Source organism: Liolophura sinensis, chromosome 4 (genome assembly GCF_032854445.1).
Source record: "Liolophura sinensis isolate JHLJ2023 chromosome 4, CUHK_Ljap_v2, whole genome shotgun sequence".
NCBI classification, from domain to species: domain Eukaryota; kingdom Metazoa; phylum Mollusca; class Polyplacophora; order Chitonida; family Chitonidae; genus Liolophura; species Liolophura sinensis.
The window spans coordinates 5,674,488-5,746,576 of record NC_088298.1 but is presented as its reverse complement, the minus strand read 5'-3'; the positions used below and the strand labels follow the sequence as shown (position 1 = coordinate 5,746,576).

Here is a 72,089-nt window from a genome sequence, read left to right as displayed (position 1 = left end):
GTGAGACTCAGTGAACTACTGGAGGACAGATGAAAGTGTTGTTCATACTTAATACTGTATCACGTCATTGATCCTACAGTTCCCTCTGACAGGATGTCAAGGACTTTGTGAGACTCGGTGAACTACTGGAGGACAGATTAAAGTGTTGTTCATACTTAATACTGTATCACGTCATTGATCCTACAGTTCCCTCTGACAGGATGTCAAGGACTTTGTGAGACTCAGTGAACTACTGGAGGACAGATGAAAGTGTTGTTCATACTTAATACTGTATCGCGTCATTGATCCTACAGTTCCCTCTGCCAGGACATGTCAAGGACTTTGTGAGACTCAGTGAACTACTGTAGGACAGATGAAAGTGTTGTTCATACTTAATACTGTATCATGTCATTGATCCTACAGTTCCCTCTGCCAGGACATGTCAAGGATTTTGTGAGGCTCAGTGAGCTACTGGAGGACAGATGAAAGTGTTGTTCATACTTAATACTGTATCATGTCATTGATCCTACCGTTCCCTCTGCCAGGACATGTCAAGGACTTTGTGAGACTCAGTGAACTACTGGAGGACAGATGAAAGTGTTGTTCATACTTAATACTGTATCGCGTCATTGATCCTACAGTTCCCTCAGACAGGATGTCAAGGACTTTGTGAGACTCAGTGAGCTACTGGAGGACAGATGAAAGTGTTGTTCATACTTAATACTCTATCATGTCATTGATGCTACAGTTCCCCCTGCCAGGATGTCAAGGACTTTGTGAGACTCGGTGAGCTACTAGAGGACAGATGAAAGTGTTGTTCATACTTAATACTGTATTACGTCATTGATCCTACAGTTCCTTCTACCAGGACATGTCAAGGACTTTGTGAGACTCAGTGAACTACTGGAGGACAGATGAAAGTGTTGTTCATACTTAATACTGTATTACGTCATTGATCCTACGGTTCCCTCTGCCAGGACATGTCAAGGACTTTGTGAGACTCAGTGAGCTACTGGAGGACAGATGAAAGTGTTGTTCATACTTAAAACTGTATCATGTCATTGATCCTACAGTTCCATCTACCAAGACATGTCAAGGACTTTGTGAGACTCAGTGAGCTACTGGAGGACAGATGAAAGTGTTGTTCATACTTAATACTGTATTACGTCATTGATCCTACGTTTCCCTCTGCCAGGACATGTCAAGGACTTTGTGAGACTCAGTGAACTACTGGAGGACAGATGAAAGTGTTGTTCATACTTAATACTGTATTACGTCATTGATCCTATGGTTCCCTCTGACAGGATGTCAAGGACTTTGTGAGACTCGGTGAACTACTGGAGGACAGATGAAAGTGTTGTTCATACTTAATACTGTATCACGTCATTGATCCTACAGTTCCCTCTGCCAGGACATCAAGGACTTTGTGAGACTCAGTGAACTACTGGAGGACAGATGAAAGTGTTGTTCATACTTAATACTGTATCATGTCATTGATCCTACAGTTCCTTCTACCAGGACATGTCAAGGACTTTGCGAGACTCAGTGAGCTACTGGAGGACAGATGAAAGTGTTGTTCATACTTAATACTGTATCATGTCATTGATCCTACAGTTCCCTCTGACAGGATGTCAAGGACTTTGTGAGACTCAGTGAACTACTGGAGGACAGATGAAAGTGTTGTTCATACTTAATACTGTATCATGTCATTGATCCTACAGTTCCCTCTGACAGGATGTCAAGGACTTTGTGAGACTCAGTGAGCTACTAGAGGACAGATGAAAGTGTTGTTCATACTTAATACTGTATGGTATCAGGAGATCTAGAGTTCTCTCTTACAGGACACATCAAGGATTTTGTGAGACTAAGTGAACTACCGGAGAACAGGTGAAAGTGTTGTTCATACTTAATATGCGTCTCGTGATTTCGAGGTGGACGCTCTAACCACCAGGCCCCTGAAGTGGTCAAAATTTGAAATAAATGTTTTGTATTGAACACGTTTACCAATTCATTTCATTGGTGTTGTATGCAGTAGTCTGGAGTATTTCACTGGTATGACAGCAGTTGGGTTTAGGGTGAAGAAATACCTCTCACTGTCTGGTACATGTACCTTGGTGTCAGACTATAGCCTAGTCTAGGGACACACAACTGAGTTTGGGCATGCCATATTGTTTGGTGCCGCTCTCAACAACTTGTCATTTATAGTTGGAAACTGGAGTAAACCACTGGGAATGAAGCTACATTCTAATGTGGCAATTTTTAAAGGGTTAAAGTGTTTATTTTATGGGAGACATGGAAACAAACTGCAAGCCGAACAAGTAATTTAGAATTATTTGATTTATTGTTAAAAACATGACATAAAGTTAGCCCAGAAGTTTTGCACATGGTACAAAGAAAATACAGATCATGCAAACAAATTCTAGTAGAAAGAAACTTCTATCAAACTTAACTCTACAAAAAGGAGAAAAAAAACGGTTTTACGATATTCACACAAAACAAATCAAATCAAATCGAAAATGGCACACACAGGTGAACTGGTCCTATACATGTACATTTTGTTGACAAACTGAAAAAGTGTCAAACATCAGGGGTATCTAAATATGTGCACAAAAAAAAAAAAAAAGAAATGCTATCCTCTTGAAGATCCCGCATTGCACTGTCCATAGAAAATCTACACAGGTGAATTCACAAATTGAATGATACAGTATAAAAAAAAAAATTATTTCAATGATTTCACACTCTTCTTGATAAGACCAGTTCATTTTTTACACACACATTTGTGATAAAATCGTCACTGTCTCACTATAAAAACACTGATGTGAATTGTAAAGCCTGGTACAAATATTATTCCACTGTGTTACTGGATCTTTTATATCTTCGGTATTTACAGAAGTATCATTGGTCAGCATAGGTGCTGTATTGAACCCACATATAAGCCAGCTTTCCATTGGATAATACAAAGACATGAAAGACGCCCACTATACAAAATTTAACTGGCCAAGAGTACTGTTTTACAAAAACAGCAATAAGCTAGATGTCAAGTAAACTGGCTTCTGATTGGCCAATATCAAACTAGATATCAAGTAAACTGGCTTCTAATTGGCCAATACCAAACACATGATGATTACAAAATGAACCATATGTGTTATAGGATCAATACATTCAAATCATAAAGATGATGAAAATTTCCTTGGTACATGCATGTGATTGCGATGTCTAAACGTTCATTCGCCAGACAATCTCTGCTCGTCTTGTCCAGTTGTTTTGACAATATATATAATATCTGCATTTACAAATCTCTACAGGGACGCACAATACAAAGATTAAGCCATAAAATATTCTCTTCTTGGTAAGTGCAGCACATATGCACAATGGAAGACCAAATTAATCAAATAACAGTGTCGAATCTCCAGTCCAGTCTTGCTGTCCGATCAAACTCTGCCACAGTAGATCCACTTTAAATGCACGCCACAAAGATTAAACGACCAAAGAATGTGTGTGACATTACGTGTTATACTGTTCATAAGATCTCTGACAAGAGACCTGTTGGGCAAAATGTTTTACGATTTTTAAATTCTTTGGAGCAAATTTGATGCTCAAAATACAATGTCGAGGGAAAAAGAGGGAACACTGCCTTGAATAGCCAGCCCTGCAGAAAATATCATTCGCATTTTACACGGGCACAGTCGTATTGCACACCTGCATGTAAAAGGACATGAAAATTACCTGTACACAAATTCATTATCAAAAAGCATGAGTCATGCTTTTCTTAAATAAGGCAGATTTCATAACTTCTATTTCATCATTTAATGACACAAAAATAAGTTTTAATATGACAGAGCAAAACTTTTGTACTTTCAAACAAATTATAGTGCAAGCTACAGTTTACGCTTTAACAGAAATTCCATTCAAAAGCATTTTACCTGATGTCTTTTTACATTTCTACAAGACATAACAGTACAAAAAAGGAAGAGAGACACTTTGACAAAGGTTCTCCTTGTGTTATTTTTCTTCACTTTAAAGGGTACAACTTAAAGCTGTAAATTGGTAGGCGTATAGAGAGAAATTACTTTTACGTGTAACCTATCGTGATATCTTTAACGGAATTATTATTATTGCACAGTTTTTGCAAATGTTCTTAAAGAAAAGTAGAAAGCTGGAAGCACTGTTTTAGGTAAACGTTGAAGCTTGCCAGTGCAATGTATCGCTTGGACAGAACATAACTTTGCACATTCTCGTACATGTTTCATAAATTCATTGGGCTTAAGGTAAAATTTTCAGGTGTTACAAAGCTGTGTTTAGTCTCGCAAAACTCCATACCATTTTAAATTAGTTGTGGTCCTGCAGGCTAGTCTGGTGCGAAGGAAAAAAAGATTAAAAAAACACAACATCCAAGAGTAAAGGCCTCAGTCATGATCAAACAAATATACTGACTGATTTGTGCCATACTCAGAAATTCTCAGACATAATTATTGTTAAATATGTTTATACATGTCGATACAGGATAACAAGTCGGACGAAAGAAAACCGTACCCTGAAAAAAACAAATACTGCTGGATCTTGTAAAGAGTTATGTGTCCTTGACTGTAATTTTCATGGGCGTACCAGAGATGTAGACTGAAGTGATTTTAGTTTTGAAATTGAGCAAAGTAAATTCAAAATTTTAACAATCAAATTTCGAATTGGAAGAATGAAAATTCCATTCTCCATAGTTTGCTAACATGAAAAACTAATAGAAAAAACAAATGTCGCTTACAGAGCTAACCTAGTAAATCTTTTGTCAATACGACAGCTAACATAATATCTTGTAATGTGGTTCAAAATTCAAGTCTTGAGTACAAAAAAAAAAAAAAAACCCAAAACCCATACCTGGATTCTGAATCTGTTGTTATACATCAAATTTATCGCTGTTTATCGGTTGAAGCCATGCGTGTGAAGCCACGTGTATGAAGCTACGCGTGTGAAGCCACATGTGTGAAGCCCCGCATGTGAAGCCACATGTGTGAAGCCCCACGTGTGAAGCCACATGTGTGAAGCCCCGCGTGTGAAGCCAACATGACAGGGACTTCCTATTTACATGTACATATGCATGATTAATAATAGACGCTTCTGAAAACTTCTGAAACACAATTTCCCTTTTAATTCATTAAAACAGGGCAAGCAAAAAATTTGCGCACATTTTGTATGAAAGGCTATGAAAAGTTGTTTGTTAATATGGTCTAAAACGATTCTTTTAATGTTTTCTTTTAGGAGAAAAGGACATTTAAAAAAAAAACATTTTTTGTCTGGTGGGTATCTAGCATGACAGGCATAGGATATACTTATGCGCAAATACACTTTAAATGTCAAATTGTCCAAAAAAATGTCAAAAAATCTACGCTCAAGTTCGGTCTCATTTTCCTGTTCTGTGATACCAGAATTGTAATCATATTAATATTTTTCATATATTCATTAAATATTGTCTTAATTCAATTTGAACTCCGTATGTGTGGATATCTAACAGCCAGTTTTCATTCAACTAAATCATTACCCAGGTATCAGACTCATTTAAGGGGAACGTAATGCACACTTCCATTGTCTAAAGAGGTCTGAAATCAAAACCGTACGGAAATTACTTCCAAATGTCCTTTATTCCTAAAAGTAAAATCTAAAAAAAAAAAAAAAAATTCTTGATGAATATATTTATCAGTAACATTTTACAGCTTTTGATATAAAGTTTGCATCGTTTTTCATGTTTTCTCCTCCTTCAAGAGACCTTCAGGTACATACATGTATAGTATTTTTAAAGTCTTTTTAGTCTATATTTTAACGTAACCTATGAGTATGTGTACAAATAAAGTATGAAATATAATCTATATGTATGTCAAAGGTATGGAAACCTTTCCCTTCCCACCAAGCCTACCCTGACAAAGGAATCAACTGGTCCTGCTTGTAAAATGCCGTAATAAGAAAGTCCACGTGTGAAGGTACTGCCTACATTGATTGAGGGGAGTGGGGACCTAGGCCAGCTGTGGTGTAACCATGCTTTACAGGGAGGGGGGACCTAGGTCAGCTGTGGTGTAGCCATACCTTACAGGGAGGAGGGGGGGGGGGGCTAGGTCAGCTGTGGTGTAGTCATGCCTTACAGGGAGGGGGGACCTAGGTCAGCTGAGGTGTAGCACCGTGCCTTACGCATGGGAAACAATCCACAATGTCGTCAGAGCATAGTATCTCTGTTTTCAAGCTGGGTGTGCCAGTCAATAGGTCACGACACCCATTATGGAGTGGTAACCATGGCAACATGTACAGTCTTCCACTGAAGTACTTCATGACATATCAAGATCTGACTGGTCGTTGCTTGAAAACAGATCTAGAGAAAGCACATAACTCAAACATACTCCTGTAGATATAAATCCAGGAAAAATTTCACTTTCTTTTCCAGATGTAATCCCCCAAAAAAGCAACTTTTGAAAAACTCTGGCACAAACATCTGTCTGTGAAACTCAGAGCATTATGGGAAGATTATAGGTATGTTGTCATGGCAACAACTGGCCAACCAAAAGTTGACTTAATCCCCTCAAAAATCATACACATACTTTCTCTCAAAGAAACTGTCCAAGATTTAGATGGCTGGCTGGATGTGCATATGTTAGAAATGAACTTGGCAGCATTTTCTGCGACTTCTGAGAACTTTTTGACCATTTCTGTAGGATATACACATCCAAGTTTCAGGAACAGACTCTAATTACATGTAATACTCATTAACCTCACCCTGTATCATTTCTGTGAATACATCATCCAAATCTATCATAGAAAATCATTCATGCTCTCCACACTGTTCGTTCTGCTTCTAAGAAAACACGGTTAACACTCCAAATATTGTTTCAATGATAACTTCAACAAGTATCATTTGGGACAAGCACAACTTTTCAGTATCATGTTTCTGTTTTTCTTTGTTGTTCTGCTTGTGTTTCACTGAGTACTACACCATGCATCTGTTAGGACAAGTGTCATACTTTAACATTCCCTGTTTCTGTTTTCTTCTCTGCTTGTGTTTCACTGAGTACTACACCATGCATCTGTTGGGACAAGTGTCATACTTTAACATTCCCTGTTTCTGTTTTCTTCTCTGCTTGTGTTTCACTGAGTACTACACCATGCATCTGTTGGGACAAGTGTCATACTTTAACATTCCCTGTTTCTGTTTTCTTCTCTGCTTGTGTTTCACTGAGTACTACAGCATGCATCTGTTGGGACAAGTGTCATACTTTAACATTCCCTGTTTCTGTTTTCTTCTCTGCTTTTGTTTAACTGAATACTACACCATGCATCAGTTTAGGGCAAGTGCCATACTTTAACATTCCCTGTTTCTGTTTTCTGCTCTGCTTGTATTTCACTGAGTACTACACCATGCATCTGTTTAGGACAAGTGCCATACTTTAACATTCCCTGTTTCTGTTTTCTTCTCTGCTTGTGTTTCACTGACAACTACACCATGCATCTGTTTAGGACAAGTGCCATACTTTAACATTCCCTGTTTCTGTTTTCTTCTCTGCTTGTGTTTCACTGAGTACTACACCATGCATCAGTTTAGGACAAGTGTCATACTTTAACATTCCCTGTTTCTGTTTTCTGCTCTGCTTGTGTTTCACTGACAACTACACCATGTATCAGTTTAGGACAAGTGCCATACTTTAACATTCCCTGTATCTGTTTTCTTCTCTGCTTGTGTTTCACTGAGTACTACACCATGCATCTGTTAGGACAAGTGTCATACTTTAACATTCCCTGTTTCTGTTTTCTTCTCTGCTTGTGTTTCACTGAGTACTACACCATGCATCAGTTCAGGACAAGTGCCATACTTTAACATTCCCTGTTTCTGTTTTCTGCTCTGCTTGTGTTTCACTGACAACTACACCATGTATCAGTTTAGGACAAGTGCCATACTTTAACATTCCCTGTATCTGTTTTCTTCTCTGCTTGTGTTTCACTGAGTACTACACCATGCATCTGTTAGGACAAGTGTCATACTTTAACATTCCCTGTTTCTGTTTTCTTCTCTGCTTGTGTATCACTGAGTACTACACCATGCATTTGTTAGGACAAGTGTCATACTTTAACATTCCCTGTTTCTGTTTTCTTCCCTGCTTGTGTTTCACTGAGTACTACACCATGTATCATTTGTAGACACTTCAGCCTCTAGTTCCATGAATACGTGAATCAGAGACTATCCACCATTCAGTGAATACCTCATCACTCCTGTATTCTGGTCCCAGTGAATGTTCCAACAGTTTCTCTCCTCGATTCAATGAACACACCTGCTTACTTTCACAGAAAAATAAGCTGAATTCAAGTTCGGTCTGAATCTGTAGTGTGTAAACTGCTATGGCCTCTGTAAGAAAAAAAAAGTGTGTAACGGTTCACTCAAGTTCACACAAGATGGGCCAATACGCAATTTGGTGTGAATATACAACATAAAAATTGACATATTCTCTGTCTTTTCATATTGGCCCATTTAATGCATTTTTCCCTCAGCTTTTCATCGAAGCAAATATTGGAAAAGAAACTTTGGCCTTTCGAGTCTCTGTCAGAGATATTTGCTGAATTGGGTGTTTTTACCAACACGCATTGACTACTGAATACAGCCTATAAATGTCACCAGGCTTTGGGTTTTTTTTCGCCCCAGCACATATTCCCATCGTGCAATATACAGAGTTTCTACACCTGCATGTATCCGATATGAAAAGGCTACATCCTATCTGGTCTGTCGCATCATCAAATGTCAGTCTGAAAAAAAAGACGGTCAGCCTTTTTTTTTTTTTTTTTTTTTTGCACATTTGATCACTCTGAAGAAAACAACTGTCAGGATATATTTGGTATTTCTTCACACATTGGTTGCGACACAGGGACATTCAGAGATGGCAGAGCGGGATTCAACTTCTGGCCTGGCTTGCGAATGCCATCAAACAGGTGGCTCTTGTTATGTTTTTTCATGTGGTCTATTCTGGCAAACTTTTTGCCGCACGTCACGCACTCGTAGGGCTTTTCGCCAGTGTGCGTGCGCTCATGGCGCTGGACATGATGTTCACGGCGAAACCCTTTTCCGCAAAGGACGCAGTTGTAAGGCTTTTCCTCAGAGTGAATTGTCATATGGCGCTTCAAATGGTCCTGGCGTTTAAAGCGTTTCTCACATGTGATGCATACATGGCGTTTCTCCAGCTTCTCGGATTCTGTGTAGACAGGCACAACGGGGGGAGGTCTTGGCTTGGCGGGTTTGGGTGGAGGACCTGCGTCGCCGTACATAGCACGAATATCAAACCTCATGAGCAGTGAGCGACTGGACTCCGTCGGTAACAGGTCAGCGTGACTCTTTGCCATGTGGCGTTTCAGATGATCTGTGCGTTTGAAACGCTTTCCACAAATGAAACACTGGTGTTGACCCTCATTTTTCTTGGCAAGTATTTGTGTGGGGTCGTTTCGTATAAGACCAAGATGCTGAGGCGTGCAAGTTGCCATGCCCGAGGATCCAGCCGCTATGACCTCTGGGTGACTCTTCATCACGTGTCGCTTCAAATGATCAGTCCTCGTGAAGCGCTTATTGCACGTGGCACACTCATGCTTTTTCTCGGCTTTTGGTTTTTGCGGTTTCTGGGTTGTGTTTACATTCTGCTCACTGGTTGTGGGTAGCTGGCCATCAGTTTCCATGGAAACAGGCTGTCCAAGATGGCCCCCTCCACTTTTGGTGGCAGCAGCGGGATTAGTGTTCATATCTTTCCAGCCCATGTCTTTTCTGTTCATGAACTGATCAGGATGTCCATTGGCGTCCTTTTCAGTTTTTATGACAGTGGGCATGTCCCCACCCCTCCCATCTCCGGAGAAAGCACTAGCAGGGAGCGACCTTAGCGCCATTTCATAATGCCCAATCATATGACTTTGTAACTGCACAGGGGTGGCAAACATCTCTGTACAGTGGGTACACTTGAGAAGCGGAGTGTCTGTTGGTTTGAACCCTCCTGGAGGCAGATAGGGCAAAAGACCTTGGGTGGGCTTGGGGAACTGTGGCAGCCCCTGGCCAAGAGAACACAAGGGCAGGGGCAAGGGAAAGTACTCATTCTGTCCGCTTGTCACAGCAACACCGTGCTGCTTAGTCATCTGGCGGATTGTCTGCAAACAGGATAGGAGAATTCTTCAGTACATCATACATCATGTGTACATGTAGTTACCAGGACAATTTACCTGAAAGGGATGCAGGGATGCAATTCTGATTGGCTGCTGTGAAAGATAAACAAGTCTAGGCTATGCCTTGTCGATTCTGATTGGATGCTGTGAGAGATAGACAAGCCCAGGCTATGCCTGGCCTAAGCTGAATTTCAGGTATGGTACATTTATTCAAATGTGACCAAGCCTGCAAGGCTTAACCCAGGTAACCTATCCCCACTGTCAGCCAATAAGTGTTGATTCTGTATTCCTTTAAACACTGTAAATGACCAAAAATTTTGCCCCAAAAATAAATGATAGAAAATATTACTTCAGGTACTGGGCGCAGTTTCATTTGTTTATTCATTTTTTCGATTGGTGTTTTACGCCCATACTCCAGAATATTTCACTTATTTGATGGTGGTCAGCATTATGCTGGGAGGAAACCATTCAGAGCCCAGGGGGAAAACCCACAACCATCCACAGCTTTGGCACAGTTTCTTGAAAATTCCTAAGTTCTCTTTCTTTAATACTATTCTGCTGAAATGTTTCACTCAAAGTCATAGTGACGAACACTCCAAGTTGGACTTTGACAAAACACTGCACACTTAAGCAATTCTCTGAAAATTTTCTGAAATTTTGTGAGACCTGGCACCTAATGTTTTGGGACACCTGGTCTGCTCTTTTTAGCCAATATACATGAACTGTAGCTTAGATATTTAGTTGCTTATTCATACATGTTTCTCTAGTTCATACTGACACTGGCCAATAAAGATTTATTTGTTTGATTTGTGCTTCTAGGCTGTGGCACATAAAGAATCAATTACTTCAAACTGATACATGTAAATTAATGAAACATACATCTACTGATCTCCTCAATTAACGAGCGGCCAGATTTTCACCAGATAAATGAGACCAATTTGCCAACAACTGTCACACTTTCGTCACAGGGCTGTTTTTACTTTCCATGCAGTGACATCTAATAAATTACAAGTAACTGCATTCTTTTTTGTTCTCACATAATTCAGCATCAGTTCTGCAGATAGGTCAGGTTGTGTGACTTGTGTACTCATAATTTGGCACAATTTAAGCATTTAACTGTGGTAAATTGACAAGACTGAAGAGGCTGTGTATCACTGACGGCATGTGACCATCCGCCAGCTATCACCCTGCTGTTGCTACACACGTTTCAATCTCTACACTGTGAGTCTTTCATATTATATCCAAGTACTATACCCTTTGTAATCACACCATGTATAAACCTTCAATGTTGGGACAAATGTTTGCTGGGAAAGCATTTAGTTTGACAAGTATAGACACCAGACAAGAAATAACACAATTCAGATTGGCTCAGGATACATGTAAACAGTTAACGATGTACCTCGTTAAGAACAGAACAGTACACAATAAGTTACTCATGCTTCAATCAACCATCAACAACCTTCGTTTCGATAAGTACAACTCTAACTATTATAAAAACTCTTTCACAGTGGTCGGCTGTCATGATTGGAACAGTTTACAATGCCTAATCAAAACAACACAATACTCCTAGTGCTTTTAAGTCATGTTATTTGCAAAATTATTTCAACCAGTAAACTGGAACACATGTCTGTTTATTTAAGAATTCAACATGTACATGTATATATGCAGTGATGTATTACTGACTGTTTTCATGTTTCTAAAAAATGGAAACTTCTATATGCCATTTGTACTTGTTTAACATGCATGTATTATTATAGAGGGCCTCTGGGAAGAGCAAATTTGAGAGGAAACCTGCTTTAAAACAATGGCTGTTCCATTAATCATTAGAAATACATATATTGTTATAACACGAAAAGTTAATAGATGATCAGCGCCATGCTATAATATCACAGATATTTATGGTGGGCATTCCCTGCTAACTTCGGACTTTGATTACGTTCTTAGTTCTTTGATGGTTTGTGTTGGACATTGTTTTGGGAATTGGCCTTGTAATTAATGACCTGGGACATCTATATTTGGTTGATGTCCGGTATATGAATGTCTGTTTTGCCGCGTAGAAATAAAATTTGACACAAAACAACCTACCTCCGATATAGTTTGTATATCCAGGCATCCTGGCTGGTCTCCAGAGGGTCGTTGGGCATCCATAGATGGTTGCTTAGCATGGTGATCCGACTGCCGCTCATGTATCATGGAATCATGCTGAGACCGACTTGGGATCCTCGGTTGTTCATGGGAACCGTGGCCGCCCATTCCAGGCTGATCATGGGACCCATGACTGGGCATTCTGGGCTGGTCATGGGAACTGTGACCCGGCATCCTGGGCTGTTCGATGGGATTATGATGGGACATCCTGAGCTGCTCGTGGGATGTGTGACCGGACATCCTGGGCTGGTCCTGGGACCCATGTCCCTGCTGCATACGGTTCTGATGCCCTGGGTTATCGTGTCGAGACTGCTCGTGATGAGGCTGCGGATGCTGTGGATGACTTGTGGACTCTGCCTGAGCATGGCCGCCTATCCTGGGCTGGCCATGGTTAGAGTGCGTAGACATTTCCGGGTGGTCGTGCTGTGCGGGACTTGGGATACGGGACTGATCCAAGTGGGTCCGGCTCGGGACTCTGGGCTGCTCATGAAGGTTGTGACTACCCATGGAGGTTAGGCCGTGCTGGTTAGGGCTGGGTATCCGGGGCTGCTGCTCCCGTAGACCGTGACCTGCCATGGGAGGGAGGCCGTGTTGAGCTGGGCTAGGAATTCGCGGCTGTTCGTGTAGACTGTGCGACGACATAGGAGGTAATCCGTGCTGAGACGGGCTTGGAATTCGCTGCTGCTCTCTCAGCCCATGGCCCGTCATGCTTGGCATAGCATGCTGGGATGGGCTGGGAATCCGCGGCTGTTCCAGCTGCGAACGACTCGGGACTCGTATTGGCTCGTTTTGCGGGTGACTATTCATTCCAGCCTGCTCACGGGAGTACGGGTGGCCAGACATTCTTGCTTGATCCATAGAGTGGCTCAACATCCGAGGCATACCCAACTGAACAGGGCTTGGGATCCGGCTCGGGTCATGTTGTACCCTTGGTTGCTGACTATGGGATGCTGCACCCACACGCTGCTGTCCGTGATGCGTGTGCGTCTGCGACCTCTGCTGCTCGTGGTGACCGTGATTAGGTAAGCGACTCTGCTCGTGGTGGCTATGAGAAGGCAGCCTGGGTGGCTCTATCTGGTTGTGGCTGGGGGGTCGGGAGGCCTGGGAGTGGGTCGGGAGCTGAGGCTGGGGGAGGTGGTACCCCTCTGTGATGGGCTGGTGGTGAGGGTCTACTGCATGGTGCATGAACCATGGTCGGGGGCAGTCGCTCGCTGTTGTGGGCACCACCCCATGTGGGAACCCCGTATTCATTATTGTGTCCTCCTATCAAATGTATGGAAGCCCCTCTACAACATCAAGGGAAAGAAGCAACGTAAAACTATATAAAATCATAAAAACAAGGCAAATCGTAAATGCCCTCAAAGTTTTCCCCTAAAAGTGAATTGTTTGGAGGCACACGAATGTTTGCTACTGAAACTTACAATTTAACAGTATCTACTTTCCAAATAAATCCCAAAACACTATTCTTAACAGAACTGCGAGTATCAGGAAAAACCTGAAACGTCGCCCTGGGTGAAATTTTAGGTCATTTACTGTAAATACGATAAACTACATAAAAGTCACAATTGTGTATGTACTGATATTGCTACAATAACAAGCAGAAATAAACCCCACTGGAATATCGCATACTGGGTTCAATATTAAGTACACTATAAAATTTTACAGTGCATCTAAAGAAGTTAATGATAAAATTTGACTGTTGTTTTTTATGCCATACTTAATTTGTATGATGGCAGCTAGAATTATGGTTGCCGGCAACCGTGCCAACCATCCAGAGGTTGTTGTAGGTCAAGCCTGCACTATAGTACAAAATTGCTCTGACATTTGACCCCAAATCAACTTCACAGGACACACTATTTTTTTTGCACACTATTGTGCATTGAAATCCTCCAAAAATCTAATATATTTCCTTTGACGTCTGTAGCCTAGACATCTTTTAAATCCAACCCAGAGGGCATAAAGAAACCTCGTACTTTAGTGCAGGCAAGTTTAAGTGCCATCAGTAGGTATTACAGCTAAATATTTAAATCCTCATCTCAGTGCCCAGACTGAATTCCAGTGGTTTCTTCCTTTGTTTGGTCATGTAGTGTAGTTGGTGTATGGTCCATGAACTCAACAGCTCATGCAGTAAACACTAAAGAAACAGCTAACTCACACTGACTTTTGTGGCCTTTGAACTAGGAAACCCTTCTCTTTGAAAGTAAACTGTTAAAATGTTGTGTAAAGCGACAATTATTTCCTGATTTGTGCAGAAAACAAAGGGGCATAATCACAATAGAAAAAGCCATTGCCCAACAATGCATATTTCACCAAAAATAGAATAATCTGCCTTACACTTCTAGCTGTGAAATAAAGACAAACAGTGGTAAGAATATATGACCCCTACAATAGTTTGCCATCTTTGATATTGGCATACTCTTGTCTATATTTCTAAGCCAAGGGGCGAAGAAGACAAGATGGGGTAAAACAACTCTTCTAAATGTCCAATTTCATTCTATTTTCACACATCCTTGTTACTGTACAAAAGCCTGTTGCGCGAAATTCTGTGTCTTTATGCACGAGTAAAAGATTCCGACTTTCAATTTGGGATTGGCCGGAAGTGCCATAAGCATTCATTCTGACATCTGACGATGCGAGGTAAGGACCTATAATGCCTACCATCAGTACTGACACTGTTGAGATTGGTTCGAGCAAGTTGGTATTTCAACATCTGTGGTGATTGTTTTGAGAAGTAGGGATAGACTGAATTTTAAAATAGCACAAGAAGTCCATCTAGATTTTTACAAGAAGAAGAAATTGAAACTGTATTGGGAATGATTCAATGTGTGCCGAGTGAGACAGAACTTCCATCCATATAATTGTACTTTAATATGTCAACGTGCTACTCTGGCCACAGTTCGAACAAGCCCGTACGACAATGACTACAAATACGTCAAAAAGACTTTTAAATGTACACTAAATGCGCTTTCCAAGATGAAAAACAGCTCAGTTCGGTCAATCCACGGTTATCCAACCCTTAGCACGCTTTACTTCGAAGTTAGAACACGTCCAAATCTGGTGGCAGTTTTCAGCACGTTGTTGTTGTTGTTGTGAGATCCATTTCCGTCAAAAATGTGTCATTATTTTCCGTGCAAAATATCGCTTTACAGAGACGGATAGTGACTAAATAATGCATAAATATTTACCTAAGCGAACATCTAGAAGTATTTCCTTTTCTGATTGATACCAGAGATGATAAAATGAGGAAAATTCTCCACAAAATGAGCAATTTCTTCCACGGTGGAAAACACACGGGGGGTCGTTCTTTTGTCCGCTAAAATTTCACGCGCCACAACACTTATCAATACGCGCTGAGACACATACGGGGCTCCTAAAACATGGCGCACAGTCATAGTGCGTATGCTTTCCGTCGGGTAACATTTTCATTTCTGCCGAGATTTGAATGAACAAATAAAACTGCAACATGGCGAAGTGAATTTAACTGACACGTTCCACCACACATAAAAATCCACGCTTTCGCCTTTACTTGGGATATATGAAAAGGGGCGTGGTCATGTTTGGATATAAAAATCGGCAACGGACTTGGATTAAAAATTGATTAAGATATATGGTGAAAGCCGGAGTATCATATTCCCCAACCATAACAGCACACCAATCACTCGTCCATGGAGAACACGAGTCACAATTATATATATATAAAAAAAAACAGACTCCAGTCTCAGTAGAACCGTCTTTAGAGTGACCGACTTAAAGGTTGTGAACCCACACGTATATGTACATCTCTATCAGGCGGTCTATTTGTCGTTGATTCATGGATTGGAATTTGCTCTTGTATGAGATGTCGCTGTGCTGTTGTTCCATATTTTTAAAGCTTTAAAATATTTTCAAACCGCAAAAAATTATTTTTAAAGCTTTGAAAATGACTTTAAAGCTTTGTCAATGAATTATAAAAGTTTTAAAATCATTTTTTTGAACATCGTCGTTACTGTTAAACCTTTAAAAAATCCTGAACATTTTCAAAGCTTTTACAAATCATTTGCAAAAGTTTAAAAATGAGTTTGAAAAGATTTTTATAGCTTAAAAATGTTTTAGACCTTTAACAGCACGGAATAAACAGAACTGCGGCATCTCACAGTCAAGGTTGTACTGAGGTTGAACATAAAGCTGCCCCCCCCCCCCTCGTCGCATAAGTGCAAATAAATAAATAGATAAATAATTTAATGCAATATGGCTATGGCACGGATGTCATTTATAATGACGGTGAAGGCTATGCTCATCTCGTATGAACTTCATGTAAGACCATATGAATCATACTCCTTACAGCGCATGTGCGGCTCTCTACGTTGGTTACATAACTGTCATGCACAACTAGCGAATTTTGCACAGAAATCCATACTCCTTACAGCGCACGTGCAGATCTCTACGCTCATTTACGTCACTGACACCAGTAGACAAGCTTGACCTTTGGAGCCAGCGCGTCCCATGTAGGCTTGTTTAGACTTAGCCTCATCACTGGTGTCCTTGCGCGGAACTAATTAATCGTCATTCATTGATAAAATTGTTTCATGTTTTGGTTTGAGTCATGTTGTATACATTTTAGATAAAGAGAATGCATGTGTATATTGTATTCTTACAACCAAAGGATTAGACCAGCGTTTTAGTGGTTTCTAACATGACTTTCCGTCTGATCACCTTGGCTACAGCGTTATTCAAGATGCCTGTTAAAAATTTGCTATCGGTGGCAGTGATGTAAAGTGAACTTAGAAAGCGTCGCTTGAGATTGTAAGGAGGATGACAAAAATCTGGAACATGCAACGCCGAGGTCACTAGGGTCAAGATAATGAGGCAGAAGTGATGTCAAGAACCGTTAAAACTCTGTCTCAACCTATGGTTATAACAAAACAATATACACATGCATTCTCTTATTCATAAAATATTCGCTAGATGGTTCTAACCAACGTACACCTGAAATTTTTTTTGAAGATGAATGCTGATTAAACAGTTCCTCGCTATGATACCAGTTGCCGGCCTGCATGGCATAGGCTCCAAAGATCAAGCCTGATGTCCAGTGGTGGCAGTGCTGTGAATCGAGCGTAAAGCCGAGAGCGGCACGTGCGCTGTAAGGAGTATGCACTTAAACACCTACGAGCGCTGTCAACCATTTATTGACACCCAGGGCGTATTTCAATCTCTTCACTCGTGTTGATCCCACAAGAGAACGAGGTTTCGAATGCCAAAGTGTAACACAAGATTTGCGCTCCCCATACCTACAGGGTTAGAATGGGGTGCAACAGGAATGGTATTGAAAAAAAGCGCCCTCTGTGCTCGTTTTGGTCTTACTCATCCGTATCAGCTGACACGAAACATTGCACTTAGAGTGCATTCTTACGACGAAATCGAGATAAGCGAACCTACATGCGTCGAAGCAGAAATACCTATAACTACCGTTTACCAGTATAGACGTTCCAGGTCAATTATCGCGAGGCCAATTCCCAAAATGACGTACAACACAAAAACCAAAGAACTAAGAAAGTATATTTAAAATACGAAATTAGGATGGAAACATGCAGAGAGAAGCAGTCAACAGTTTTCAATAATGTTGGAAAGGTATGTTCTAGGGGAATGATTGAAATCAGTATTCAGATCGGGAAGAATGCTATTACATAAGTTGTCGATAATGAAATATGTATCTGAGGTGCGCTTTAATTGCAACTGTTTTACATCAAATGTAGCGTTCAAATCCACCACGATGAATATACAGCTCCTAGCCCAGAGTTAAGCGGTATTAGACACAGTCATGAAGGAGAGTGCTATAGATTCCGGACGCCATCCGTAGGCCTATTTACTTACAAGAGAATAATACTCATTGTAAAAGTTAAGAAACTTAGTGTGAAGATGTCTGATGGAATAATTTTGACAAACTAATTTTTGCAGTAATCACTTGTGACGTTGATTGAAATCGTCATATAACAAAGGATCTAACAAAATACTACATGGCGAGACGTGAAGCGTCCTCCATACCTTTCTTGGCTGTCACATGAACATCAGTATTACTATGACAGATTGCATACACAACCTTTCTCTTTATTAGCTGAAGCCAAGTGTGAAGGACTGAAGGATTTACATTCTCCCGTTTTCTCGAGACAAACAGTTGAATACAATCATCTTGGCCAATACATTATCGCATCCATCATTAAGGATATGTACATCCACGACAGAAAATCATCTCTTCATCTGTGATTCTGATGTATTTAATTGCTATTCCAGACGCTTGTCCCAACTGATACGTTGTTAGAACAGATCTGTAGGTAACAGGAGTCCAGGTGCCGGATAATTTAATTATTTGAGTGTCATACCCAAAAATGTTTCACTTTTACTCCTCTTCACGACGGAGGTCAATTTTATGGGCGCGGAGTGCCCGTGGTAAACCACCGACCCTTGGCAAGTTACAGACGAACATTCCCACTTGTGGCATAGTTCTGTAGGCCTGCATATATTCATACCGTACTGGTATAGTTTTAGCGATATTGACGGTCACCTACGGTCACACGTACAGTGAGAGCAGGAGTATATACAGGAGTACAGTGTACAAATTTCCGGGGTATTTAGGACCGTTATTGGGCCCGTGCCTAGGTAGTTCCATAGCTATTGAAAGGCAAACATCTGCAGGATATAGGGATGGGGTTGGAGTTTCAGATGGTTTAAAGCGCTGTAAGCTGCTCTCCAACTAACAGGCCGTTCGCTCGCACACAATGTGGGGTCACGAGTTCGAATCCAAGTGGCAATTTCTTGAGTAAACGGCGTTTAACTAAATGACATGAATGGGTGAATCAAGGAATGTATAAATACAGGTATGTTATATAGGACTGTATATATGTATGATTTCTATTTAAAGAACAAGGCAGCAACTGGCTGAAATATATTTTAGTCGAAAACAGGATACTCAAGACTTCACCGAATAGCAAGCAGAACAAAATGGCAATACTGCTCAAATGGCTCATGCCGCCGTCGTATAAGTGAAATACTCTTGAGCATGGCTGAAACACCAATCAAAATAAATAAATAAAATATACTCACACACGAAATGTACGAGTTACTCTTTATATGTACAAGTATACGGAAAGAATACGTGGAAAGGCACTATGAAACGAACAGTATGGCCTCAAGGAACATGGAAGAAAGGTATCACGAAACGAACAGTGTGGCGTCAAGAAACACGGAAGAAAGGTATGCCAAAAGCTGAGAAAAAAATTTATTTTTCAGGCATACTTTATGTTTCTCATTATTCAGATAATATCAGATCTATCAGATTTGTATACCTGTTTCTATATATAGAAACGATTTCAGTTTGAAAAAAGCTGTAAAGCGACATGCATTACCTTATTACCGATTTTGAACAGTAAAAGGCTGATAATAGTATTTAGTGAAGCGAAATTGTATGGGCTATTATAAATTAATAGTAAAAATTCGATTTGATTTGTGCCTACCGATTGTTTTTATAACAAACATCTCCGGTATGGTCCTTTTAAACTGTACGTAAAATTTCAGCTATAGACGAAACATTTTGCATGCATGGTAAAATTAAAGGAAATTTCGTTGTAAAGTTACTTCTTTTGAAGTGCATTAAATTAAAATTTTTAGGAGTGTTATATTTAATTTACAAGGAATTCTAATGTTGTTTTATGCATACGGATGACGTCGGTAACTTTGTAAACAAATAAGTTATGGTTCATGTGTGAAGTTACAGCAGTTCACAGTTCAAAGGAGACCCTTTTATTTAATGTTGTAATTGCCATTGTTTTTACAATAACGTTATACAATTTTCTTTTTTTCTAAACTGTGCGTTTTTATTTTCCCACTTTTGCTGTCGGACTTTTTTAAATATCTTTTTAAGCAGCCTTCCCCTCCCCCCGCCAAAAAACAATTTCTTGTAAATCGCTATACCTGCGGCCAAATGACTGGTTGGTTATCTCAGTTATCTCTAGCCCCGAGATAATCATCCAATGATAGTGTCACATACATCAGTGTTTCATCAAAACCTCGAAGCAAAACGTAATCCGATTGGCTCATTATCTCGGAGCCCGAGATTTTTAGATAAACTCAAACCCGATCTCTTTTTCTGAGAGTTTTTTTCAACAACTATAATTCATGAAGCTGCATTGGCTGGACAGAAAATGAAAGGGTAGGGGTGAGGAGCGGAGAGAGATGTATATCAACCCATTCTTATCTATATTTACACAGTGTATAAAAATGTTAAATGTGTACGTTGAATACACGTAAGGGAATTTCATAAATTGGTGTGTTGGAAAAAAGCGTGGTGGTGAAGAAAAGAAAATCCAGTTTAAGTTGTTTTGTAGGTTAGGCCGCTAATGATCTCTTATTATAACCATTGCAGTTTTAAAAAGTCTTTTTCAAATGGATTTTAAGTTTTCAATTCGGATCAGATTTATTTTATTTATAAAGAATTCTGCATTCAGCAAATTTATACTGTAATAACTCTGATAGGAACACATATACATGCAGAGTTCGATCGACATACGCGCCGTTAGAAATTCTAAAACGTTCAGCGATTACTGCATATGTTTTTAGTGTTTTGTGTTTCTATGTTTTTACTGCATAGAAATAGTAATTTTTTACATTGCGATGGTAACAGTCAGTAAACATGTAGGCCTACATATCCAGGTACGGGTATATCCCACTCTTCACCCCTAGAGATAAACGTTTATATTTGGCCAAGAAGCTTGTCTATTTTAAATCACTACTTCCCCGAAGCAAATAGGCCTATACGTCTGCTGCATTATGCATGGCTGAGGTGTTCAAGTCCATTCTGTAGCCTTTTGAGTTAAGGTTTATTCATGACCGGTAAAACTCACAAAAGTCAACGTATATGCTTTCATATGACAGAAAGGAAATGATGATTTGATGTATCGGATGCAGCTCAGCTACACCATTTGCAATAATCGTTTACAGGGAAATTGTCAACGGTGTGTATAATAAAGCATCGTAAACATTAAAACTGTGATTAAACCTAAAGTGTCAAATTACACAGGTATGCACGTAATTAATTTCCGCTAAATTATACTAGTCGGGAAGAAGGTCCGATCGCATGTTCAATTTTCTGGTATGAGTCACACTTTAAACGGGCAAGAACATGATCTGCGTAGCCTACAGTCATAATCCCAAGACCCGTCGATCCGAGTGAGTACGTGCGAGCCAATAAGCATTACACTCTGAAAACCTTTTATAGAAGGATGGGAGATCTTCGTGTTTCTCCGTACTGGATGCAGATGCTGGTTCCAGTCGTTGTTGCTGTAGCTCCAAAACACTAGGTAGTTATTGACATTTTTTTGTACAGGCGCGTGATGGTACGGAATGGCTGAAGGGAGTTGTAAACTAAATCAGCGAACTTGGGACAAAGTACTTTCCCCCGAGTTAGTGGCCATTGAGAAACTATTATTTCAAATATCAGCATTTGATTGGTTGGTTAAGGATTAGCAGATTAATATCTATCTTCTCTCTTCTTTTTTGTTCGATGGTTAAAAAATAAAAATCATAAAACTACCTCCCTTCTGCGGTTCAGTGTGATGGATCAATTGCTTCGTGGCTGTTTTGTCAACATAAGAAGGTCCACTTATGTTATCTATTTGTTTTTCGTTTAACGCTATGTACTAAACACATTTTACTAACAGGATGCTGGTAATATCAAGGGAACTGGAATGCCTGCATGGGTTAAACCAGCAACCTTTGGTAGGTTACTGACAAACTTACATATCTGAAAAAAAATAACAGTAATTTATTTAGAAACAAGTAAACGTAACCTATATCGTTTGGTATGCTATGGTGATGAAAATGCAATTTGAAAGAACGTAGTGTGAAACTTTCGTTCAAAAGAGAGATAACCTTAATAGATACACGAAAAGCTTGGTTCTGATTTCTTAAAATCGAGTTTAGAATGTGGCCAAAGATATAAAAGTTTGAAAAAACTTCTCACATTTCCTCTTGAGGTGTAAAAATGGCTTTACAGTTTTTCTTAAGGTCCTAGTGATTAGTCCGGACAATAAGTGGCCTAGCTGTTGTGGTGATATCAACGGTGGTAACTGACAAAACACCTTTTTGGCGGAGAGTTCGAATTGAGGGTGCTAAGCTGGTTCCGCGTTTCCAGTATGGTCATCTGTGACGTCATTGCCGAATATTTCCGACCATTGACGGAAAATATTCATCAAGTAGAGAGATTAAGCAAAATAAAATATGTTCCAAAAATGATTTTTTACCATCCCCCTTTTTTTGGTATATCTTTTTTCATTTTCCTCAAAACCATGCTTTTCGTTTTACATGTATATAATTTAAAGTCGAAAGGGGATAAATTTAAAACGGTCCGATAAAACTGTGCTGAAAAGGTTTGTAAGAAATTGTGTAAAGTCAACTTTCAAGAGATTGTCTCGAAGACAATATATATATATCTAATGACTAGAACTGATGTCATTATGCCTACACAATGTCTATCCTCGCGTTAATATATTAATATTATTAATATTTCCTATAAAACTATATAAGGTAAGTTTTTATAAGGAAAATGAAGAAAGATATGACAAAACAATTGAAAAAAAATCATTTATGAAGAATATTTCACATTTCTAAATAACCTCTCTATTTTATGCATATTTCCGTCAATGTTCGGGGATATTCGGAAATTACGTCATCGGTGAACAAACTTGGAAAGCGGGAGCGGCTTAGCCTGCCTCCCCCCTCCTCCCTGAAAACGTTTTGGGCACAATTTGTTGAGATCATTTGTGTTAAAATGTCCAAATTTGCGTCTATCGTATAGTAATTGGAGAGCAGTTGACTATACGTCGGGAATACAGACCTTTCTGCAGACAAAAACCAGTACAGTGTCTGTAATGACAACTTGATACACCGCTGGAAGGATCTGGTTACTGTGATCAAACTAACTTTTCTCGACAGTCCTGTGACCGAAAGAATGATGGTCGAAACATTTGGCCGTAGGGTATGACAAGCGACCAAATCATTAGGGTCATATATCCTTGGTTAAAGATAATAAAAATATGGTCGACAGAAAGAAAATATGGTCAGCGCGGGAATAAATATGATCGAAAACTGAAGAATCAAGAAATTTTGGTAGATGCAGATTTCGTCAAGACTGAAATGTTTAGTGGGCACTTTTTGTAGGCCAACTCTACAGTAGGATCAGAATAATTATTTTGTGGCCAAAAAGGCACTACAGCGGGAGACAAGCACGCCATTGGTGTGTCTGTGGAACGATTGTGGGACGCTAATTTTCCTGTTTAATCGACAGAATATCCACTGATCACAGCATTATAACATCACCAAGAACTTTCTTGATACGATTAATGGTAGAGGATTGCTAGCAGGTTTCCTTATTTTAAGCATAAACATGAACGGTCAAAATAAAACCCCAACTGAGGTAAATAATGGATAGGAAGCCGGATTTCACCAGTATTACGTGTGGCCATTTGCCAACTATAACGCTGTCGTCACTGCTCTTTTACATTGACTTGAACTGACTGAATGTGTTTAACACTCATACTCAATATTTATTTATTTGTACTTCGTCAGTGTGTATTTTAGGTATAGAAAAACCCCGACCTTGGACCTGTTATTCACACATGAAATATCGAATCTTCGATTCTTTGTCTAAGTCCGGGATAGAACCAACACTGAGCGATTAGTAAACAAGCATGCCCTCTGTCTACATGAAAAAAAAATGTATCAGTCTCTGATGCCATTTCACTGTACAAACATTTTATATTCTGGTTCACCATTGCTTACACCAATCGTGTCTTATCAACTTAGTGGAAAAGAGGGGGTTCTTCGTGGTCGAGGTAGTTAGCACGCCAGCAACCTGTGTGTGGTCATGGGTTTCCCCTAGGCTCTGATTGGTTTCTTGCCACGATAATGCTGACCGTCGTCGTATAAGTGAAATATTCTTGAGTACGGCGTAAAACACCAATCAAATAAATAAATAAATAAATAAATAAATAAATAAATAAAGGAAAAGAAGACAGAAATCCATCACAATAACAGAAGTATGAAGCACAATGCAGCCACAGGAAACATAAATTTGAAAGTCAAGGTATCACAAACTGTCGTGCTGAATGACTGTAATCAAGACTTGCCAGATCTCCAAGCGCGCCAGAAAGCGCACCCTTTGGTTCCTCCATGTGAAGAGAACATAATGTCTCTCTAAATCGTCACTCAGCCGCGAGAAATTAAATGTTTTCACGATTTTTCATATTTCTTCGTGATTCGTAATTCAAATGCTAGGTTTTGATTCAGTTAAGATATCAGATTTTGTCGAGCATTTTCCAAACTTGGGAGCAAAACGTGGTAGTTGGTTTTAGACATTAGCTTTTTAAACATTTAAAATAGTAAGTTACAGCAAAATGTGCTTTATTGTAAAATGTATTTTGTGTCTCTTGTCTTGTCTTGGCCAGAGAAAGATATATCTAAAAATACTTTTACAATTGATTAGGAAAGTTAAATGCGTTCAAATCATTCAATTCTAATATGTACTATTTTTCTTAGAACATGAAGAAAGAAAAATGGAATCTGACATCAGATTTCCTGTACCCCTGCAATGTATTCCATAAAGCCCACCATAATTAGTCCATCTAATGAATCTTACATATTTTTTTTAGCATACTTTCCTTAAAATTTAGATCGTTACTCGTTTTATTTACAGAAAAGTGTAATTTTAGAAGGACTGGCTTTCCTGCCAATACAGTGTACATCCTGACTAGAGGCAGACAATACAGATGTGGCTGTTCAGTCGGGTTCTCTCATTCATCCATAGGACAATGTTTGGGTGAGTGTCTGTGCATCTGGTTAACACCTGATTTATACAGATGTGACTGTTCAGCCGGGTTCTCTCGGTCATCCACAGGACAATGTTTGGGTGAGTGTCTGTGTATCTGGTTTATACCTATATATCAGGATGTTTTCAGAAGAAAACTTCGTAAAGGGTTTTCCTATAAGTCCAATGTGGCCTGCAAGGTCATGTGACTAAGCGAGCCCAAAAGTATTTGTGAAGGGCACAAGTCCTTCCTGAAAGCTTACTTGAGTATTTTGAATTTCTAGTTGACCAGTTTTGTTGAGAAATATAACAGTGCTAAGATATGTCACAGTGTTTCAAGCCTGAAACGAAAAAGCACAACAATTAATGGAATGAATGCTTCATGTACAATATCACAAACCTTCATTTATTTGATTTGATTTATTTGATTGGTGTTTTACGCCGTACTCAAGAATATTTCACTTACACGACGGCGGCCAGCATTATGGTGGGTGGAAACCGGGCATAGCCCGGGGGAAACCCACGACCATCCGCAGGTTGCTTGAAGACCTTCCCACTTACGGTCGGAGAGGAAGCCAGCATGAGCTGGACTTGTAACTCACAGCGATTGGTGAGAGACTCCTGGGTCATTACGCTGCGCTAGCGCGCTAACCAACTGAGCCACGGAGGCCCCCCACAAACCTTCATACCATCATGTACAATATCACTAACCTTCATACTATCCTGTACAATATCACAAACCTTCACACTATCCTGTACAGTATCACTAACCTTCACACTATCATGTACAATATCACTAACCTTCACACTATCATGTACAATATCACTAACCTTTACACTATCATGGACAATATCACTAACCTTAATACTATCATGTGCAATATCACTAACCTTTACACTATCATGGACAATATCACCGACCTTTACACTATCATGTACAATATCACTAACCTTAATACTATCATGTGCAATATCACTAACCTTAATACTATCATGGACAATATCACCGACCTTTACATTATCATGTACAATATCGCTAACCTTAATACTATCATGTACAATATCACTAGCCGTGTGCTGTCAGACTTGAAGAACAATGTTTTATCTGTGTTTTAGATACTGATGAATGCCTCTGAGAACCTAATATATGTGGGAACAATTCGGTTTGCTCAAACATGGATGGCACCTATACATGCCAGTGTGTTGAAGGATACCAGAAGAGGAACGGAGAGGATTTGGGCTGTCAAGGTATCTGAAATAATATTCAAAGCCTCAGCTGACGTTGTCTCAGTGAACGAAAATCGGTGGTAGGTTCGAACCCCATCAGAGAAATACTATATATGTATGAATATGTATGTATGCTTTGAGTTTTACGTCGTACTTTTATAGTCTGATGATGGCGGTGGGGAGTCATTAGGCTTGTGTAGATGTACTTGTGGCAGGGCGAGTCCATACCGCCACAGTGCTGCCGCCACTGAAGTATCATGCCGAAGGCACCAGACATGACACGCCACCCAGTCACATAATACTGACACCGGGCCAACCAGTCCTGTTTTCTTGCTCTAACCTCGCAGTGCTGAGCGCCAAGCGAGGCAGCAACAAGTACCACTTAAAGGCGAAGAAAACACTAGTGTGAAGTATATGTCTGACGAAAGACCACTAAAAACTGTCCAGAAAAATAGTGGAATATATTTTTTAGAATTTTTGGAATATTGAGTTCTACGGTGACTTTTACTGACATGTCAAGTTTTCATCACTTAACACACGTAGTCTGCTAGATTTCATCGTTCTAAATGCTCACACATGTAGATCAATGAATGCATCCACCAAATGGACTTTGATAGAAACTATTTCTAGAAAAAAAAATGAATATGACGTCACTGATACGTCCGGGTCACTACAGACCACTGCAGAATCCGATGCTTTACGACCGTTTTACTCGGTTGGACAGTGTTGAATGGTCTTTCAACTAATGTACTCTTCATATTAGTGTTTTCTTTGCCTTTATGTTTTAATGGCCTTCACCACTGAGAGCAAATGGGTTAAGAAAGAATTTTTTGTGAGAAGCGGTTTTCAAACCGTATGACAGGACACTTGAAGGACAACGTTATCTGCATTTTTCTAGATATTGACGAACTCCTAATATATGTGGGATGAATTCGGTATGTTCGAACACTGGAGGAAACCATACATGTGAATGTGCCAAAGGAAACCAACTGAGGAACGCTAAAGAGTTGCGCAGTCATCAAGGTATGTATTGATAACAATCGACATCTCAGTTGTCGTTGAATCCACAGCTCTAAAATCTAATTACTTTGTTGATTGTTTGTTACAATACATTGTTGGTAAATGCTCCGTTACTATCATACTCCTTACAGCGCATGCTCCGCTCTCTACGTTCGCTATACATCACCGCCACCACCAGCAAATTTTGTAGATATCTTGAACAGAGGTCACTGGGGTCACGGTGGTGAGGCATGAAGTGATGTAAGAAAACACAAAAATTCTGTCTCAACCTATGTGCCTGGTTCACACAGAGACTCACCCAAACATTGCCCTGTGGGTGACCGAGAGAACCCGGCTGAACAGTCACATCTGTATCAGTTAGTGATAATATGCTATACACACGCATTTCCTTTATCTAAAGTATGAGCAAAATGATTGATAAATACTGAATAAGTAGTTCCGCGCCAGTCGTAAGGCTACGCCTAAACAAGTCTACGTGCTCCCAGGCTCCAAATGTCAGGCTTGTCTAGTGGTGGCAGTGATGTAAAGCGAGGGTAGTGTTCGGCACATGCGCCGTAAGGAGTATGAGATGCTATGTTGGGCTCCTTCGAGTTGTCGCTATACTAAAAAAAAAAATAATCTGTTAATTTTAACAGAACGTCCGTTGTCTGAGTGATGCTAGAGTGTATTCTGCTTTGATAACACAATAAGATATCACATTCAACACAATATCCTATTAGTTTAATACAACCTTCCTGCTGAATTAATAGAATATTCATATATATAGAATAATAGATGGCTCTGACGTTAGGACTGGTGCCATTTTCATCCACCAAGGAATGCCCAAAACGAACGATAGAGTGCGCACCATTTAAAAGCCTGTCCTTGACAAATATGTCGAGGCCTTCTGTACGGCGGGTCTTTTTGAGCATTACCAAGAAATCTCGAGTCCACGAGGCCTTGGAGATAACCAATCAAATTTTTGTCTCAAACGTTGTGACAAACTGCCCTGGCAACTGCATCAACTTTTTAAATGGAGCGCGCTTTGACGTTGGTTTGGAGCTATTTGTCGCTCCATGCAGTAGGCCCTACGTCAAAGCGATCTAAAACTAGATTGTGGGCCTCTTCACCATTACTTTACATTACACTGGAGGAATTCAATTGATATTTATTTATTTGATTGGTGTTTTATGCCGCACTCAAGAATATTTCACTTATACGACGGAGCAGAGCCCCGCGGAAACCCACAGGTTGCTGGCATTGAACTTTATACCCAGTAGCGGCATTGGTCAGGCAATTTGAAGATCTCCTCGCCCTCTCTGTTTGTAGGAACCGTCGTGGCAATAATCGACTGACGATACACATGTGATCATTTGTGCAATCTAAGTATTCCACTAATACTGTGTATGTCATATGTGAGAAAATGTGTGAGAAAGTGTGTGAGTAAGTTGCCGAAAGACGGGGGTTTTCCCTGGCACTCCTGTTTCCTCCATTCATGAAAGCTGCAAGTGAAACCAAAACAGAAAACCATAATGAATCCAAAGAGACCAGATTCATTCTGGGAGAATTCCAGACATTTTAGTGCTGATTTTGTAACCTTTTAATGGCAGACATTTTTTGTATTAGGCAGTTCTTCCTAGGTTTACATGCTGTTGTGTAGACTTTAAAGTTTAAAATTTAATTAATTTTAACGCCGTGACAGTTTTTTTCCGGGTACCGGTACTTGACAACCTTTCTGAATTATCCCAGTATATAGTACAAGTAGCCAAAGGTAGATCTGAATGAATGAATGTTTGGGGTTTAACATCGTTCTTAGCAATTTCTCTGTCATATAATGACGATGAGTCATTGTCAGGTGTATGTACATGTACTGCATCTTCTTGTGTTTATCAAATAAAACAAGAAATTCTGGAACTCAATCCAGGTTCTTCAAGTATTTTTTCCGTTGGATTCGACATAAAATCTTTTCGGCTGCACGAGGAAGTGGGCTTATCCGTTAGTCACTCGGGAACATTTAACTTTTAAAATTTGTGTTATAGTCAGTTTTTAGAACACCGCCTGACCTCTGTTGCTTTCAATAATGTGTTACTCATGAAGTGTAAGCTCTGTATGCGTTTTTTTTTTCTGTAGATGTGACATAAAAATGGACTATTTTGGGGACCTCTGCGTGCTGGGTGTATCACGGAGGTACTTACATGCATATACTCCCACAACTGTATACACGCCATCCAATTCGTTTCCCAATCAGTTTAAAAAGGCTATACCGCAGCCTATGGGCGGGTCTTCCAACAACCTGCGGATGGTCGTGGGTTTTCTCCGGGCTTACCCGGTTTCCTCCCACTGTAATTCTGGCTGCCGTCGTATAAGTGAAATATACTTGAGTACAGCGTAAAACACCAATCAAATGAACAAATAAATAAATAAATAAATAAATAAATGAAGAGGCAATACTGGAGATATTTTGCAAAAATTAGATGATAAGTTTTTCTGTTATTTTAGAATAGCTCGAATGATTTTCTTTCAAGATAGTGATCCCAAACTTCAGGGTTGTCTTGCAGAATTGTCACACAAGCAGTGACAAGGGTGGAATCTACAAAATCTACAGAGTACATGCAGTCCACCAAAAGATCTCTTGCCATTCACGAAATTTCATACACTTCACCACAAGATGTTTCAAGCAATGGTCATGCCGCTTAGCTCTAGACCCCATGCTTTCATTCGTCTGATTTTGTTCTTCAGCCGTTTTCCTACTGCTCAGGATAAATCTCACGCCCTTCAGCAAGTTGTATGCAGTCCAACACAAAATCTCCTGCCCTGAAACAGATTTCACGCAGTTCACCACAAGATCTCATGCCCTGCAACAGATTTTACGTAGTTCACCACATGATCTCATGCCCTGCACCAACTTGTATGCAGTCCAACAAAAGATCTCCTGCCCTGCGACAAATTGTATGCAGTTCACCACAAGATCTCATGCCCTGCAGCTGATTTTACGCAGTCCAACACAAAATCTCATGCCCTGCAGCATATTTTATGCAGTTCACCGCAAGATCTCATGCCCTGCAGCATATTTTATGCAGTTCACCGCAAGATCTCATGCCCTGCAGCACATTTTACGCAGTCCAACACAAAATCTCATGCCCTGCAGCATATTTTATGCAGTTCACCGCAAGATCTCATGCCCTGCAGCACATTTTACGCAGTTCACCACAAGATCTCATGCCCTGCAGCAGATTTTACGCAGTTCACCCCCAAAATCTCATGCCCCTGCAAGCAGATTTTATGCAGTTCACCACAACATCTCCTGCACTCAACCAGATTTCATACAGTTTTGCACAAGCAAGATTAGATGTCTCCTTCAGCAGAAATATTGGAAGTCCTGCATGTGAAATGTTATTTCAGGAAAGCAACTTCTTGCCCTTCAGCAGTTTGTATACAGTTCAGCAACACAATTCTACTTCTTCTTGCCACAAACTTCATCTTCCGTGCTGAAAAACTTTCCTTATTCACGTCCCAGACTTCAGAATCCACAGTGAGGAAACTTCACCTCGTTCACGCGGCAGACTTCACGTCACCTCCAGCTCCACCTTTATGTTCATGGCAGCGAGCTCCGCCACCAAGTACCTAAACACGTAGGGCACTGTGATCAGTTCTATGTGTTCGCGCGACTCACACACGCCACACTTCCAGTGCCGTGTCATTTCGTACGACGCCACGGCTGAGGACGAGACTGGCTTCTCCATGGTCGGGGAGAGGATGCTCCCGCAGCGGGTACAGAGGTGCACCTGCAACAGCCAAAAGCAAAGGTATATGAAGATATCCTGGCTAAATTCTTCTTATTTTCAGGAAGACATCAGTAGTACTGAAAGCTAAAAAGTATGTTCTAAAGCTGTGCAAAATGTTGTTAGGACATGCCCAAGGTGTGTAAAATGTTGTGAGGACATGTCGGGGGTGTGCAAATTGTTGTGAGAACATGCTGGGCATATGCACAATGCTGTGATGACATGCTGGATCTGTGCAAACTGTTGTGATGACAGGAGGTGTGTGCAATATGTTGTACATACAGGAGGTGTGCAAAATGTTTGTGAGACAGGGAACTGTGCAAAATGTTGTAAGGACAGGAGCTGTGCAAAATGTTGTGACGTTATGACCGGAGTTTGCAAAATGTTTAGACATGCTGAAGCTGTGCAAAATGTTGTGGGGGCAGGAGGTGTGCAAAATATTGTGAGGAAGGGAGTTGTGCAAAATGTGGCCAGGATGGGAGCTGTACAAAAATTTGTGACGAAGGGAGCTGTGCAAAAAGGTTGAGGAAAAAGGGGATGCTAAAAACTAAACTTTAGGTGAAAATAAGGTAAAACATTCCTTCTGCAACTTTTCAAATTTTTGGATGTTTGCATGGTGTTTATTCACGGATATTCAGAAGGCATTATTCTGTTTAAACCAATAAAATTACACTCTTTCTGTAGGCCTCAAATATGCCCAGTTAACCAATGTAATCTTGTCTCTGAAATCAAATTCACAAGGTGCATAAATCGCACTGAATGTTGCTCTTTTGTATGAGAAAAGGCTGAGGAATTGTAGAGGTTATCAACAGTTATAAATGTTTATTTATTTATTTATTTGATTGGTGTTTTACGCCGTACTGAAGAATATTTCACTTATATGATGGTGGCCAGCATTGTGGAGGGGGCAAACTGGGCAGGGCCCTGGCGGAAACCTACGACCATCCGCAGGTTGCTGGAAGACCTTCCCACTTACGGCTGGAAAGGAAGCCAGCATGAGCTGGACTCACAGCGACCAGCGACCGTATTGGTGAGAGGTTTCTGGGTCATTACGCTGCGCTAGTGCGCAAACTAAGCCACGGAGGCCCTGTTATAAATGTAGTCAGTTACAAATGTAGTCGGTTACGTATGTAGTCAAGTAGATTTGTCCAAGGAGGTCGTGTTCATTCTTCTTGTTCTATGAAAATCGGCTTTCCTATTGGTTTATTTAACATTCCATGAAAGGAACTAAATTAAACACAAAACAGAACGCGCAAACTTCAGATAAGAGACTCGTTTTTTGTTTGCTGTTATACATATTATAACAAAAATATATATATTTTTATACTGTTTGCAACAATTGCTACAAAATAACATTAAATACATAACAACAACAACAACACTGACCTGTGATCTGTCAGAGCAGTTCAGGAGACGATCCTGTAGTAGAAAAGCAGTCCCGTGGGCAATGAGACCATCACGCTCCATCTCCCCAAAACGTATCCCTCCTGCGCGCTTGCGTCCCTTGACTGGCTGATGCGTAAGATTGTCAATAGGACCTGTTGTTCGTACCTGAGGTGTGAATGACACGAAAAAGAGTATGTGTTATATAAAGATAAACAAGAATATACAAAACTCATAAACTCAAAGCTAATATACTTGTGTAAAAACCTAAAACATGCACATAAAACATCTAATATACCTGTGTAAAAACCTAAAACATGCATATAAAACAGCTAATATACTTGTGTAAAAACCTAAAACATGCACATAAAACAGGTAATATACTTGTGTAAAAACCTAAAACATGCACATAAAACAGCTAATATACTTGTGTAAAAACTAAAACATGCACATAAAACAGCTAATATACTTGTGTAAAAACCTAAAACATGCATATAAAACAGCTAATATACTTGTGTAGAAACCTAAAACATGCACATAAAACAGCTAATATACTTGTGTAAAAACCTAAAACATGCACATAAAACAGCTAATATACCTGTGTAAAAACCTAAAACATGCACATAAAACAGCTAATATACCTGTGTAAAAACCTAAAACATGCACATAAAACAGGTAATATACTTGTGTAAAAACCTAAAACATTCACATAAAACAGCTGATACACCTGTGTAAAAACCTAAAACAATTTTATTAAATGCCACCGTTTCTACAAAAATGTATGTGTAAATATTTTCAATGTTCACTAAAACATCATCATATAGACTTATCCATACCTTACTCATCATCAAATTAAGAAACAGTGACCCCATTCTATGGTGTAGCAGAGTTGGTGGTGGGGGGGGAGGGGGTTCTTGGTCATGAAGGGTGTAAAAACAGTGTCAGAAAACCATTAGTACAGAATAAATCACTACTGTACCTGAAACTTGTCCGAAACCATGTGCCTTAGTCTCTGGTAGTATACAACCCCTATGAAGATGTCCGCTTCAAACTCCCGTCCATCGATCCCCGAGTACAGACGCTCCGTCCCGTAGTAATTGTAACCAGCTAGACACAATGTATGAAACAGACAACAAGCATACTTCATTAACACATTAGCTGGTCAAAACCAGAGTGCCCTGGGTGAACCACCAGCTTTAGGCAAGCTACTGATGAGTTTTCCGAAACCATACTGGTAGAAGACAAATGGTCTTCTGCAAATGTCAAAGTGTGCAAATGTCAAACTGTGCAAATGTCAAAGTGTGCAAATGTCAAAGTGTGCAAATGGCTAAAAGAGTGTTGTGATTGCTTATTGTACCCACAAGGTCCCACAAGAGAGTAAAGAGGACATTACAAAGTCTCTGTTCCAAGGTTGGTTTTGAACCCTCACACCGCTAGCAGTGTAATTATCGACATGCTGCAGCTCTACATATACATGTTGTCACTGCCATACAGAAGACACCAGACATTGTTACATACATGTGTGACACCTCATCCAGATAGAACACTGGCAAGCTAACTGAATGATTGACGCACCAATTATAACCACATCTCCACCGAACCCATGTTCTTATTCAAACTTGTTGTTTCAACAAACTGGCAGAGTTAACAGATATTTAGTACCGGTGGTCTAATTAGCAAATGTGGTATTTGACTAGTACTCACGGGCATCACATTATATTAATTGACAGCATTTATCTGTAGACTGTTCAGTAAGAAAGAAGAACAAAAATTGCCACTTTTAAGACCTGACCGGACTTGGGATTGAACTTGTGTCTCCTCCTTGGCTAGTCACGTCGGTGTGGTTGACACAATAACTACTCTGTCACAGCACTACATTCTCAGCATAACACTATGCTCTAACATCAAATAGTGCCTACGTGTGCCTAAGATATGATCAATTCAATACCATTTTGATATGATATACACCTTTTCCACACACGTCCAAGACCAAGGCTTAACATTTTATCAACAAAATTTATAGGTTTGAAGACCCTGAATTTAGAATTTAAATGAATTTAGCATTTATTTTTTATCTTTTTACTTATTTAACGCCATACTCAAGACCTAATCCCTTACCTTCGGAGTTAGTGAGTGAGTGAGTGAGTACTTGGGCTTTAACGTTGTACTTAACAATTTTTCAGTCATATGACCATGAAGGAATCCTTAGAGTGCATGTAATGTGCCTCCTTGTTGCAGGACAGATTTCCACCCCTCTTTTATCTAGTGCTGCTTCACTGAGACAGCTTACCGAAGGCAAGTAAGCCGCACTGCCCAAGCCATTATACTGGTACGGGTCAACCAGTCATTGCACTATCCCCTTTGTGCTGAATGAAAAGCGAGGAAGTTACAACTTCGGTGTGACTCTACCCAGGATTGACCCTGGATCTACCCTCCCAAAGCAGACGCTCTACCAATTGTGTTATCGAGGCCGGTACTAACCTTCGGAAACCACTAACCTTCATAAAGCAACAACCTTTGCAAACCACTAACCTTCTGAAAGGCACAACCTTTGGAAACCACTAACCTTCGTAAAGCAACAACCTTTGGAAACCATTAACCTTCGTAAAGCAACAACCTTTGGAAACCAATAACCTTCGTAAAGCAACAACCTTTGGAAACCACGAACCTTCAAAAGCCACCAATCTTTGGAAACCACTAACCTTCCAAAACCATGGCTTCAGTAAAAAGGATCATCAGAAGTTTCTGGCACAGTGGGCCTAATATACTGCAATCAAATCTCCTATACACTGTATGACATATTAACACAAACTCACTCACCAGCAGTCAGCAAATCCCCAAAGTAATGGATGGCAGGGTGTTCCTCAGAAAACTGGAATGGAGTAGCATCGTGGCAGAGACCGTGACATGCCCCAGACTTCCCTGCCATGCTCTCTATCATCATGCCTATGTAAGGGGAGATAACCAAAGAACAAACGAAGGAATGATGGTTGAACATTGCATGTCTAAGAGAGACCCTGTTTACACTAGAAGACAGAAAATGGTTTTCGATATGACTATTGTAACACCTAAAAATAAAAACAAAACAACACATTTAAAAAAAAATCTCAAATATAAGACAAAATTCAGCAAACCATATTCATATTTTTAAAATACATAATATAGAAACTTTGTCATAGACATGGTTAGAATTACACTTTGTGATATAGATGAATTCCTATTTCTCTATTTCCCTAATTATCTGATTGGTGCTTTATGCCGTACTCATGAATATTTCACTTATATATCAATTTCATTTAAATAATTAATGTCAATTTCAAATAAGTCAAGGACCTGTTCAACTGTGCAGGACTCTTTGCTGAAGCAAAGCAAATCCTACACAGTCAAGTAAATGGTGGATGCTATATACCGTGAAGTACTTATTATTCGTTCGAATTTATTTTCGCGAAATTCCTCCAAAAATATGTTTTCAGGAATTAATTTTCGCATATTTAAGAGAATACTGAAAAGCAAATCTTAAAATTTTCCAAGACATAATATGGCAGAAAGCACGTCAAACAGGTATCCTCATGGGTGGCTTTAATCCTACTTTGTTTTCTGCGGTGTCGCTAATCCTCGTAATCTGGATCAGAGATTAAAACAGCGGGGAATGGATTATCACTACGTAACAAGATTACTTTCGCATCTACCGTGAGCAGTACTCAAACAGGTGTCACTTCTTTTCGAACCCTTGATGAGTACTTTTAAAGACCTGGCAAAGTGACCTATCACCTTTTGAGCAGTTCAACGCAAAACAAATGAATTCACCATTATCGGCGACAATCACTCATTCTTTGTCAAGCAACACGGCAAGTTCTGCATTGTTTTCAGTTTTAATCCTCCTCTGTAGCCGATTAGAAACTGCAAACATTGCCATAGTTGTCAAACGGCCATTGTGTTGTTGTACACACTTCATAGTTTGTTAGAAGCTCACTCATTGGACCACAGGAGAGACACAGCCAATGGATAGCGTGTATCACAGCAACGTTCAGTAGAAGCCAGCACATGCTGGTATCTACTTTTCTTTCACGTCACCGGCATAGTGAAGACTGATCAAACTAAAGACGAATAAACTCCCACTTTGTTTTATACACACCAAGCCTTAGCACCAGAACTTGTATATATTTAAACCATAATTTCCCTTCCCTGCTGTTAAAAAATTTTGCTGGCCCGTCAGGCTTTCTTAGTGCAACTCCCATCACCCTGGCGAAGATTTCACTTCATTATTACTACTACCCATAGTTTATAATTCAATATTGGATATTTTCGCTATAATTATTTTTCGCGGTAAATCATTGACCGCAAAAATTAGTTCCACATGAAAATTAGATACTTCCCAGTTTTGGTCAACATCATAAACAGCACACTTGAAAACAAAGCCCCAATCAGTAAAAATTGTGTATTGACTGAGAAGGCAAATACCCTTTGAATTCACTGCGGAACTTTCACGACGCAAGTGAATTTTTTCAGGTGAATGTGACAAATGGTTGAGAATAATTGCCTTGAAAAGCTGAAATGCATAAGTTTGAGACAATGATAAGCCCACATTCTCAAGGGAGATAACTCAGATTCAACTTGTCCCTTTGCAACTTCTACAAAATCAAAGGTGCCGCCCTATAATCCCTTTTAACCAATTAGGCGCAAATCATTTCTATAATCTGACCATGCCACGTCATCCGAGCCACATTTTGCTTTTTAGCCACATGGGTGCGGAGTATAAGTGACACAACAGCATGTTTGCAGTTGTTCTAACATGGCATATTGTACAGCCTCATAAGATTTCCAAGAGTAACCACGTCAACATGTCATTTTTTCACAACGCTCTTTTGAAATTCCTATTAGTTTGTATCATCTGTTGTCTTTTTCCGTTAATACTGGCCATTCACTTCTTGCATGAGTGCACAACGACATGAAACCGCATGTGCAGAAAAGTTGCAGATATTGCAAATTTATGTCTTTACAAAATTCTTTAGTTCTGTCGTCCTGAGATGGCCAAAGAAACTGTCAGCTATAATCCCTTAAATCAAATTTAATCTGACTGAAACCAAAGACTTACCAATGGTCATTCTGGAGGGGAATCCATGAGGGTTGAAAATGATATCAGGTACCATCCCAGACTCCGTGAAAGGCATATTCTCCACTGGCCACTTCATGCTGAAACATAAATTAGACTGCAGCAAAACTGGCCAGACCTTGATTTGAACTCATGACCACGCTGGTCAATGGCTCAAAGGAGATATCAAACGCTCGGTTTTTATTTCTGTGATAGATAATATACGTTGTGGTCTGTACATATATATATATATATATATATATATATATATATATATATGTACATGTACATAATACTACTAAAAAAACATATAGTATACGTTATAAAACTATAAAACAGCTTCTCAGGTTTCTCTTGGGGCATGAAAGTAACTTTCCACTACAGTCTTAGTAAATAAGTCCCCAGTGGTCAGATCGGAAATTAAGTAGCCAGGTGTGGTGACGTCGACAGTGGTAGCTGTCAAAACAACTATTTTCACGGGAGAGTCAGAATGGGGGGGCGGGGGTTGGGGGGTTGGGGTGCTAAGCTGGTCCCGTATTGCCAGTCTCTTCACAGATGACATCATTTTTGAATATTTCCAACCACTGACAGAAAATATGCATAAAACTGTCTATAAAAACCGCCGCTAGACACCCGCAGCTGAAAACATTATTTCAATTCTATAACCTTCCCCAAAATGTGAGTAATCTTATAATTAAAAAAGAAAATCTCCAGTCACTTTTGCACCCATACGAGGCAGCTTTAAACTGGTTATTTGATTCTGATAGTCAAGCAAATCTAAAAGCTTTAATCATCTGAGCCAGGATTAAAATCTATGTCATTATTAAAAACATAACATATGCTTCAAAATACAAATAATGGGAATCCTCATTACAACAAATAAAGAATTCAATTAAAACATGCACAATGGCCCTATCAAAACCTGACCTGAATGTGTTTCTGGGCAAGAAAGTGAACACAACACGGGTAAGGTGAACCACTTGAAGGAATATAGAATTGATGCTGATTGGTTGAGTATGGAGATAGGATTTCCGAGGTTAAACTCTGAAGCCTATGTTATGCTTGAATAAATCTGCCATGCCTAAAATTCAGTTTAGGTTAGACACAGCCTGTACTTGCCAATCTTTGGCACAAGCCAATCAACGAAGATTCTGTATCCAATTAACCAGGAGACTGACCTATTAAATTATAAAGAAGCTGATAACTATAGATGATAGCTATAAACTAGATGACATACCTGCAGATTCCTTTTTGACCATGTCGGCTGGCAAACTTGTCCCCTATGATGGGGTTTCTCTGAGGTTTGAAACATAAACGAGGTGAGTTAACCATCAGCTCAATTATGGTGAGAATCTGACCATAATGTAGGTAGTTACCAGCCCTATGAGGTTGACGGATTAATCAAAACAAAGCCAACTGTGTTAAGTGAAGAACGACCAATTTTAGGTTGAATACAGCATGTAACTTGGCTCACCGGCATTCGCAGAACAATGCAGACTTTCTGTAGTTCCGTCGTCCCCGAGTCGTTAGCCAGGATTTTGATCTGCTCCACGTAGGCTGGTTCTTGATGTTTGTACTTCACCACCCTGCACTCTCCTGTCTGTATGTTAATGTAGCTGTAAACAGATTCAATGACTGAATGATTTAATGGTAATATTAATACTTGATTCCTGTCTTATTCTTAAAACATAACGAATGGAATTATGGAAGCAGGCGGCACTTAAAAATTCCCTGTCTGGGAACGTACCACATGAATGAATGATTATGGTTTATTGACACTTCAGCAATACTGCAGCTGGACATGCCAGCAACCTCCAGATGGTTGTGGGGTTTCCCCTGGTCTCTGCCCGTTTCCCTGTTACCGTAACGCTGGCCGACGTCATTTAGGTGAAATTTTCTTGAGTACCATGTAAAACCCCAATCAAATAAATACGCTCACTTTGGCAACGTTGCTGCTATGTGGCAGTGAGAACATGGTCAAACCACGCAACAGTAGTCAGCTACTGGCCTGCCAGTGATATCCATGAGCCCGGAGACAGCCTGCACAAAGGGATTGTAAGCGTAAGTTGATCGTAAATCACTAAGGCCACAATCGTAACCTTAACTTACAATCCACGACCTCTTGCATGAAAGAATTGCAACCTAAGATAGTCGTCACTCACAGAAGAAATTACAGTTGGGTTGACCATGATGTACACATTTATAATCACCTCAAAACTAACGACAAGTACTATTACTTGCCTTAGATACACTGTCAGTTACGAATTTTGGACTCGGTTTAACTGTCTCTAAAAGATGTTATGAGAACTTCTTTCACATATTGTCGTTAGCAGCTGAATTAAGATGATGTAGAACTCTTCGGAAAATGAAGGCAACGAAAAGGCACTGATTGGTACATTTCCCATTTTTAGAATGATCATAATCTTAACTCTGATAAATTAACAACCACCTTACAATTACTTTGTATTAGTGGCGTAATTTATTCTTACAGTCCACTGTAAACTTAATTGTCAGGTTTATAATCAACTGTACCTATGATCAACTTGTACGAGCGACCCCTACACCACCCCCGACTCCACACCACTCCCCACCTAGTCACTTACCTGTAGTAAGGGTCACCCTCCTCCAGGTAAATCCCCACCGGTGGCAGTCCATCCTCGTTTAACCTATCCGACCCCTTCTCACCTGGCTTACAGCCTGCAATGAACGCCACAACTATTCAACATATTTGTGTAATTTGTGTGTATATAAATATACATGTATATATATAATAAAAGACTAATAACACAGGGAGTAAAACCAGAGCAGCGACGATAGTGTGATAGATGTACAGCATAGACAGTAAAACCAGAGCAGAAACGACACTGTGATAGATGTACAGCATACAGAGTAAAACCAGAGCAGCGACGATAGTGTGATAGATGTACAGCATAGAGAGTAAAACCAGAGCAGCGATGACAGTGTGATAGACATACAGCATAGAGAGTAAAACCAGAGCAGTGACAACAGAGTGACAGACGTACAGCATAGAGAGTAAAACCAGAGCAGCGATGACAGTGTGATAGACGTACAGCATAGAGAGTGAAACCAGAGCAGGGACGACAGTGTGATAGATGTACAGCACAGAGAGTAAAACCAGAACAGCGTCGACAGTGTGATAAACATACAGCATAGAGAGTAAAACCAGAGTAGCGATGACAGTGTGATAGACATACAGCATAGAGAGTAAAACCAGAGCAGTGACAACAGTGTGATAGACATACAGCATAGAGAGTAAAATCAGAGCAGGGGACGACAGTGTGATAGATGTACAGCACAGAGAGTAAAACTAAAGCAGCGATGACAGTGTGATAGATGTACAGCATAGAGAGTAAAACCAGAGTAGCGACGACAGTGTGATAGATGTACAGCATAGAGAGTAAAACCAGAGCAGTGACAACAGTGTGATAGACATACAGCATAGAGAGTAAAATCAGAGCAGGGGACGACAGTGTGATAGATGTACAGCATAGAGAGTAAAACCACAACAGCGACGACAGTGTGTACAGCATAGAGAGTAAAACCACAGCAGCGAAGACAGTGTGACAGACGTACAGCATAGAGAGTAAAACCAGACCAGTGACGACAGTGTGACAGACGTACCTTATTGAGAGTAAAACCAGATCAGCGATGAGTGTCATAGCTGTACAGCATAGAGAGTAAAACCAGAGCAGTGAGGACACTGTGACAGACGTACAGCATAGAGTAAAACCATAGCAGTGATGACAGTGTGATAGCCGTACAGCATAGAGAGTAAAACCAGAGCAGCGACGACACTGTGACAGACGTACAGCATAGAGAGTAAAACCAGAGCAGTGACGACACTGTGACAGATGTACCTTATTGAGAGTAAAACCAGATCAGCGACGGCAGTGTGATAGCCGTACAGCATAGAGAATAAAACCAGAGCAGCGACGACAGTGTGACAGATGTACAGCATAGAGAGTAAAACCAGAGCAGCGACAACAGTGTGATAGCTGCCAAAAGGTCACACATAACCGGTAAAATACGCCCTCGTCAATCTACCTCAGTTAGGGTTTTATTCTAAGTTTATTTATTTATTTATTTGATTGGTGTTTTAAGCCATACTCAAGAATACTTATACACCTATGTCTTAAACAGAATAACATGTAAGTACTAAAACAATGCAGTGATGTTTTTAATGTAGTTGAGATTTATTAGACATTACTGATCTACTACTTCTACTACGAGAATCACTGAAAATACTGTGTCGTCATCACATTTAACACACAAGCATCTACCCAGTAAAATTCATCTCATGGATCTGCTCTTTTATTTATTTATTTCATTGGTGTTTTACTCAAGAATATTTCATTTGAACAGTGACCTACATTATGGTGGGAGGAAACTCACGGCCATCAGCAGGTGGGTGCCAGACCTTCCCACTTATACTCCCTGGTATTAATTTCAGTCTGGACTTAAGTGCCACAGTTTTTGTATTTGGGCAAGATTTGAGTCTGGCTTAACTTTTAATACACATTTGAACAACCACCCCATGTGCACTGTTTTTTTAAACCATTTCAATTTAACTTGTTTTGAACAACCACCCCATGTGAACTGTTTTTGAAACCATTTCAATTTAACTTCTTTTGAACAACCACCCCATGTGAACTGTTTTTGAAACCATTTCAATTTAACTTCTTTTGAACAACCACCCCATGTGCACTGTTTTTGAAACCATTTCAATTTAACTTCTTTTGAACAACCACCCCATGTGCACTGTTTTTGAAACCATTTCAATTTAACTTCTTTTGAACAACCACCCCATGTGCACTGTTTTTGAAACCATTTCAATTTAACTTCTTGGACCATCTACTTTCACATGTTTCTGAACTTTTCAATTTTGACTGAGGCTACCTTTTGGAATAAGCCCTGGAGCTGTAGTGATTTTAACGTTTAACAAAACTGTATTAAAACTCAGTAATGTATGCTCTGACAATCCATCTTTTACAAAATTACTCAAGGATCCGTGGAATTAAAAACAGGACAAAAATTTTACTGCCATGACTGTGAAAATAACACATCCATGAAAAGAATTTTACTGAGAAATGGATTTTGTTAACACAGTATACATACCAAATACCAAGCTGACTTTCCCGTTTAGGTCTATGAACTGTGAAAAAAGACGTGAAAAAAGACATTAAAACAATGTTGCAAAATATTCAGACTTTACAGTATTGTTGCAATACAAAAGCAGCCAAACTCTGACAGAGAAAATCATTTTGACTCAATATTTCAGCATTTATCGTATCATACACAGAGTGTAACAGGTCAAGGTCATAAACAAGAGATGCATCTCATTATTTTTCTAACAAACGACCTTGGCCTAAGTGCTTCACAATGTGTGCAGACCTAACAGAAGTAAACACCACGACTTTCACTCCTGACGATGGCGTAACAAATGCTGAAATAATCGTGTTGAAATGATTTTGTTTCTCAATATTATGCTGCTCATCATACTACACCAACATTATCTATAGAAAACAAGGAATATTTTTGCAGTTTGACACAAAGATACAATGAAAAACATCTATGGTATTAGAAACAGAATGCCTTGTGTGTGAGTGAGTGCATGGGGGTTAACGTCGTACTCAACAATTTTTCAGTCATATGACGACGAAGGAATCCTTAGGGTGCATGTACGTGTAATGTGCCTCCTTGTTGCAGGACGGATTTTCACCACTCTTTTATTTAGTGCTGCTTCACTGAGACGACTTACCGAAGGCAAGTAAGCCATCCCGCCCGAGCCATTATACTGACACGGGTCAACCAGTCATTGCACTATCCCCTTCATGCCGAACGCCAAGCAAGGAAGTTACAACTTCCTCTTTCAAAGTCTTAGGTGTGACTCGATCAAGGATTGATCCTGGATCTACTGGTCCCGAAGCGGACGCTCTACCAACTGGAATACCTTGTGAAGGGAATTCCCTATCTTGTACAGGTGAAGTTGACTGCCTATGAATAAGTTTTGTAAAAATTCTTTCAAAATAAAAACTGTAGAGTCAATACACTTACAGTATGATTAATGACCTAAAGTTTCACAAAAAAGGTGTATTTTTAGAGGCAATTAAATGTGATTAAATATTACTTTTTGTGCTGTAAATTGCATGTTGCCAGAAGGACATCATCCTACCTTCCAAACAAACTTGAGCTTTATAAGAACAAAAGAAACTCTTAGAATCAGGCAGAATGCGTACTTATCTCCCATCACACAGCTGCTGCGCACTTACCTCTGACTTGTAGATCACCCCGTGACCAAATTCTCCCATCACACAGCTACTGCGTACTTACCTCTGACTTGTAGATCACCCCGTGACCAAATCCTCCCATCACACAGCTACTGCGTACTTACCTCTGACTTGTAGATCGCCCCGTGACCAAATCCTCCCATCACAAAGCCACTGTGTGCTTACCTCTGACTTGTAGATCATCCCTTGACCAAATCCTCCCATCACACAGCTACTGCGCACTTACCTCTGACTTGTAGATCGCCCCGTGACCAAATCCTCCCATCACACAGCTACTGCGTACTTACCTCTGACTTGTAGATCGCCCCGTGACCAAATCCTCCCATCACACAGCTACTGCGTACTTACCTCTGACTTGTAGATCACCCCGTGACCAAATCCTCCCATCACACAGCTACTGCACACTTACCTCTGACTTGTAGATCACCCCTTGACCAAATCCTCCCATCACACAGCTACTGCGTACTTACGTACTTAACTCTGACTTGTAGATCGCCCTGTGACCAAATTCTCCCATCACACAGCTACTGCGTACTTACCTCTGACTTGTAGATCTCCCCGTGACCAAATCCTCCCATCACACAGCTACTGCGCACTTACCTCTGACTTGTAGATCTCCCCGTGACCAAATCCTCCCATCACACAGCTACTGCGTACTTACCTCTGACTTGTAGATCTCCCAGTGACCAAATCCTCCCATCACACAGCTACTGCGTACTTACCTCTGACTTGTAGATCGCCCTGTGACCAAATCCTCCCATCACACAGCTACTGCGCACTTACCTCTGACTTGTAGATCAACCCGTGACCAAATCCTCCCATCACACAGCTACTGCGTACTTACCTCTGACTTGTAGATCACCCCGTGACCAAATCCTCCCATCACACAGCTACTGCGTACTTACCTCTGACATGTAGATCAACCCTTGACCAAATCCTCCCATCACACAGCTACTGTGTACTTACGTACTTACCTCTGACTTGTAGATCGCCCTGTGACCAAATCCTCCCATCACACAGCTACTGCGTACTTACCTCTGACTTGTAGATCACCCCATGACCAAATCCTCCCATCACACATCTACTGCGTACTTACCTCTGACTTGTAGATCACCCCGTGACCAAATCCTCCCATCACACAGCTACTGCACACTTACCTCTGACTGGTAGATCACCCCGTGACCAAATCCTCCCATCACACAGCTACTGCGCACTTACCTCTGACTTGTAGATCGCCCCGTGACCAAATCCTCCCATCACACAGCTACTGCGTACTTACCTCTGACTTGTAGATCACCCCGTGACCAAATCCTCCCATCACACAGCTACTGCGTACTTACCTCTGACTTGTAAATCACCCCGTGACCAAATCCTCCCATCACACAGCTACTGCGTACTTACCTCTGACTTGTAGATCGCCCTGTGACCAAATCCTCCCATCACACAGCTACTGCGTACTTACCTCTGTCTTGTAGATCATCCCGTGACCAAATCCTCCCATCACACAGCTACTGTGTACTTACCTCTGACTTGTAGATCACCCCGTGAGCAAAACCTCTCTCATATGAAGCCTTGTTCAGACACATTGCATCCTCCATGTCGTAGCCCTGTGCCACAGAAAGGGTACGAAAATGACAAAAATATGGAAATGACAAAAATACGGAAATGATAAAAATATGGAAAATGACAAAAATACGACATCAAAGCTGAGTGTTTACAAATCATGTGAGTTCCCGTCTTGTGTGAAGTAGATGAGCACGTACCATGATGCCTCCTGAGTTCAAACTGTGAATTATGGTAAAATAACAAATGTTTTTTGAAATGGTTCTTAATTCTAAATTATGTGTTAGTAATAATAAGCCTTGAAAATACACCAATTTTGACTTCAACAACGCTTTGGTAGAAACAGCAAGCTACATACAGTTAATGGTTTCATTGAACCCATGATGAAAAAAACCACAACAAACATGCTACAAAAATTTTTTTTTTTGTGTTCTGAGGGTTCAATACCGAAGTCTTACCGTGTACGAGATGACAGCCACAATAGCGTTGGTTCCCAACGGGTAGTTATCCACCTTGTACTGGTCATAGATGATTGGTCGGACCATAGGGGTTTGTGGGAAGAGGATCCTGTACAGTTTGTTGTCCGCGCGGTGAGTGAAGGCATGAAGAGGTGTGCCCATCGTTTGTTTACCCATCTGAAACCAAACATATATATCTGTTACAAACATACACTGTTGTCTTAGAGGTAAGCGAAGGCATGAAGAGGTGTGCCCGCCGTTTGTTTACCCATCTGAAACCAAACATATATGTCTGTTACAAACATACACTGTTGTCTTAGCGGTGAGCGATGGCATGAAGAGGTGTGCCCATCGTTTGTTTACCCATCCAAAAGCAAACATATATATCTGTTACAAACATACACTGTTGTTTTAGCGGTGAGTGATGGCATGAACCTGCGGATGGTCATGGTTTTCCCCCAGGTTCTGCCCGGTTTCCTCCCATCACAACGCTGGCCGCCGTCGTATAAGTGAAATTTATGGCGTAAAACATCAATCAAATACATAAATAAATATTATCCAGAAGTGAAAAACATGGTATCTAATTATTTACATATTTAATTAAGTAATTAGTCATTAAAAAAAAAAAAAAAAACATAACTGACCAATGTATGAGTCAATCTTGCCACACACCTGACACTGGTACATATTCCTGGGACTTTGGTTGAAGTCAGAAAAAGGTGTAAAGCTGGCGACGGCACTCAGCATGCTCTGCTCATTAAGCTCCTGGTGGGTCGTTACCTGAAACAGATTGAGAGCAGCAAGACTGAAGTCTGAGACAAGATAGACATGCCATTAAAGAATCATAATATCTTCACATCTTTTGTGGAATAATTAACTATCTAATTTATCTCCAAGTTTGCTTGGTTGAGTATTAATGCTGCTTTCAACATGATTAAAGTCAGAATTATTTACAATGCTGCTCAGTGGTATGCCATGCTGAAGACACCAAACTGGACACCCACCCAGTTACATTATACTGACACCACAACAAAACAGTCTTTGGATGTTCATGTGTGTTGTTACAAAATTTTTGTTTTTTTATGTTGAAATTTTTTGTTCACTATCAATATTTCTATAAAAATAGTCCAAATTTTTTAAATAATCTGAAAACTTGAAAACAGAAAAATTTAATCTGAATATGACAAATATGGTGTAAAGTCTCCTTTTATTAAATTTTTGATTACATTCTCATTGGTATTTAAAAATTACCTTATTCCACATGTAAAAGAAAAAGCAGAAGTTGACAACACATCCATGTACAGGTGCAAATCAAGATCCCCTAATTGCATCCACAGGAGAGCATTAAAAAATAGGAATAATCTACTGTAACTTTTTAAATGTGAGACCATTAAAAAAAATAGGAATACTCTACGGTAACTTTTTAAATGTGAGAGCATTAAAAAATACTAATAATCTACTGTAACTTTTTAAATGTGAGAGAGAGGCCTCCATGGCCATGCAGTCAGCATGCTACCGCAGCACAATGACTCAGGGGCCTCTCACCAATGTGTTCACTGTAAGCTCAGGTTACATTGGCTTCCTTTCCTGTCATATGTTGAAAGGTCTTCCCCCCAGTTTCCTTCCACCATAATGCTCGCCACTGAGTATGAGTGAAATATTCTTGAGAATGGCAGAAAAACTCCAATCTAATAGATAAATTTAAATTTTAGAGTGGGTGTGTCAGGATAAGACCAAGAACGTAAAAACCAGGATTGTCCTGACAATTTTTCCTGCTGAAGTCACATTTACATTATCAGAAAGCCTATAAAAACAGGTATATCATAAAAACAGGTATATCATAAAAACAGGTATATCATAAAAACAGGTATATCATAAAAACATGGAGCACTGACAAAATAAATAGTGGATTTTCAGTTTTATATTTAGTCAAGCTTTGGCTCATCTTACCCTTGGATATAATATATGACATACGAGATAAAAATGAAAACTTACGGCTACCTCCATCTCCTCTGGTACTATGGCTATGTTCATGTAAACTTGTTCAAATGTGCCTATCATCTCCACCTTATTCAGCGCCAGGTTTGTAACGGGTCTCATCATCCGCGCTAAGCCGGTAAAGATGTACAATCCTGGGTACTGACTAGCCACTTTTGTTTTGGGCACAAGACAGATTTCTATCAGTGGTGGAATCTACGGATAACAAAAACAAAGATGCACTTTTGTCACTGGTGGTTAATTCTGGAAGTGTCACTGATAATTAAAATCAGCGATAGCATTTACTTATGTTTGTTCCATCATGGCCTACTGATTTAAAGTGTGCTAGCGCAGCATAATGGCTCAGGGTCCTTTTACCAATGCAGTCACTGTGAGTTAGGTCCAGGTCATGCTGGCTTCCTCCTCAGTCGTTAGTGGGACGCTCTACCACGACACCTGCAGATAATCGCTGGGTTTTGTCCAAGCTCTGCTCAGTTTCTTTCCACCAAAATGCTGACCGCCATTGTGCATATATAAGTGAAATAAATCTTGAGTAGGACATAAATTTCCAATCAAATAAATGAATACATAAATTGTTTATGCTGAAACTGATGACAGTAAAATCCTTGCCGAAGCTATTTATTTTATCTCACTGTTGTTTGCCAGTTTTATGCGCGCCGGGTAGAAAGAATGAGTATGTGAGAGAATGAATTCGTTAATTTTACTTACAACTTTAAAGTGATGAATTAAAACTCCTGACCTTTTCCTGACCTTGAACCTTCATGACCCGTAACCTTCGCTCTAAATCCTGCGCATGTTCATCGGGGACGTAGCCACAGACTTTCCCATCCAGCAGCACAGTGTAGCATTCCTTCACGGGAGCTGGTAATGGCCCATCAAACGGGCATATCCCTAATGCCACGAGAACTCTCGGGAGGTGGGCCACACGGAACTGAATGTTCACAATCTGCAACAATAAATCAGGTTTTTTTTAAAAACTCTATTTACACTTTACTTCTCCAAAGAAAAAGATTGAGTTCTGTTAACAGTTTTACTTAAAAAGGCCACAAATAATTTAACCTTAGTTAGGGCGTACTTCAGATAAGGGTGGAACAAGTGGTCAGATGTCAGCCATTTGGTTCTGACATGACAGGTTAACACTGAACACACGGTAGCATTTTTGATTTCTCAAGGCACATCCTTTTGCTCACTTTGAACTGTGATAGCCTGTTTATGCACCATTACAAAAATAGAAAGTTATGCTTCCTAAACCTCCTGTGGAATACTTTATCCATGCTGATATATACATTTGGACTGGCGTTGTCTCTTCTTGTATTTTATGCCTGTCTATTTTCCTTATAAAAATGTGAAAATAACATTCGATACTGTTACATCCACCCATTATACCTGTCCCGCACTCACCTGGCAGAGAGCAGACATGTGGTTCATCAGTCCACAGGGGGTTCCATCGGGTGTGTGTACGGGGCACAGGAAACCTGGAATACAGGCAAAGAGAGAGTAACAGAACTGGGGCTGATCCCAATTATTTTAAAGTCATGCTTTTAGATGTGACTAACACAATTAAGGTGGAGGCTGGATTTAAAAAACTTCTTCCAAAAGAAAGTTTATGACACCTAGTCTGCTCTATTTTTGCCAATATATGTGTAATTATGTGCAGAATATTTCATTTGTTTTTGCATGGTTAGTCCATCTAATGAACAATGTATTCATATCTTTCCTTTTCCCAAAACACTGGGGGAGAATTTCTGGCTTTCAGCAGTACTAATATCTGGCCTTAGAATTAGGGTAATGGACACCGTACTGGACACCGGATTGGACACCTTGTCATGACATAACAATATGTCTACAAGTACGTGATAAATTTCCAAATTAACCTGGTCAGAAATAAAAACATTTGCACTCTACTGCCAGAAATGACAATGTTACACATAGCATACATACCCCAGGCCTCGGGTAGAAGTTTACGAACGGCTGTCGTCCTCATTTGTGCGAAAAACGCTCCGCGATGAATACATCGGAAGTGAGATATGTAACGCATGAAGTTCAGTTTGTCGGCTACAACAGTCAGACCTGTGGCCTACAATGCAAAAATTCATCATTTTATAACAAAAAAGCAAAAAAACACAAGTAGTCATCAGTTTTTTCTAAGTGCAATTTTTTACAGTGTGGGCAGCTACAATTACCCATGAAAGACTTCACACAATGATTTTAATGCCTGGATAACATGGGTCAGTTTTGGTTTCATGCCCCGCACAAACACAAACCTGAAGTCAATTCGATTTATAAGGCTAAAATATCTTTGGCACCCTTCAAGTCATGTGCCAATTGTATTCAGGTAATTTTGCATAAGTTTTGCCCACTGATTTTAAATATAATTAAACTTAAGTGAAATCCACATATCGTTTGTCTAAGTAATAATTATTCCCACCAAACAAAGGCACACACTGGTGGCTACATGGGTTTGGTCACCTTCACGTCATGAGGGATACAGGACAATCACGTAAACATCAGCTGTACTGTACCTACATGAGTCCCAGTCCTGTCCCTGTGTCCATGAGATACCATGGGTTTGGTCACCTTCACGTCATGAGGGATACAGGACAATCAGGTAAACTCCAGCTGTACTGTACCTACGTGAGATCCAGTCTTGTTCCTGTGGCCATGAGATACTCCATGGGTTTGGTCACCTCCATGTCATGAGGGATATAGGACAATCAGGTAAACACAAGCTGTACTGTACCTACATGAGATCCAGTCCTGTCCCTGTGTCCATGAGATACTCCATGGGTTTGGTCACCTCCATGTCATGAGGGATACAGGACAATCAGGTAAACACCAGCTGTACTCTACCTGCATGAGTCGCAGTCCTGTCCCTGTGGCCATGAGATACTCCATGGGTTTGGTCACCTCCATGTCATGAGGGACACAGGACAATAAGGTAAACACCAGCTGTACTGTACCTGCATAAGGCCCAGTCCTGTCCCTGTGGCCATGAGACACTCCATGGGATTGGTCACCTCCACGTCATGAGGGATATAGCACAATCAGGTAAACACCAGCTGTACTGTACCTGCATGAGTCGCAGTCCTGTCCCTGTGGCCATGAGACACTCCATGGGATTGGTCACCTCCACGTCATGAGGGATATAGCACAATCAGGTAAACACCAGCTGTACTGTACCTGCATGAGTCTCAGTCCTGTCCCTGTGGCCATGGGATTGGTCACCTCCACGTCATGAGGGATATAGCACATTCAGGTAAACACCAGCTGTACTGTACCTGCATGAGTCGCAGTCCTGTTCTGGATACCAGGTTCCCTGTGGCCATGAGACACTCCATGGGATTGGTCACCTCCATGTCATGAGGGATATAGGACAATCAGGTAAACACCAGCTGTACTGTACCTGCATGAGTCGCAGTCCTGTCCCTGTGGCCATGAGACACTCATGGGTTTGGTCACCTCCATGTCATGAGGGATATAACGCAATCAGGAAACACCAGCTGTACTCTACCTGCATGAGTCCCAGTCCTGTCCCTGTGGCCATGAGACACTCCATGGGATTGGTCACCTCCACGTCGTGAGGGATATAGCACATTCAGGTAAACACCAGCTGTACTGTACCTGCATGAGTCGCAGTCCTGTCCCTGTGGCCATGAGACACTCCATGGGATTGTTCACTTCCACGTCATGAGGGATATAGCACATTCAGGTAAACACCAGCTGCACTGTACCTACATGAGTCGCAGTCCTGTCCCTGTGGCCATGAGATAGTCCATGGGTTTGGTCACCTCCATGTCATGAGGGATACAGGACAATCACGTAAACACCAGTTGTACTGTACCTGCATGAGGCCCAGTCCTGTCCCTGTGGCCATGAGACACTCCATGGGATTGTTCACTTCCACGTCATGAGGGATATAGCACAATCAGGTAAACACCAGCTGTACTGTACCTACATGAGTCGCTGTCCTGTCCCTGTGGCCATGAGACACTCCATGGGATTGTTCACTTCCACGTCATGAGGGATATAGCACAATCAGGTAAACACCAGCTGTACTGTACCTGCATGAGTCGCAGTCCTGTTCTGGATACCAGGTTCCCTGTGGCCATGAGATACTCCATGGGTTTGGTCACCTCCATGTCATGAGGGATATAACGCAATCAGGAAACACCAGCTGTACTCTACCTGCATGAGTCGCAGTCCTGTCCCTGTGGCCATGAGACACTCCATGGGATTGGTCACCTCCACGTCATGAGGGATATAGCACATTCAGGTAAACACCAGCTGTACTGTACCTGCATGAGTCGCAGTCCTGTCCCTGTGGCCATGAGACACTCCATGGGATTGGTCACCTCCACGTCATGAGGGATATAGCACATTCAGGTAAACACCAGCTGTACTGTACCTGCATGAGTCGCAGTCCTGTCCCTGTGACCATGAGACACTCCATGGGATTGGTCACCTCCACGTCATGAGGGATATAGCACAATCAGGTAAACACCAGCTGTACTGTACCTACATGAGTCGCAGTCCTGTCCCTGTGGCCATGAGATAGTCCATGGGTTTGGTCACCTCCATGTCATGAGGGATACAGGACAATCACGTAAACACCAGTTGTACTGTACCTGCATGAGGCCCAGTCCTGTCCCTGTGGCCATGAGATACTCCATGGGATTGGTCACCTCCACGTCATGAGGGATATAGCACAATCAGGTAAACACCAGCTGTACTGTACCTGCATAAGGCCCAGTCCTGTTCTGGATACCAGGTTCCCTGTGGCCATGAGATACTCCATGGGTTTGGTCACCTCTAGGCCATGCCGACATGCATCAGAAATTGTACCTAAGAAAGAAGCAGTGATAGAGACAGTGAAGTTGCAACTGAGGAAAGACCATTAGTTTAATTAGTTTTTGTTTCTTTTTTTTTTCTTGGTGGAATTTATCCCAGTTGAATTCTTGTAAAACATTAGATTCTACAGTGGTCTGTTAGTACCCAATGGGTGTCAATGTTCCTACATCAGTATATTTTGCTCTTCACACCTTTACATGTACATACCCTGTGAATGCAGAAAGGTAAGACCCTGAGTGCGTGCTTACTGGTAAACACCTGACATCACTGGTCAAAATGGTCAGAAACAGTCATCCCACAATCCACTGTTTCAAATGAATTATATGTTCTTACTTACCCAGGTTTACATCCAAAGCAGTGCCTTTTCCTTTGGCTGTCCTTTCAATGGATGTCCTAAGAGAATGAAGCCAAGATTCTATCTTCTCCTGCAACACAAAAGTTGTTTGTGTCCAGTAAACCTTTGATTTTTGAGTGTGCAGTTGAACACTGTTTTCTGTGTATCCAGTAACACAATGGTTTATGTGTGTCCAGCAAAGCATTACGTTGTGTGGCGAGTACAACATTGTTTTTTTGTTTGTCAGTAAATATTGCTTTTTGAGTGTGCAGTGAAACATGGTTTTCTGGGTGTCGAGTACAACCCTGTTTTTTGTGTGTCCAGTAAAACACTGCTTTATCTGTGTTCAATAAAACACTGCTTTATCTGTGTCCAATAAAACATTGTTTTATCTGTGTCCAATAAAACACTGCTTTATCTGTGTCCAATAAAACACTGTTTTCTCTGTGTCCAGTAAAATACTATATTCCCTGTGTCCAGTAAAACATTGCTTTCCGTGTCCGTGTCCAGTAAAACACTGTTTTCTCCATGTCCAGTAAAACAATGCTTTCTCTGTGTCCAGTGAAACACTGTTGTCTCTGTGTCCAGTACAACACAGCTTTCTCTGAGTCCAGCTAAACACTGTTTTCTCTGTGTCCAGAAAAACATTGGTTTCCATCAGTCCAGTAAAACACTTTGTATCCAGTAAAATATTGCTTTCTGTGTATCCGGTAAAAAAATGCTTTGTGTGTGTCCAGTAAAACACTGTTTTCTGGGAGTCCAGTAAAACACTGTTTTCTGTGTGTCCAGTAAAACATTGTTTTTTGTGTGTCCAGTAAAACATTATTTTCTGTGTGTCCAGTAAAGCATTGTTTTCAGTGTGTCCAGTAAAACATTATTTTCTGTGTGTCCAGTAAAACATTGTTGTCTGTATGTCCAGTAAAACATTGTTTTCTGTGTGTCCAGTAAAACATTGTTTTCTGTATGTCCAGTAAAACATTGTTTTCTGTGTCCAGTAAAACATTGTTTCCTGTGTGTCCAGTACAATATTACTTTATGTGTGTCCACTAAAACTATATATACACATGGATCACTGAAAGACTATGAAGGACAGAGTATAGGACCCTCAAGTCACCCAATCCAGTCCCCACTGCCCTGCCGGTCCCGTCCCCCCCACTCCCGACACACACACACACACCTCAGTCTGTGTGAATAATGAGCCTCACAAGTTTTTCAGTGTTTTGTGTCCAGCTCAGAACTCATGCCACAAGTTTATAAAGTTTAAATTTCAACGTCCCATGAAAAATCACAATGTGACAGTGGGTTTTTATGTTTACATGAACTATTCTTCTGCACAGTGTAAAGTATCAATCAAATGAATAAAATACTGACATATAAAATGGACAAATCTGTTGACTAATTTCCTCCTTCTGCCACATTTTAAAGTGTTCTGCTGATCTTAAAATGATGTTTGAGGTTTGTTTGGATTGTAAAGAGGGTAATACCACCATACTGGACAATTCAAGTCTCAGTAGCAAAAGTACTATTTTATGACATTTCTCTTCTACAGATCTATGTGCTGTGGCAACCTTTTTCGCCAAATGCTCATAAATCACCAAACATCATGTTATTTGAAGATGGTCCCTACCTTGAGCACCATGAGGTAGAGATGACCCCCTAGCAGCACCTCCTGGTTCATGGGATTATCCGCACTCTCTGTGGCACAGCCACCTTTGGCAAACACGAACAGTTTCTGTGTCATGTACCTGAGAAGTGATAACATACAGCTTCAGAATTTCCCTTTTCTTCAGATCTATGTTTTTCTTTTCACAAAAGTGTACATGTAATGTTAAGACAAGGTTTTAACAACAGAATGTTGGTCGGCAAAAATAGACTTCATCAATCAAGATTATCACATTTCTTGAACAAAGTTGCATACACAGGTACAGAGATACCACCAGGAGCTAGATTCATTCCCCAAGCCATGACATCTAGCTTTGGCCTCAATCCTTCAGCATTGGCCCCAGTCCCTTAGCACTGGCCCTTATCCTTCCGCTTTGGTCTCAATCCTCCAGCTTTGGTTCCAATCCTCCAGCTTTGGTTCCAATCCTTCAGCTTTGATCCCAATCCCTGAGCTAAGGCCCCACTCAAGGCTTTGGCCTCAATGGCTATTTTGACCCCAATCCAGGCTTTGGCCCCATTCCGGACATTGACCCCATTCCAGACTTTGACCCCATTCCAGGCTTTAACCCCATCAAGATATTGGCCTCATTCCAGACTTTGACCCCATTCCAGGCTTTAACCCTATTCAAGATATTGGCCTCATTCCAGACTTTGACCCCATTCCAGGCTTTGGCCCCATTCTAGACTCTGACACCATTCCAGGTTTTGGCCTAAATATATGTATGTACTTGTGATTCATAATAAAAGAATATATGAACAATCTGTTTACAGGTACATGTATTTTGATTTGATATCTTTTTTTGTGAATACATAATTACATATCCCAGTGTAAAAATTCCTGACCTCATCAAACATTTGTTACATTCAAAAACTTGAAACTCACACTAAAAGGTTGAACTTTTCCACATTGGAGTGGAGATGAAAGCACACACAATGTCTGAAACAAGAAGGAAGAGACCACAAATATGAAGTTAGTTAAGAATAAAAAAATACACAAATATAAAAGAAAAAACATCATCCATGACAGAGAATGTTGCATTTTTTTGTATTAAATATATTTCATATTCATATCCACAATACAAACACTTCATCGAAAACTTGGCATTAATTTTACCTTATTCACAAGTACATCATTAATCTTTTTATATGCCAAACTACTTCTCATACGTATCACGAGATCTGTGCATTAGGTATACTGTATAATGTCTGATGGCCATTGGTACCCAAATAATTTAGTTTTCATTTCATAACACATATGTATCCTTACACACAGGACTACATGGGTATCTTTACACACAGGACTACGTGGGTATCCTTACACACAGGACTACATGGGTATCCTTACACACAGGACTACGTGGGTATCCTTACACACAGGACTACATGGGTATCCTTACACACAGGACTACATGGGTATCCTTACACACAGGACTACGTGGGTGTCCTTACACACAGGACTACGTGGATATCCTTACACACAGGACTACGTGGGTATCCTTACACACAGGACTACATGGGTATCCTTACACACAGGACTACATGGGTATCCTTACACACTGGACTATGTGGGTATCCTTACACACAGGACTACATGGGTATCCTTACACACAGGACTACGTGGGTATCCTTACACACAGGACTACATGGGTATCCTTACACACAGGACTACGTGGATATCCTTACACACTAGACTACGTGGGTATCCTTACACACAGGACTATGTGGGTATCCTTACACACTGGACTATGTGGGTATCCTTACACACAGGACTACATGGGTATCCTTACACACAGGACTACGTGGGTATCCTTACACACAGGACTACGTGGGTATCCTTACACACAGGACTACATGGGTATCCTTACACACTGGACTATGTGGGTATCCTTACACACAGGACTACATGGGTATCCTTACACACAGGACTATGTGGGTATCCTTACACACAGGACTACGTGGGTATCCTTACACACAGGACTACATGGGTATCCTTACACACTGGACTATGTGGGTATCCTTACACACAGGACTACATGGGTATCCTTACACACAGGACTACGTGGGTATCCTTACACACAGGACTACGTGGGTATCCTTACACACAGGACTACGTGGGTATCCTTACACACAGGACTACATGGGTATAGACAATAAAGCCAGAGGAACAACCAAAACCTCAGCACTTTTTGAAATATGTCCCCCAAGGCATTCCTGTGACTTATTGAAACAAATGTCTCCTAAGACATTCCTGGGACTGACTGAAACAAATATCTCCTAAGACATTCCTGGGACTGACTGAAACAAATGTCTCCTAAGACATTCCTGGGACTTACCGAAACAAATGTCTCCTAAGACATTCCTGGGACTGACTGAAACAACTGTCTCCTAAGACATTCCTGGGATTGACTGAAACAAATGTCTCCTAAGACATTCCTGGGACTGACTGAAACAAATGTCTCCTAAGACATTCCTGGGACTGACTGAAACAAATGTCTCCTAAGACATTCCTGGGACTTACTGAAACAAATGTCTCCTAAGACATTCCTGGGACTGACTGAAACAACTGTCTCCTAAGACATTCCTGGGACTGACTGAAACAAATGTCTCCTAAGACATTCCTGGGACTTACCGAAACAAATGTCTCCTAAGACATTCCTGGGACTGACTGAAACAAATGTCTCCCAAGACATTCCTGGGACTTACCGAAACAAATGTCTCCTAAGACATTCCTGGGACTTACCGAAACAACTGTCTCCTAAGACATTCCTGGGGCTTACCGAAACAAATGTCTCCCAAGACATTCCTGGGACTGACTGAAACAAATGTCTCCTAAGACATTCCTGGGACTTACCGAAACAAATGTCTCCCAAGATCCTCATCAGAGTACCACTCTGGTTTTCGCAGTTTGGGACGGAATCGTTCCCCGATGTGTTTGAGGACTGTCTTCTGATTGGTCAACCCTTCATCCAATGCCTGCCTCAGCATGAAGATAACACAGCTGTACCCAAAAGAAAAAAAAAGTGTGATGGAAACATACAGTTACTAACAAACTTTCTAACATGTAAGCTCAACTCATATGTATCCCATATTTATTTAGGCAAAACCTCACAACTGGCCCTATTTACTTGCTAACAACCCATGACCACTGCAATCAACTGGAGCACAATCTCTTCAGTGCAATTTACGGTAATTAATATGCACATAGATCATCACTGATGGAACATCCCCCTTGTGTCATTGTGCTTTATATGCATGTAAAATTTCAGATCAACACAGAGTACTTTTTGAGTGAGTGAGTGAGTGCTTGGGGTTTAACGTCGTACTCAACAATTTTTCAGTCATACGACGACGAAGGAGTCCTTACAGTTCATGTAAAGTTCATCTGCCGCTCGAGAAGCAGACGCTCTACCAACTGTGCTATCCGGGCTGGTGAGTACTTTTTGAGATACCACCCCCAACATTCTGTTTAACATGGATTCTATTGCACAATACACTAAGTCAGGAATTCAGTAATTTATGGTATTTAATATCTACACACCAAATCAACGATGGAATATTCCCCTCATGTTATTGTGCACTACATGTGTGCAAACCATGAGCTCAATACCAGTAGTGCACATCTCCTATCTGTCGTTACCATTCAAAATCAGTCATAAAGTTCACAAAATATCACATCTCCTATCTGTCATTACCATTCAAAATTAGTCATAAAGTTCACAAAATATCACATCTCCTATCTGTCGTTACTGTTCAAAATCAGTAATAAAGTTCACAAAGTATTGCATCTCCTATGTGTCGTTACCGTTCAAAATCAGTAATAAAGTTCACAAAATATCACATCTCCTATCTGTCGTTACCGTTCAAAATCAGTCATAAAGTTCACAAAATATCACACCTTCTATCTGTTGTTACCATTCAAAATCAGTCATAAAGTTCACAGAATATCATATCTCCTATCTGTCGTTACTGTTCAAAATCAGTAATCAAGTTCACAAAATATCACATCTCCTATCTGTCGTTGCCGTTCAAAATCAGTCATAAAGTTCACAAAATATCACATCTCCTATCTGTCATTACCGTTCAAAATCAGTCATAAAGTTCACAAAATATACATGGTGAGTCATTTAATAACTTTTTCAAACTTTATAATTATTTTACCATTATAAACAGCACAGTTACAAGTTTGATATTTGAGTTTTTCTTGCTAATAGGGGAAAATGTGATTTGGCTTAACCATACAGAAAACTTACCCTCTGTAGAAAGAGTCATCCTCTCTGCCCGCTATCAGCTGGTTGTAGATGTGTTTATCAGTCACCTTCAGCAGACCCTGGGTCACAAAAACAATATGGCCATTTTCTTGGTACTCTAAGTATGATTTAATCTGTTGTTTAATGACACACTCTAGAATTTTTCACTTGTACAACGGTAATTAGTGTGTTAAAAGTATAGGAAACCAGAGTGCACAGGGAAACCAGAGTGCCCGGGAGGGAACCACATTTCCCGGGGATGGGAGTAGGGGGTGCTGGGAACCACAGTGCACCGGGGAAAACCACAGTACCCAAGGAGAACCACAGCGCCCAGGGGAAATCACAGTGCCCAAGAGGGAAACCAAAGCACCCAGGTGAAACCACAGAGGCCATGGGAAATCACAGTGCCCAGAGGAAACCACAGCACCCAGAGGAAACCAGTGCCCAGGGGGAAACTTACTAACCTTTCGCAAGTTATCGATGAACACACTTATATTTCAACAATACATGCAGCGTTTGGTTTTCATTTCATAATATGTATCTATAATATGCATAATAAAACTACAAGAAAACTTCTAAGCTTTCTTTTTGAGTTGTGAAAACTAGCTTTCCTGAGGCCCAAGTGGCCAATCTAGAAATAAGATAACCTGCAGTCAATGATACATGTAACAGCTATCAAAACAACAATGTGAGGGCAGATGTCCCAATTATGAGTGCTAAGCTCCTCCCTCTGTTCCCAGTAAGCTCATTGATGATGTTAGTTTCAAAAAATTTCTAACCATTGAATGAAAATATGCATAGAACAAAGGGAATATTAAGATTTTTGGGATATAAGCTTTCCTTAAAATCATAATCGTCATTTTACAGTTATTTAAAAAAAGCCAAAAAACAGAAAAGAGAGAAAGCTCCAGGTTAGTCACATTGTAAAACAGTTATCGAAGATGATGAAGCCGAACTATGAAGTTCAGTTTAAAGGCAAAAGAAAACACTAAACTGAAGTATGTATCAGATGAAAAACCATTAAACACTGTCCAAGAAAGTACTTGGATTTATTTACTTTTTAAAATTTTTTTAACCTAGTAAAATGCATTTTAATATTTTATGGTTGCTGTTTCTGACCACAATGGGACCAGAGACATCGCATAAGGTTTTTTCTACTTAACACACATTAGACTGCTACATTTCATCATTCAAAATGCATATGCATATATAGATCTATAAATGCATTCACCCACTTGACCTTGAAACAAATTATTTCTGGCAAAAAGTATAGATGTGACGTTGTTTATACATTCTAGGTCACCACAGACCACCACTGAATGCGATCTTTTAACACAAATTTACTTAATCACAAAAATTCTACCAAAAAATTTAAAAAAAATAAATCCAACTATTTTCCTGGACAGTTTTTAATGATCTGATCTATACTTCATTTTTGAGTGGTCTTTTGATAATATTTATTAATATGTTAAAACTATAAATATAATGAAAATTCTGGTGTTACACTCTCATCTAGAGCATAATTTCTACAAAGCTGATAAACTCCAAGAGGCAATCCCAAATATCCATGCTACAAAAATTATTTTCAGCTGTCTTTTTCTCTTTTCCTCTGCTTAAGAATAAATAAATAAAAAAAAAACATAATCAAGACCATTCTTACAAATATCTTTCCACACTTTTTCTCTGAAAGTTTTTTTTATGTTCTTCTCCACGTTTTAATACGATTTACCTTGAGAATGAAGACAACCGGAACAAAGAACTGCTCCTTTTGGTAAGTGAAGCTTAGGGAGGCTGTACCGTTGGATAGGTAATGCAGTACATGGTTCTGAGGGAAGAAATAGAGAATACCCCCAGGCACAAATTCACAAACTCAATATCTGTGTTTTAAGGAGAACTAAGCTCTTACTTTGTTAGACAACGTTACAATTATTCCTTTAGGAGCCTCACAATGGCTGGATAACTTAACCTACTGGTATATATACATACAGTAATTATATCTTTCTTTTTTCAACCCTCGGCCTTTTCGCATATGAAAGAGCAAACTTTCTGAGCACTTTTAGCACAATTATAACTTGATTTTGGAGATCAAACTACATTGGTTGGATTGGAAATTTTCAGGGCTTCACAAAAAGCATAATTTTATCAATTTGCTCAAAATAATGCTGTCGGAATATGCTTAAACAAACATCTTGCAAACATACAAAAGGTTAAAGAAATTACAGTTCAGTGAAACTACTCTTTCCTTAAGGCTTTCACATGCAAAACAACATGTAGAAAACAAAATTTTGTGTACTTCAGTGTTATATCAAAATATACAACAAATATAATACCCAGGAAATAAATAGATAAATCAACTAAGAAAACCTGTATGTTCAAATCTATTTATCAACTTAACTACCTTTTAATACCCTTGACCCCTGCTAACCATCGAAAAAACCAATACTATGGAGAGCTTTAAAGATCAAACTTTGATTGTTGCTAAAGGCAAAAAATGTCCCACTGTATCATGTGTCTTGTCAAAAATGTAAGGCAACTCTTGTGGACATTATTTAGAAACTTCACAACTTTCTGATGTTCAGCTCTTCTATTTCCTCCATTGTTTATCTACTCTAAATAACTTTAAGGTATTTTCAGACACTCATGTTTTAGCACATGTGATCAAAAAAAAAAAAAAAAAAAAGAAAAAAACAATTTCAGGCAGGTCAAATGGTACAGTAGGGCTTTCCTTTTTTACCAAAAGCGATAACAGAGTTCAAACTGAAACTCCCATATTGGCATGATCAGAGTTTGTCTGCCTGTACTGTTGTCATGACAACAAAACAGACTTACCGCTCCTGACTGGTCCTCCGTCACACAGCGTAGGGAGATGCCAAACTCTGTGTACTGGTTGCCACGGTTTTTTCCAGGACGGACGTACGATACACATGGGCTGTTGGGTGGAAAATATTGATCAGGTTTGTAAAGTCGTGTACATAAAATGCAATTAGTTGTTTTGACACATGGAATCCGACCTAGAAGTGAAAGAATGAAAAAAACATGACGAGTTTATTTCAGAAGCCACATTCAGACGATGTGATTTGTTGTATCTAGGCATGAAATACAGTACAACGAGTGGACTAAAAGTAAGTCAAGTTTATTTTTATCGGCTATGTTCACAACGATGCCATTTGTCAAATGCTGTAATGGCATGAAGGACAGTGCATCCTATTTTCACTTAACGGGTGAAAATTTTCACTTATTCTGCTTCTGCAGAATGCCATTCCTAATTACAAGGGTGACGGCTTCTGCAGAATGCCATCCCTAATTACAAGGGTGATGGCTTCTGCAGATTGCCATCCCTAATTACAAGGGTGACGGCTTCTGCAGAATGCCATTCCTAATTACAAGGGTGACGGCTTCTGCAGAATGCCACTCCTAATTACAAGGGTGACGGCTTCTGCAGAAAGCCATCCCTAATTACAAGGGTGACGGCTTCTGCAGAATGCCATCCCTAATTACAAGGGTGAAGGCTTCTGCAGAATGCCATCCCTAATTACAAGGGTGACGGCTTCTGCAGATTGCCATCCCTAATTACAAGGGTGACGGCTTCTGCAGAATGTCATCCCTAATTACAAGGGTGACGGCTTCTGCAGAATGCCATCCCTAATTACAAGGGTGAAGGCTTCTGCAGAATGCCATCCCTAATTACAAGGGTGACGGCTTCTGCAGAAAGCCATCCCTAATTACAATCATGACGGCTTCTGCAGATTGCCATCCCTAATTACAAGGGTGACGGCTTCTGCAGAATGCCATCTCTAATTACAAGGGTGACGGCTTCTGCAGAATGCCATCCCTAATTACAATCATGACGGCTTCTGCAGAATGCCATTCCTAATTACAAGGGTGACGCCTTCTGTAGAATGCCATCCCTAATTACAAGGGTGATGGCTTCTGCAGATTGCCATCCCTAATTACAAGGGTGACGGCTTCTGTGGATTGCCATTCCTAATTACAAGGGTGACGGCTTCTGCAGAATGCCATTCCTAATTACAAGGGTGACGGCTTCTGCAGAATGTGATCCCTAATTATGAGGGCTGCAATTCAGCTTTGAATGAATCATTACGGTGTGATAAATTTTTTTGGAACATAAAATTATCTCTCACTCGTATTTCACAACATTCACTATAATTATAATTATTTTTTTTTTAGATAAAAAAAGTGTTGGTGCTAAAAGCTGAAATATAACATGGAGTGGTGATTGACAAACTCACAAAATTTCTCCTGGGCATGATGAGCATACGGATAATTCTTTCTATTCCGTTAACGATGAAATATCCTCCCATCTCCTGAAATCAGAAATTTATGTAATTATTTATTTGATTGACGGTTAATGCCATAGTCCAGAATATTTCACTTATACAATGGTGACAACGTTATGATGGAAGGAGACCGGGGCAGAGCCCGAGGAAATCCCACGACCATCTGGTTGTTGGCAGACTTTCCCGAGCAGGGTCAGGGAGAAAGCCAGCATGAGCCGGATTTGAACTCAAAGTGACAGCATCAACTGACGAGAGGCTCCTGAGTCATTACAATGTGCTGGCACATTAACCACTAACCAGTGGATAATAACAGAGTAAACCTCCAACACTGTGCCAGGGAAATATACATGTGGGAAAGGCTCTTTGAACTCTTTGATATTTTTTTTAACCGGGGAGGTGAAGTACAGCCAGATCCTAAACTTAAATCCATCTCCCTCTCGTGGTCATATGGTGGGCATCTAAACTCAGATATTTGTAATACATTTGTATTAGTTATTTGACAGGTGATATCTTCCTTTCTTTCTTGTTAATAGTCTATCAGATAAGATTAGCTATTGTCTCACCTCTGTTTCTTCCCCACGACGTATCAGTTCTGCAGGACCCAGCTTGTGTAAGTTACAGATCTCGGACTGTGAAACCAACACAAATAAGGCAATAAGTTTTATTTCTTTATTTGACTGGTGTTTTACATCTTCCTCAAGAATATTTCACTTAAGAGGCGGTGGCCTGCATTATGATAGGAGAAAAGGGGGGCAAACCCACGGCCATGCGCATGTTGCCTGCATACCTTTCCATGTATAGAGGAAGCCAGCATGAACTGGACTTGAACTCACAGTAATCATATTGGTTAGAGACTCCTGAGTCATTGCGATATGCTGGCGTGCTAACCACCTCAGCCAGAGAGGCCTCCATTGCAATAACAGGTGCACACGTAATGCAGAAATGACACTAAAAGTCTGTCAAAATAATGACGTGAGCATTTCCAAATCTTCTCAATACTTTCATTTCAATCAAAATTAAGAAGTAAAAATCTAAGCCATTGCAACTATTGAAAAAATTGCATATGATCACCCGGGTTTAATATCACTTTCAACATTATTTTTCTCAACCTACAACAGTCTCTCCTTTAGGCCAGGTGGTTGAAATGCAGACAATTGTAAAGTTTTCTTTTACTGCAACAATGTGCTACAAAACACCATACAAGACACTATCACAAACCAATACCAAATTTACACATGAATAAGTCAACTTTATTTATCCGAGTAAGCTGATCAGCTAAAATGCGTGTAAGATTGATGTCTCCATGGTAACAAGACACACCCACCTTGACCATGATTGGCACTTCACCGATCACTCGCTCTGTGTTTCCCATCACTTGTCCATTCACCTGCCATACCAAATTCACTAAAAGTCTCCCCTTGTAGGTCACCCCACGTTCTCGACACTGAAATAAATGCTCAGCTATTTGAATACACTTTCTTCAAATTTTGTTACGCCACCTCATTAATGTATGCAGATAATATATACACATCTGACATCTCAACTCACCACATTAAACTGCCTGTGCAAGGTGAGGTCACACAGAGTGTGGCGCTATCAGGCATGATCCATGACACAATGAACCCTACGTTGGAGTGAGCGAGTGATTTCTTAGGGTTTACGTCACACTTAACAAATGACGACAAAGGAGTTCTTAAGAGCGTATGTAATGTGCCTCCTTGTTGCAAGACGTTGCAGCCATTATACCGATATGGGTCAATCTGTCATTGCACTATCCTTTTAATGCTGAACGCCAAGCTGCAGAATGTCTGATCTTGTAGAATGAAGCTGGAGATATGAAGGTCTATGTGAAGATGAATCAACAGAGACACAAGGTGAAATAATAAACTGGGAAAATATTTTAACTGAAGTGTATCAATGTTTATTTATTCACCACTTTATTAAATTTTTGACTTGTTCGCTAAATAGACTTGTGTTTAACACTGCTTAAGAGGTTTTCACTTAAATAACAGTGGTCCTTTACATGCCCATGCATTTGTATGGAGGAGACTGAAGTGTCCTGGAAAAAAACCAACTGCCCTTTGGCAGGTGCCTGACAAACTTGTCTACTTATATGCATGGCCGCTCCAGTGTAACCTTGATACAGGCCTGCAATTTCATTCGTCAACACCTCATCAACTACCAAAAGAATGCTGCTTTAGAAACTTTTATCAAGGCGAAAATTAATCTTGATCTCAAAAATCATCTCTGTCCTACATTTCAAGAATTCTATCTTTAACAAACACTCCTGGCAAACTGTTTGACTGGCTCACCTCAGCTGGGTAGACCTTCAGGGAGGTGGCGTGGATGTTGGTTTGCACCACTGCGGGACTGAACACTGTCGCATCCTACAAATAGAAAGGGTATGCATTTCTGAAAGTCTTCAGATTTTGTCATCCAAGTTTGGGACATTTATCTGTTGTACAGATAGTTTGCAAGATATACAGCTTGCTGCGATTGGGGGATATTAAAGAGGAAAAGACAGGGTGTAAGAGGGGTACTGAAGTTCAGGGTAAAACAATTTATATCGAGGTATACCCTTTATAATATGCATTATAACCATTTCCCAGGACTTACATGTACATGAGCATTTTACCCATTAAACATATATCATTATTATTACTATATTATAGACAAGCCTCTTAATCCCTTCTTACACAAGCCTTTTAATCCTTTCTTACACAAGCCTTTTAATCCCTTGCTACACAAGCCTTTAATCCCTTGCTACACACGCCTTTTAATCCCTTGCTACACAAGCCTTTAATCCCTTGCTACACAAGCCTCTCAATCCCTTGCTACACAAGCCTCTTAATCCCTTCTAACACAAGCCTTTTAATCCCTTGCTACACAAGCCTTTTAATCCCTTGCTACACAAGCCTTTAATCCCTTGCTACACAAGCCTTTAATCCCTTGCTACACAAGCCTCTTAATCCCTAGCTACACAAGCCTCTTAATCCCTTCTAACACAAGCCTTTTAATCCCTTGCTACACAAGCCTTTTAATCCCTTGCTACACAAGCCTCTTAATCCCTTGCTACACAAGCCTCTTAATCTCTTGCTACACAGGCCTCTTAATCCCTTCATACACAAGCCTCCTAACTCCTTCCTTCACAAGCTTTAATCCCTTCCTACACAAGCCTTTTAATCCCTTCTTATACAAGCCTTTTAATCCCTTCCTACACAAGCCTTTTAATCCCTGTTCTGCACAACCCTATTAATTCCTCCCTACACAACCCCTTTAGTCTCATGCACCAAACTGCACAGTCCACTCTCTTCTCATTGCCATGTATTTATTTGATTCTTGTTTGACACCATACTTAAGAATTTTTTTAACATGCCACAGAGTAAAGCACCAACTTTTGACTAAATACTGACACAATTTCCTGAACAAACACAAGTGACATATAAAACTGAAGGAAAGAGGTGTCATTTGTGTTTCCAAACCACCACACGAAAAGTGACCCGTAAACACTGGGACTGTTCATATCTTAGCGACAAAAGAGTTCAAACTTGATCCTCCACTCATGGTCTTCAATGAATGTTAGACATTGTGAATAGCCTCATGACAGCCATGAAACACTTTGTTGTTACCAAGTACATGTAGGTGTCTACCAAAGAATAATGAACGTGGAAATATCTACGCCTTACCACTGAGCCAGGTCTTGCTCCCATATAAATCTTACCCTAATGAAAAGCGCAATCTTGTCGTCATTGGGAAGGACAAACTCTACTGGTTCTATGTTCTGAAACAAAATCATATTAAAATTAACACACCTCAGCTCAGTGCCAAGCCTGTTCTTTTTTCTTTTTTGTTTTTTTTTTTCACAGTACTTGTCTTGGATACATTCTTTATTTCTCTTTTCAGCATGTTTTAATTTAACCTTATCACAAACATAAAACATGCTAATAAATTATCAGTTTGATTTGTTTCTGTTGTTCCGCAGGTTGCTGGCCGACTGTCCCACTTACGGCCGGAGAGGAAGCCAGTATGGGCTGGACTTGGAACTCACAGCGACATCATCGGAGAGAGGCTCCTGGGTCACTGCACCGTGCTGGCATGTTAACCACCTCGGCCACGGAGACCAGCACTATGTCATTTTCAGTATGTATTTATTTAACAACTAAGATCGACATAAAATATGTAATTAGCGATGCCAATAGTGCCTAAGTTGTGTGTTTTATAACAATTTATAACTGTGTGTGAATTTACAGCATAAACAGTTGTAGTTTCATGGGAATCTGATATTTCACACTCATATTACACATATTATAATCATTAATTTAATGGGTGCAAAATACTGAAATAAAAATTTGGCAAGTTACTGGTAAACTTTTCTGTATTGTATAGGAAAACATTCCGCAGTGACTTTCATGTCATAGCACACAAGACGGTGCCATGAACTTTTTTTTTTGCACCAAAACACCAAGAAAAGTGGAGGCAGGTGAATCTGGAAAGTTTGTCCGAGGATGGGAACCGATGAAATTAAACCCGAATGTTCTCAAAATCTTCCCATGCAGATCGTTCACTTGACAAGCATTATGATCATTTAACTTACCTGTACTGCTTTCGTCAGTCCTTCTCGCAACATGTAATTAAAGGAGTCTGTATGAGGCTTTGTCAGCTCTTGTAATGGCTGAAACAGTGATATTAATCCATTGTTACCTCATATATTTGATTTATCAGACTTGTTTTTTGGAAACATAAAACAAAATGCTCATAACGAATGAGAAAAAAAAAGGTTTTCATTTATTTATTCATTTGATTGGTTTCTTATATGATGGTGGCCCACATTATGGTGGAAAGAAACTGGGCAAAACCAGTGGGAAACCCGTGACAGGCCTCAACATAACGATGAACGAGGGGATCAGAAAATCATTCTCCTGGATTTTCTGCCAGGCTATCAAAATTCTTATCACCCCAACAGAGGTCTAAGGGATCATTCGTTCCCCTTCAGATTACATACTTCATCCAGCCTTCTACTATGTGTGCTTGTTGACATCATCCGAAACCCATATATTAGCACCACATTCTGACTACAGAAATGTCTTGTATTAACAGGTGTATTTCATGGTACATATACCCACGTTGCCGTGTAAAGATAATGGGTCCCAATGTACAAGCTATATGTTTTCTTCATTTTAAGAATCAGGTTTGATTGTGTTTGAAAGAAGACTCTTACAGAGAATTGTCATACATATATGTTGATTTTAATAATATTCTTTGATTGATTTCATCGTGGTAATAGTGTTAATTAAAATATTAATCATTAAATTACAGTCAATATCCTGTGTATTCATGTATTACATCACTCACAAACTCCTCCGAGGTGTAAACATTTATTTGGGATTATGAAACGAAACATTTCATTGGTCACGCAATTTTTGCTGAGCCAATCATAGGTCACACATACAGGTAGTCAATGCTCACCGAAACAAGCAACCATTTTCATTTTACCAACATCGGTCATCAGTTCTTTTTCTATTTAAACCGGCATAAAGTTTGTGCGGATTGTCCTGTAGGTAGAATAAAGTTAGCTATTTGCAACCTACTGAAAACACATTGTACTTGCCAACGCGTGAAACTATTGTCCCCTGGAGCTTACATGGTGATCTAAAATTTGTTCTTCTGAATTTGCATTTAGGAGATCGACAGGTGATCAGCCGGTTCAATCGCCTCTTATGTCGAGGCCTGCATGACCATCTGCAGGTTGCTGACGACCTTCCCAAAACAGCATGAGCTGGGAATGAGTCCACAGCAACCCCATTGATGAGAGCCCCCTGGATCATTGTGCCGTGCTAACCCCCTCAGCCAAGGAGGCCCCCATTTTTCGGAATGAAGCATACCAATTACAACTCTCAGTGAATGTTGTGATGCTAGGTTGTTTTCATCACTTCACATTTCTACATTTCTTGTGAAATCGCTTTTACCTGTGACTAAGCTTCACAGTGGGTCACTCTGTCTGTAAAATTTTTCACATCTTTAAATAGAGTGCCTCAGTGCAAGACAACAATACCTTCTATGCAGTACTCAGAATTTCAGAAACTATCGTAAGATTCATTTAGTCCAATTGCCAACTCACTGTCAGAGCACCTGTTAGCTGTGGAATGCAACTTTTCAATTTCCCAACACTTCTTCCACTTAAGATGTACACTCTGCAAATAAGCACCTGTGAATTAATGGGCTCCAGAGCGAGATTGCTGCGTTGCTCGGGGAGTAGAGTTCACTGGAGAATCTGATTTTGACAGTGAAAACTTGGTAATGGGGGCAATGATGAACAATGGCAGCAATCTGAACTTTACAACTCCCAACCTCAGTTCTTATGCCTTACTGTAACACCGAAACCTTTCTTGTTCCTCGAAGATTTAGTCGTAATGCGTTTGTCAGAGGTTTAATTTGATACAAATAAACAACAAAATATTTTCTTCGCAACAAAACTCGAAAGTAAAAACAACGAAACATACTGACTATAAGACGAAGAAACATCTTACACTCTGGTAGCACACACCTGATATACAAACACTTACGGGATGTTGTTCTTTCTTTGGCCTTCCATAGTCTTTGTCGGTCGTGTAGCTATAGTTCGGTAATGTCTGTGTATCTGCCATAACTTAATTTGCTCCCAAAAACCATTAAACTAAGGCATCTCACTTTCACGCCATGTGCGTCGCTTTTTCAACATGTGTTCTCGCTGTTGTAGCGAGTAAGAGGCGGGTGAATCTAAAGTCCGCCGCAATGATCTGGCGAAAACGGTCACGGACTTTCACACTTCAATTCGTTGAAATTAAAATAAATCAGGTAAAAAAATATAAAAGATAATAAACAAAATATTTAAAGGAAGACAAAAGAAAGAAAGACAAAAGATTGTTGCTAATACTGTACGTACTTAGCCAAGCCTAGGCCTATCTACAATCAATGTATGTCTAACTTTCTTCTTATAATTCAGTGATATAACCTCTGTTCACATCTGTTTATATACACTTTTATTGGTCCCAAAACGACTCTCATCTACAAGTGGCTAGGGTAGACGTTTCGCTTATCTCTTATACGTCGACACCATTATACCGGGGAAACCTTGCCGTCATTGTTATTTCCCCATAATGGTGAGCGAGGAAGAGGCATCTTCCTCATTTTTTCGGTCTTAGGTGCGACCTATAGCCAAGGACTAATCCTACGGTCTTTAGATTTGTGTTTGGCGCGTATGAACACGGCAATATCACTCAAACATCTGGTGGATTTTGTCACGATGTATTTGGTTTTATTTTGCTGTTGTTAGTTACATTTGTTTTCAACTTTAATAATCTTTGTATTCTGAAACAGTTGAAAATAAATCTGAGTCTTCTCACAGGGAAAAACTCCAACAGACTGCTAAATCAAAATGAATCCTTCAACCTAATGTGTAACACAGGCAATTGGAGACAGGTAGAAGCATTTTATCATGCATACTTATCTCTTACATGTCACATAGCTTTAAAAAAAATTCGCACATGGAATTCCCCTAATTTTTTTTACAGTACTTCGAAATAACATTATCTTTTAACAGCAATTTGGCTGTGTGATTCGCTTTCAGGTTTCAAGTCATTAACTGATTGTCCAACGTTGACATCAGTTAGACTTCTATGCAATGATACGGGAATTGAATCAAAAGCTTTATGAAAACGGAAGAACTGCTACATTCTCAAGAAGAAATGTACCTCAAGTGCTTCTCATTTATTAATATTTGAGGTGGGAAAATTAAAATTGAAAAACAATGGCTAACTTTAGGATTCTGAATCCTTCACTCACATACCTTCCGTACAAACGTGTCGTTAAAATAAAATCATACACTTACATGTTCCAAGAGAAAGTATTATGAAGGTACCTTAAAATGTAACACCAATTACCGACCATGTTACTGGTGGCCGAGTTGTCTAGGAGCTCGCCTACGAATCACTGCCGTATGTGGGAAGGTTCCCCAGCAACCTACGGATGGCCTTGGGATCCCCTGGGTCTCTGCTCGATATCCTCCCACTACAATGCTGGCCACCGTCGTATAAGTGAAATATCCTTGAGTACGGCGTAAAGCACTAATGAAACAGATAAAAGAAAAACCTCCCGGATTCCCTCACTACCCCCAATAAATGAATTTTGTCAGCAAGGTCTTTGTGGCAATGAATCAGTATTAGATTACTTAGTCTAGATTGAGTCATTGTTGAACGCAAGTATGTTTTTAACCTACGTAGATCTGAAAACGATCTCTCTGCAGAAGCACTGGAAATTGGGATTGTTCTGAATATCCTTAGAAGTTTGGCGACCTCTGAGAACAACCCGGTTTCAGCAGGTACCAACGGGTAGTTACTTGTATGCTCCAGGATTTCAACAACGGTTTCAACAGTTGTTACTTTCTTAAGACAGTGCAAGACGCCCGGGCCTTCTCGCACTTGCCGAACTAGTTTTGGTAACATTTTCAGCTGACTTTTGAGGCGACTTCCATCTAGGTCTTTGGCATACAATTTGAGAACTTTCTCGTTGACATCCAAATCCCGAACTCCATCCCAATCTGTTGCCTCGAGAAGGAGATCCCGTACAGCTTTTGAAACAGTCAAGGAGTATTGGTCAAACCGTCCTGAAATTTCCTGCGTCACCAAGTCCAGCACCTCAAAGTAGATTTTACGAAAGTACTCTCACACGCCCGGGTCCTCGAACATACCTCCGTAAACAAGGATTGTCCGTGTGTTTACTGGCAGCCTCCAGCACCTGT

At 40.2% G+C, this 72,089-nt stretch overlaps 3 protein-coding genes across 3 annotated transcripts; all 3 read right to left on the bottom strand.

Annotated features, from left to right (window-relative positions):
• Window positions 1-8,820: 8,820 nt before the first annotated feature.
• On the bottom strand, window positions 8,821-12,460 carry LOC135464897 (zinc finger protein 572-like). The gene is made up of 2 exons (XM_064742464.1): window positions 12,223-12,460; window positions 8,821-10,122 (listed from the first exon to the last, which is right to left on the bottom strand). The coding sequence occupies exons 1-2, from the start codon at window positions 12,454-12,456 to the stop codon at window positions 8,821-8,823; spliced, it is 1,536 nt and encodes a 511-aa protein (XP_064598534.1). The 5' UTR covers window positions 12,457-12,460.
• Window positions 12,461-12,475: 15 nt separating this feature from the next.
• Window positions 12,476-13,125, bottom strand: LOC135464895 (uncharacterized). The gene is made up of 2 exons (XM_064742463.1): window positions 12,627-13,125; window positions 12,476-12,534 (listed from the first exon to the last, which is right to left on the bottom strand). Exons 1-2 carry the CDS (start codon window positions 13,123-13,125, stop codon window positions 12,476-12,478), a joined length of 558 nt encoding a protein of 185 aa, XP_064598533.1.
• Window positions 13,126-30,618: 17,493 nt separating this feature from the next.
• LOC135464617 (DNA-directed RNA polymerase I subunit RPA2-like) lies at window positions 30,619-70,112 on the bottom strand. Its single transcript, XM_064742071.1, is given in 32 exon segments — window positions 30,619-31,125; window positions 32,509-32,673; window positions 33,485-33,612; window positions 35,326-35,451; window positions 37,601-37,698; window positions 38,835-38,893; window positions 39,072-39,213; window positions 40,201-40,294; window positions 42,734-42,770; window positions 45,429-45,512; window positions 45,927-46,103; window positions 46,599-46,706; window positions 47,922-48,119; window positions 48,664-48,870; window positions 49,326-49,399; window positions 49,866-50,001; window positions 52,660-52,766; window positions 53,110-53,197; window positions 54,734-54,851; window positions 55,652-55,705; window positions 57,620-57,766; window positions 59,019-59,095; window positions 60,745-60,840; window positions 61,845-61,916; window positions 61,918-61,944; window positions 63,266-63,340; window positions 63,877-63,942; window positions 64,638-64,757; window positions 65,626-65,700; window positions 67,035-67,094; window positions 67,908-67,985; window positions 69,877-70,112. Coding segments are annotated over 32 exon segments (3,393 nt in total). The 5' UTR covers window positions 69,958-70,112; the 3' UTR covers window positions 30,619-30,906.
• Window positions 70,113-72,089: the final 1,977 nt, after the last annotated feature.

Bases quoted from the DNA above. Each gene is read 5' to 3' on its own strand.
- LOC135464897 (XM_064742464.1), bottom strand. From the start codon at position 12,456: ATGCCGGGTCACAGTTCCCATGACCAGCCCAGAATGCCCAGTCATGGG. The intron at 10,123-12,222 runs GTAGGTTGTTTT...TCCTGTTTGCAG, and splicing joins ATATACAAACTATATCGGAG to ACAATCCGCCAGATGACTAA.
- LOC135464895 (XM_064742463.1), bottom strand. From the start codon at position 13,125: ATGTCTGGCCACCCGTACTCCCGTGAGCAGGCTGGAATGAATAGTCAC. The intron at 12,535-12,626 runs GTCATCCACAGC...CATGGGTCCCAG, and splicing joins TGCTCAGGCAGAGTCCACAA to GACCAGCCCAGGATGTCCGG.